This window comes from Vicia villosa, linkage group LG4, assembly GCF_029867415.1.
Source record: "Vicia villosa cultivar HV-30 ecotype Madison, WI linkage group LG4, Vvil1.0, whole genome shotgun sequence".
Taxonomy (NCBI): Eukaryota; Viridiplantae; Streptophyta; class Magnoliopsida; order Fabales; family Fabaceae; genus Vicia; species Vicia villosa.
The window spans coordinates 11884556-11956644 of record NC_081183.1 but is presented as its reverse complement, the minus strand read 5'-3'; the positions used below and the strand labels follow the sequence as shown (position 1 = coordinate 11956644).

Genomic DNA, 72089 nt, shown 5'->3' with positions numbered 1-72089 from the left:
CTGGCCAATTCTTTCAGACTTATCTTGGTTTGGCCCATGTAGAACTGTTCATGGAACAACTGATCGGTAAAATAGCAAGTGTACTATTTTTGCCTCTGTAGTAATAATAGGGGAAATTCCCCGAATGTCGATCTCAAGGACTGCGTAGGAAATACAAATTCGTAAAATATAATTCAATTGAACAAAAACTAATGTTTTGGTTTTGGGGAATTTAATCCTTGCAAAGAAAAATAATGAGAAAAATAAATTTAGTTTTGTTATCAAATATATGAGATGCTAGGGTGAGTGGTTGATTTGGCATGTAACACTTTCAGAATTAAGATCTCTTCAACAAGTTCATAACATTCAGTTACCACATCTTTAGGGTGTTTCCTCCTAAGTCCTTAGTGAGGAAACCTTTGGTCTTCCAACCTAAATCCTAAGTCCTTAGGAACCTAAATTGAAACCAAGCTTTTATATAATCAAGATTATGTGGTAATTATAGGGTATCCCTAGTCCTAGGTGATATCTACTATAATCAAATTATGCACAAACCCTAACAACTACAGTCCTGTATTTGTTAGCCATAGATTAATCCTTATTTGACCGATAAAGAAAACAAGAAGAACATTGCATAATTTAACTGAAAATCATAAACCAATGTATTGACGAAATCACAAATTCATCGTTATTACAAAACCAAATCAGGACCACCCCCCTAGCATTGGGGGGTTTAGCCTCTCATAATATTCAAGAAAGACAAAGTAAAGAATTTAGACATTACAAAGATAATTGGGAACTTTGATCTTCAATGGTGTCCACCGTTGAATCTCTCCGTCTCCGAAACCCTTGATGAAGCTATCTTCTCTCTTCTGTGAATTTCTATCGTATGATGCAAAAGTTCCAAAATAATTCTCTCAAACTCAACTAAATAGTCTAGGTACAAATCTCAGGCAAATGAAATGTCTAAAGTACCCTCAAGGTGGAGATTTAGTGAAAAAGCCCTAAAATTGGAAGTTTTCACGCTCACAGCAGCACTGGCCGTGCTTGGACGCACGGGCGCCCGTGCTGCTCTTTATTTTTATTTTTGCTCCCAGCCATCCTGTCACGGGCCGTGCGTGGAAGCACGGGCGGCCGTGCGTGGTCCCCGGATTTTGTATGGAGAGTTCCATTCTCCTGACACGGGCCGTGCGTGGAAGCACGGGCGGCCGTGTTAGACCCCAGAACCTTGAATTTTCATCTTTCTCTTGCCTCTCCTTCCTTCATAGTTGCTTTGACACTTAAGATGACTTGTTCAAACCTGAAATTCGTACACAACTAACCAAACGGCATAAAAAGCATCTAAATAACTTAAATTAAAACATAATGCAAAGTAAACATAAAAACAATCAAACATGAAATACTTAAACAAAAACAATAAAACATTGATCAAAGTGTTACCGAATCAACAAATTTAGATCGAATCCATGATAGAAATTAGGTAGAAATGGTGACCGATCAACAACCTTTCTAAGTGTGCCCAAGCATCTATCGAATTTGGTGGTAAAGTAGTGAACCAAATAAAAGCATTCTTTGTTAGCGAACTAGAGAAATATTTGATCCTTAAATCCTCGTTCCCTGCTAAGTCTCCTGCTTCTGTCAGATATCTGGCAATATGTTCCACAGTTGACTCGCTAGTTTCGCCTGAAAACTTTGTGAACTTGGGTACTTTAGTGCCTCTAGGCAACTCTGTCTGCATGATATAGTCTGATATGGGGGATGTATAATTTGGACGTCGAAGTCCAGTACTAAGGCCGTTATTGGCCATAACCCTTTCTATCATGGCGGTTAAGTTATTTTCCGTAGCCAGATTTTCTCTTCTGACTCTCTGAACGATTTCATCTGGATGTTCGTTCCTACCCGCTATCCTTAATCTGGGTCTTACTTCCTCCATTTCCTGTTGAACGGGAACAGCTCTTTGATTCGAAGCCTCTAAATCTATTACTTGGTTCCCTTCGATTGCCGCTGTTCTTTGTGGGGCAACTACATTATTAGTGGTTTTCCTAGACGGAGGGACCACCTCTTGAAGAGGTTCCATAATGGGTCCTTCTTCTCGATACAAGGGTTGCTTGTCCTTTCGTTTAGGGTATGGAACTCCCATGAAATCTGCCATTCGATTCATTTGAGATGATATCTTTTGGAAAATCTCCACATTCTCTCGATTCGTACTAGTAATATTTGTTGCTAGTGGATTCAAAATTGAAGCCAGTTCCTTGGCCAAGACCCCTAACATATCATGGTTGCTTGCATCCATTTCTTGTCGGAATGTTGCTTGATTACTTGTGGTAAAATTGGGTATTTGGGCAGAGAAGCCAGTATTTTGTGCACTTCGATCCACTGAACCAACATTTGGCGAAAACGTCGCATTGTTAGTTGTAGCATATGTAGGTCCTGCCCCTCGTACGCCTGTTCCATATGGATATGGCATTCCGTATGGGTAGTTTGGCCTCCATTCGAACGCAGAGTTCGACCCTGGGTTGAATAAGTTATTTGCAGCATTTGTCGAGAAAAGTGGTATCTCGTTTGCGCTTGTAGATGCAGGTGCGGTAGTCGACACTGAAACTGGAATAATCCCTGATGGTTCGGTATTATTCTCAGGTATAGCCTGGGAAATATCCGTGGGTCTCGATCCATTTGGACCCGGTGTATCCCGCGCTTCTTGAGTAGAAGTCGAAACATGCGTAGAATTTGCCGCTCCTGGTCCTGAGCCTTGTGGGGGATCTTGATCTCCCCCTACACTGGTCGTGACGACCATTTTCTTGTTGTACCTTCGTTTGGGAATCGGTTGTGCACTGTTTGTTAATTTACCGTTCCTAAGGTTCATACAAGGTCTTGATATTGTCTAGACAAAATAAAACAATTGATTAAAAACAATCTGCTTGACACAGTCCCACTGGGCGTGCCAATTTGTTTACGGTGATTTCCGGTAAACAACCGCTAGTCTTCCAAATTATAATAAATATGATTTGGTTACTCGCAGGATCGACTAGATTGATCCTAGGACATAGTCAAAAAGATTGTTATGTATGATGATTCGAACCATGTTTATGATTTGCCTTGAAAATAAGAATTACTCAATCGAAACAATAAAGGTTAGCAATCACTTGGTTATACACGTAAATATAACTTCAGCGAAAGGTAAGTCAAGATAAAACATAAGATAAAAACTGTAAAAGTGCAAGAATCTTAAAGTGCAGAAATGTTAAATACTTCAAAGATAAATAACATGAAAATAAAGAGTGCAGGAATGTAAATGGCAGGAAGTAAACGAAATGCAATAATATCGAAAGATAGTTGAAAATAAAGGAAAATACACATGTATTAAAATGGTGGTGGTGCCATACGTACATTTCTCAGCGAACTCTTTCTCTTAACACTTGATACTTGAGTAATATGTGAGTGATTTGTACAAAATGAACACACTGAATCCTAACATTAGAACCCTTATTTATACTAGTTTCGACCTTAACGGTCCTACGCTAATCTAATGCCACGTTTCTTATGAGAATCCCTGGAAAGCCATCTGTCTCTGGACAGTTATGCAAACTTCTTCGAATTTCAAATCTTCCCGCCTGAATCCTCCTTCGACGCGTGGCAATATAAACATTAAAATACCACGAAAACACGCTAAGCATCAGTACTTAACATATCTCGTAAAATTTGTCTAAGTCTCGAAGATATACACTCCTACTAGTTTCAGCATTCACTATCTTCGTTATGACTTAAAATTCTTCATCCTCGAAACATGGCCATCAGGAGCCATTTTATCTTCAAAGACGGTTATCAGCAACCATCCTCCTTCGAGTCTTCACCCTTCGAAGGATCATATTTGCAAAACGAAATCTTCAGCTAACATTCTCCCACAATTTTTTTTGCATGTGTCTCATTAGAAATATGATTATAAAGATTATCTTCTACATATTATCGAATAAAACTAGGGGTGGCAAAACGGGCCCGGCCCGTTGGGCATACTCTTTTTGCCCACACTTTTGTGCGGGGCAGACCAAGGTTTTAGGCCCTCACTCTCTAGCGTGACCGTCCCGCGTGCCCCGTTTTTTATGCGGGCTTTTGGGCAGAAACATTAACATAAAATTTTCATTTTTAGGATTAAAAAGTGCGGTGTCTGCGGGCTTAGCCCGCTCCGCCCACACTTTTTTGCGGGACGGGCCAAGTTTTAGGCCCGCACCCTCAACTATGCCTGCCCCGTACCGTATTCTTGCGGGCTTTTGCGGGGCGGGCCTAAACGGGATGGACATGCAATTTTGCCACCCCTAAATAAAAACACATACCTGTTGATGTTCAAATTCCCGTTTTTCATCAAACACAAAATTCGGGTTTGCGGAACTAAAAACGGATATATAATTTTTTCATCTTGCCCTTCCATAAATGGAATTAGAATCATTCAACAATATCATCTTCATCTTTGTATTTGACTCCATTATTCAAATAAGTAAAATAGCCCTTAACTAAGAGCTCTAATGCCACTTTGATGGGAAATTAAGACACAATAACAGACCAATATGCCTGAGGTATAAAATTCCCCAAACTTGTACGAACCTATTATGATAAAAAACAAATATATGGCAGCAAATAGAATAAATAAAGGCTCAAAACCACAACGATATTTTAACGTGAAAAACCCCTCAATATGAGAGTAAAAACCACGAGTCATCCAGACCAAAGAAATAGCTCAACTTTAGTCAAATAAGGGTACAAAAGAGTTTTAAAATGATTCCTAAACTATTGCAAACAACTACAAATCACAAATCAAACTAGCTTACAAATAAGAATAAAAAAAATTCCCAAATATGCATCTTCAGTGCAAAGCAGATATCTCTCGGCTCAGACCTTGTTTTAAAATTATAAATGGTTAAAATTTAGATACAGGTTTTGTGAACCTTCCCTCCAATTTTGAGCTTGATCTGACGATTAAAAAATTAGGAATTATCGTATTAGTGAGAGTGGTTGTAGAAAAACGAGAATATCTTTCTCTCATCTTTTCTCTCTTTTGAATCCTTATTTTTTCTCTATCTCATTCAACCCTAAATAGTTCCTCTCCACTTAAATAAGTGAGACAAATGGGCTAATCATATTTGAGTCTTTCTCCACATAGAAAGGGATCCCAAACCCAACACAAATCACAACACCAATTATATCATAACTCTCGCAAGGACTTTTCAGTCTTTTAGCACTATGGCAATTCTCATGAAAAATTAAATTAAAAAACATATAGAGTAGAAGAAAGACAAAGAAATTTCTATTGAGAATTTTAGCAACGATGAAATGAGGAGAATTCTCCTTTATATAGGTATTTTTTGTGTGGCTAAAATAAAAAAAAACACATAATTTAATTGATTAACCTTAGCTGGTAATCGATTAATCAACCAGCATATTGAAACTTTTTGAATTATGACATCATTAATTAATTAATAGATCCTTTAATTGTTTTGTAGACACTATAAATGAATTAAATGATTAACCTAAATGTTCTAATCAATTAATCAGTGTAAAAATACTTCATAATTCGTTAATCAAACTAGTAATCAATTATGCATGTGAATAAAAATATTTTCAGGTGAGTTTGACTAACTTAATCTCGATCATTTACAATTTAGTTGATCACTCTAAGACGCTAAACGCAGGACCATGTGAGCTCTCACACTTTCTCTCTTTCAGACTTCAAAATCTTTTGCTTGATTTAACGACTTGATTAAGACTTTAACCAAGTGCTTGAATTCTCAGGCTAATGAAACTTTAGATAACTTCTTGATCAAGTGTCATCATTAGAATCTTTACATGACAATTTATATCAATTTCTTCTATCACAATGAACTCTCAACATCCAAAAGTCATTTAACTTATGGGATTGTCTTTAAAATTTCATGGGCGTGTTAGTTTTCTTTCTCCCTAAGAATATTGCCACGTCACCTTTAACACTTAGTAACATTTTTTTAATGTTGTAATTTTCCAATCTATAATGCTATCTATGAAAATTTTCTTTTATCAAACTCTAAAATGTAATCTTGTACTCATTAAAGTTGAATATATAAATTCAAATAGTTCATTGAAAACAATTACCTCGTACATATTTTGAATATTTTTTCAAGTATTTATCATTAATCAACAACATTTCCAAAATTGAATTGATATCAACCAACGAGTATGCCTTCTTGGAGAATGGTATAGTAACTTGAAATGACTCTCCATTTGGGTGACCATTTTCAATATATCTGACATATCTTGTATTTGAGTAGAAGGACCTTCCACACTTAATTTTCAACTTGAAAACATCAAAATTTTACTTGATTTTTTTTGTAGGATTTATCAAAAATTTAGAAGGACTTTCCAAACTTAGTTTTCAACTTGGAAATATCAAAGTTTCACTTGATTTTTTTGTAAAATTTATCAATTTTTTTTTGTCGAACTAGATGTTCTAGTACCATGATTCCTTCGCATTTTTTAACTTTTAATTTGTCGAGTCTCCAATAAATTTATGTGAGTAAGCAACCCCATAGATTTATCTAGTGGTGAAGACTTGAGTTCTTGAGAGTATGTTACTCTCAAGATCTCGGATTTGAATTGCGCTTGGTGCTAACAATTCATGTGTTAGGACAAGTCCATATATAATTTTGTTTTGTCTTTAAACGGACTTCCCACAAGTGAACATTGAAATTTATCCCATTTGATTATTCGGTCGCAAAACCGAATATCAAGATTAAAAAAAACAAAAACTCTAAGTAATTTTTTTTAATAAGCAATTTATAAGATATCGCACTAGGGGTGCAACCCTTACAACAAAAACTCTAAAGAGAGTTGAAACAGTTTAAAGGTAATTTATACCAATCATAAAAAGGGGTCCTAGAAATAGGATCACTACCTCCTAACCATCTCCAAGAGAAGAACAAAATGTTGGAGAATACCGTTTCGAAGCTAAAAGTAGCGTTCTCAAAGATAATAGCATTTCTCATTATCCAAATGCACCAAATTATAGCTAACCAAATAGAATTTAATTTAATTCTAATATTGTGATTCTTCACCTTCTCTTGAATGCAACCAAAGCTCTTGAACTCGTCCAAATTAAACTCCACATCTTCTCCCAACCAATTGTAGACTTTCTCCCACACCGCTTTCGAAATATTGCAATGAAAGAAGAGGTGTAGCGATGATTCCGGATGATTAGAACAAAGGACACAATCAAGAGAAATGAAATTAGCAACCCCCCTATGAAGCAAAAGATCCTTTAAAGGAAGGCGATGAATAAAGAATCTCCAAGCAAAGATATGGACCTTTTTCGGAACCTTAGACTTCCACATTGTTTCCAACAACTTGATAGTATCGGTTGACCAAGCGTTGTCTTTGGTACTAGAAACCAAACTAGTCACACTTGTAACCGAGAAAGCACCGGAGGGATTAAGTTTCCAATGAAAAACTTCGTTATCCGAATTGGTCGGCGCGAAGCTCTCCAAAGATTCTTTTAAGTCCCTCAATTGAATAGCCAAATCCGAGATGGTACCATTTTGGCCGGAAGAGAGGGAAGGCAAGTTCAAGATGGACACTCCGTCAATGCCGAAGAGGTCATTGATATTCCAAGAAAAGACACCATTATTCCAAGATATAATATCGCTAACCTTGCATAGTTTATTGGTTGAGAGGTCGAACAAGTGTGGTAAAGATTCACGGAGAGTTTGATCACCCAACCAACAACTATGCCAAAAGAGAATGTTGTTTCCATTCTTGCACTCACAATTAATCCATTCGGTAAAGCCTTCAACGCTATCCTACTCTTTAAAATCATTAAGGATGATATCCCTCCACCAACTAGAATCATCCCGATTTAAAACATCCCCACAAGAAGCTAGCACTTTGAGTTTCGGATTATGGTATCTCAAGGATAGAAATCTACTCCAAATGGCATTATCCTCCTTCAAGATTCTCCATTTCCATTTGAGGAGGAGAGCTCTATTTATATCACCAACATCTCTAATGCCTAATCCACCTTTCTCCTTAGGTTTGCAAACATTCTCCCACTTCACCCAATGAATGCTTCTTTTATTTGCATCCCCATTCCACAAAAAATTACTAAGAAGACCTCTAATCTCTTTGATAATCTTGCTCGGAGCTTTATAGAAAGAAAGGGTGAAAATTGGAATTGCATTAAGCACCGACCCAATGAGAGTCACCCTACCACCTATAGAAATGTTTCTCCCCTTCCACATCGACAATCTTGCTTTTATGTTGTTAACCACGTCCTTCCACACCTTCGTCTTGTTAGCTCTTTCACCAACCCAAATACCAAGAAATTTAAAAGGAAATGATCCTTTTTTTACAAGATAAGAAAGAAGTAGCCGAAGAATAAAGCCAATCACCAATGTTAGTACCAAAGAAATTGCTTTTGTGGAAATTAATTTTCAATCCGGAAACAAGCTCAAAACCTCTCAAAATCACTTTCATACTCCAAAGATTGTCACTTGTAAGTTCTCCAATAATTACGGTGTCATCCGCAAATTGGAGAATATCCACAAAGTCATCTTCACCGTATTTGAAAGGTTGGAAGTCCCCCACCTCTATTGACTTCCTCATTAGAGCACTAAGACCTTCCATAGCTATAACAAAGAGAAAAGGAGAAATCGGATCACCTTGACGAAGACCTCGATGGACTTTAAATTCTTTGGTAGCACTACCATTTACCAAAACGGACATGTGACTAGAGAAAATGCAAGATTCCATCCAAATCATCCATCTCTTCCCAAACCCCATTCTTCTCATTATCCATCTAAGGTAATTCCAAGAAATTGAGTCGTAAGCCTTTTCAAAATCCACTTTAAGTAAGAGACACCCCTTCTTTTTTCTTTTAGCCCAATCAAGAATCTCGTTAACCATTAGAACTCCATCCATCATACTCCTACCCGGAACAAAGGCGGTTTGATTGGTAGAAATCAATTTATCTAAAACACCTCTCATTCTAGCCGCCAAAATCTTCACAAGGATCTTGTAAATACTCCCCACAAGACAAATAGGGCGATACTCGGACAAATCTTGAGGATTCTTCTTTTTAGGGATAAGCGCAAGGAAAGAAGAAGAAATGGCTTTGACAAGCGTACCTTTTGAGAAGAAATCATTGCATAACTTCATCAAATCTTCTTTAATAAGATACCAAAATCTTTTAAAGAACTCCAAAGAAAAACCATCCGGCCCCGGACTTTTGTTCCCATCACACAACCAAATAACATCCTTGACCTCTTCCTCGGAAAAGGGTTTTTCAAGTTCCAAAGAATCCTCTAGAGGTAGCACTTTCAAGTCAATCCCATGCGGTTCCGGTCTAGTACAAACCTCTTCTTTAAAGAATCCTTCAAAGTGCTTGAAAGTATAATCTTTAATATCCTTAACCTCTTCTATTCTACCACCCCTAGTCTCCATGGTACATAAAGAATTCCTTCTTCTTCTATCCTTTAAGGAATTATGAAAAAATCGTGTGTTATCATCCCCCTCGGTGAGCCAAAGTTGTCTCGACTTTAATCTAAGGAGCCCTTCTTTTTTGTTTAGGTTAGACCAAAAATCCTCCACTACTTTCAACCTTTTCTCAACCACCTCTTCCGGAGTGTTACCTGCAAAATGAACAAACAAGTTATCTAAAGAATGCATCTCTTTCACATCTTTGTCAATCCTGAGGTCAATCCAACCATAAACCGTTTTATTCCACCAAGAGATCCGACTTTTAAGGATTTTCAACTTTTCAACCAAGCAATAGTTCCCTCTCCCTTTAACTACTAGTTTATTCCACTCCTCTTCGACAAAATTATCGAACTCCTCATGATTTAGCCATAAGTTGTTAAACTTAAAAGGCTTAGGACCCCAATCCTTTCTATTGTTTTTCAACCAAATCGGAGCATGATCCGACACATCCCTCTCTCCTATATATTGACCTTCCACCTTAATGTCGTCTATGAAGCACTCCGATAATAAAAATCTATCAAGCCTACTCATAGCCTTCCCGTTGCTTTTGAACCAAGTAAACTTACCACCAATTGTTGGAAGATCCACCAACTCCATTTCCTCTATGAAATCATTGAAAGATCTTGTATCCCTACTATAGTCGCTAATAGTAACTCCAAGTCTTTCATCAAGAGTAGATATAGAGTTGAAGTCGCCCCCAATGCACCAAGATCCAACGGTGTTATTATTCTTGAATTCACAAAGATTCTTCCAAGTTCTTCTCCTAGTGATTTTGTCGCAAGAGGCGTAAACATTAACATAATAAGTTAGTTTTCCATCTTTCTCCACACATAAACCTAGAAAGCCTTCTCCTCTAAAACTATAGATGAGAGAAAAGAAGTCTTTCTTCCACATAGTTAGAATACCACCAGAGGCTCCGTTAGCATCCAAGTAAGACCATTCAACCTCAACGCCTCCCCACAATTCTCTAACCGAATCCAAACCGATTCCGCTAAGTTTTGTTTCTTGAATGAAGCAAAGATCAACATCTCCTTTTTGAATTAGAAATCCGACTCTCTTGCGCTTAGCCCGATTCCCGCCGCCTCGAATATTTAACGAAAGAATTATCATGGAGGAACACTATTTAAAGTCCCCTTTTCCACCTTCACACCTTTGTGATCCCTCAACTCCATTTCCTTCAAGCTTTTGATCGGATCAAAATTATTTGAAATATTGATGATCCCCAAACGAGACATGGAATTCCAAAGCCCCTCTGAAGCATTGTTACTCACACTATTAACTCATCTTCTATTGCAGTTTCTAATATCCGAGCTTGAGATGGACTCACAGGATAAAGGTACACCGTAAGAAAGAAAATTATTATTGTTCTGTTTGGTGAGTTGAAGGTCAGTGCGCTGTTGGATTGTCTCTCTTTGATGAACCCCACTTTGAATTGGATGAGTAAAATCAAGAACTTTCTCCCCTAAGTCCAACACCTCCCTTAATTTTTTCCTAGAAATTTTTGAATTCTTCACAATCTGACATTGATCATCAAAACACAGCTTTTGAGTGTTTCTACCCCTGGTCCCTTTCTTCTTCCTAATTAAATTACCTCTCTTCAGTTGAAAAGAGACACGTTTTTTGGAGGAGCTTGAAGAAAATTCATTAGATGGCAAAGAAGTCCTGTTATTATGCGAAGGAGAGACCTTCACCACATTAGTCAAACGGTTATTATTCTCTAAGCTGGGCCCACTTTTTTCCACAGCGTTAGAAGCTTTTTCCCCAAAAAGTTCAAAATTGACCGGTTCAAGAGATAAAAGAGATTCCGAGTGGCCCCCACCCCCTGAAGAAATATCCACCGTGTCTTTACTCAATTTCTCACCAAAAATATCATTAATTATTATACCTGCCGGGCCCACATGGGAAATCTCTTTAACCCTATTTCTTCTCAGCGGCGTGAAAGCAGAGAGAGCTTCCTCTGAGGCCGTGCTGCTATTCTTCAAAGTGATAGGGTCAGAAGAAATAGCCATCCCTAACAGAGGATTAATGTTGTCCGCTATTGAGTCTGATCCAATAAAGCTAGTGCAAAAAACCTTCTCCTTTCTTGTTATGTCGCCTTCACTCTTCCTTGTGTCAGACACTCTCTCACCATCAACACCAGGCGTATGAATCGGTTCCCTATGTGATTTGACAGGTTGATCGGAGATGTCTCCCAGTGGCCGATCCAGTTTCCGGTGGTTCTGAGTACAGGGATTCGAACGGGAAAAAGCGATTGATTCATTCCTGACCGAAGGATCAGGGGAAGAAACAGAATCGTCTTCATCCGAGGACGAACGCTCGCAAAGAGACGACTCCTCATCGTTCACCTCTTTGTGAAAAGAAACATCTTCAATAATCAGTAAGTTGAACCATATTCCATCTATGCAAGATTTTACTCTATTTCTGATTGGGTCCGCTGAATCTGTGTAAATCATAATGTTGAGAACATCCATTCTGTTAGGTTTGATGTTAATGGTTTCTGGGTTAACGAATTTCCCAATGTCAGCCAAAAGAAGATTTATGAAGCTCTCATTCCTAACAAAGCAAGGAATACCGAAGATGGAGATCCACGCCACTCTCGCGCACTCCGCATCCGATTTCCTCCAGTTTCTAACTTCTTTGAACCACTGGTTTTTCCAAACATCTCCTTCTGCTAATAGATTCTCCAAGTCGCCTTCGTTTTCTTCCTCCAGGAGGCATAAATTAGGACCCAAAGCTGTCGCGTTGATAGAGAAATGACCTTCTTCAAGAAGGCTCTGAGCTACTCCAAAGGCAAGTCCTGGGCTACGAACAACACCAACTTTGGCCTTACAAAATCTGTTAGATTCCTCCTCAGAAGAGGAGTAGAAAAATGTCTTACAAGCTTCTTGGTTTACTATTGATTTTTTCAGATTTACTCCCGTGGTAGCTTCCGCATAAGAACGAGAAGGGCCAGAGGCTGTAATGTTAAAGACCCTGCTCTCCTTACCCTCCTTAACTTGTGCAGATCCGCCACCAATGCCTGTACCAGCACCCTGCCTGATGTTTTTTCTAAGGTTCAAATGTTCTTCTTTCCTTTTTATCTTTGAAATGTTAGCTTTTAACTTTGCTCCTTCTAACCATATGTTATCCATTTTTGTCTCCAGATTCTTCTCATCCTTAGCATTGATGAATCTAACGAAACCAAAACGGTTGCCTCTCCAATCTCTCTTAGGAGGTATAACTATCTCCTCTATCAATCCTAAATCCTTGAACTCCATAAACAAATCTCTAGCATTCCATTTGTCCCCAAATTCTGAGATAAAAATTGTTGTTAACAGGTTCCTCTTCACACCATGTTCCTTTTTGAGAATGTCCCATTTTATGCCTCCTCCTTTCCTCCTGATGTTCTTCTCCTTCACTTGTATCCATCCTCCCTCCATTGATTGCTCCGTTGAAAATGAAAATACAGAAAAGTCAGAATCTCTTGGCGCTCTCTCTCTCTAGTTTCTCTCTCATGTCTTATATAATTTTGACGAAACTTATATTCATCTTAATGAGAAGTAGAACATATATCGGATACACCAACTTGTATAAGGAAGTATATGTTGGTTCCATTAGTGAATTATTATATGTCCATATTACATTATTTCTCTCTTTGATTAATATGTTTCTTAATGGTAGTTTTATTCACGACCTCCTATTGACTATTGGCTTGGGCATAATATGGCCTCGACCTCAATCATTTTATTTTTTTAGGATTACACATACTCGAATGTTGTTTGTGAGACAATTTTTTTTCATTGTCGATCAATATTTCATTTCCCTTCATAAGTTTCACTCCATTTTATCTCTTCCCTAATGTGACACCCACAACGGTAGAACTATATGTTTGGTTTTGTGTCTATATCCTTTAAAAACCATGGCAAAAAGCCACGACAACATGGAAGTTAGATGGAGTGTGCTCATTCTATATGATTCACTTTTAGACTAATGACTTTAAGATGATCAAGTTCGATAATAGATTGAGTATGGTGCAATGAAAAAAAACTAATGATTAAACCTTAGTCCCTTTCTGAATTCTCATAGTACCATAGGGACCAATAGTCACATATAGACAAATACAAAAGTAACCTAAATTCTTCTTTCTTGTCCTTAGGAAGGAAATTTCCTTCACTCAATCAAAAATAAAAGGAAGTTTCGTTAACTTCAACATTTTACATTACTCCAAGATGTGATACTTTATGTGCTATACACTTTTTATCACAAATTTGAGACAAAAATCTTGACATGTAGTTTCCATGCATAAGTCCAAAAGACAACATACGAAACATCTTAGTATGTCTTTTTCCATTTTTAAAATTAACAATTCATTTGTCCTCACATGCATGTTCTATTCTAAACTCAACCAACATATATACTAAATTCCAAAGCAATAATATTCTAAAAAATCTCTATATATTCACACCATTAACATATTCTCAAGAACTATCATTCTAAATGGCACCTAAAAAACTCACTCTTCTTCTCAATATATTCTTCCTCTTTCTCATATTCCTATCTCTCAAACTTTATATCAATCCTTCAAACCCTAATTCTCATCATGTTTCCACAAAAATATTCAACCATGCTAGAATGCTCACTAGTGACATCATTGTTGATTCATGCAATGAGCTTCATAAATTCTCAAACTACACCTCCAAGTGCATTTATGTCAAAACACACCCTGATTGTAGATCAAAAGGTTACATAAACTATCTTCAAATCTTTTATTGTAACCTTGGAAGTTCACCAATTCTTGGTCACACACTACTTTTCTTATGGCTTGTAGTTTTGTTCTATCTTTTAGCCGACACGGCTTCGAATTACTTTTGCACCTCCCTTGAAGGTTTGTCTAATATTTTGAGACTTTCTCCAACTATAGCTGGTGTAACATTACTCTCTCTTGGTAATGGTGCTCCTGATTTCTTTGCTAGTGTTGTTTCTTTCACAAGTTCAAATAATGGTGCAGTTGGTTTGAATAGCATTTTGGGGGGTGCATTTTTTGTTTCCACAGCTGTTTTAGGTATCATAAGTATTCTAGTTAGTTCTAATGAAGTTGCAGTTGACAAAGCTAGTTTCATTAGAGATGTCATTTTCTTCTTATTCTCTTTGTTCATTCTTCTCATCATCATTTCCATTGGTAAAATTAGCCTTTTTGGTTCAATTTGCTACCTTTCTATCTATTTCCTTTATGTTTGTGCCGTCTCGGCCACACATTTCATCTACGAAATGGACAAAAAAGAAGTTGAATCTTCATCGTCTTCCGATGATTTAGTTGAATCTGGCATACCATTATTAGGTTATGTCGACGATACTGATAATGATTCTGATCAGAAATCAATTTTACCAAATCAAGTTGGTATTGGTATAGAAGAAAGCGAGAAGAAGTATAAAGAGTTGTTTTTCGGGTCTTACTACTTATGGAAGTTTCTAGAAATACTCGAATTACCACTTTGTTTACCGAGAAAACTAACTATACCTGTTGTTAGCGAGGAACAATGGTCGAAACCCTATGCAGTTATATCGGTTACCCTAGCACCGATTTTATTCGCGATTCTTTGTAATACACAAATAGAAAATGTGGATTCAAAGAGCACTTTGGTTGCATATTTAACATCATCATTAATTGGAATTGTTTTTGGAAACATGGCATGTGTGACAACAAAGAGTACAAGACCACCTAGGAGATGTTTGTTCCCATGGCTAGCTGGTGGATTTTCAATGAGTGTGACATGGACTTATATAATTGCTGAGGAACTTGTTTCACTTTTGATTTCAATTGGATATGTAATTGGTGTTAGTCCTTCAATTTTAGGGTTAACTGTTCTAGCTTGGGGAAATTCTTTAGGAGATTTGATTGCAAATGGTGCTATGGCTAAAAATGGTGGTGTTGATGGTGCACAAATTGCTGTTTCAGGTTGCTATGCTGGTCCTATGTTTAATATGTTGATGGGATTAGGGTTACCTCTTGTTCTTTCAGCTTGGAGTGAATACCCTAATTCTTATGTTGTTCCTAAGGATAGTTCACTTTTGGGGACTATTTTGTTTTTGATGGTTGGGGTACTTTGGTCACTTGTTGTTTTGGTTAAGAAAAATATGAAGCTTGATAAGTTTTTAGGGGCTGGTCTCTTGACCATTTACCTTTGCTTTTTGTTTTTGAGGTTAGCTATGGCAATTGGTGTTCTTAATTGATTGTAGACACTTGTGCACTTTCTAATGGAAAAATGTAGTAGTACTATTCATGGATTTTGAGTTAATGTTATATTTTTTTGATAAGTGAGTTATGTTATTGTTGCACATATAAAAAACAAGAGCCTCACATATTCGAATGAGAATTCATAATTGCATTAGTTAGTTGAGGTATTGAAGAAATATTATGTAGGATGTTTGATGTTTGGTCTCTCCTTCCCCTCTATCTCTATATAGCACTTTTAACAAATCCACTTCCATAATAATTTTCCAATAAACCTAAAAAAAAAGGAGATCGACCCATGCCAAATTAATTAATATTATTATAAGAAATATGTTCGAGGACTATTATTGATAAATTCAAGTGTTTTATATACATAATTGGATAAGTTAAAAAATGAAAATAAATATTGTAAATTAAGGTGTTGTTTGTATATAATTTCGAGTTGGAAGTCCCACATTGTCTGTAAAAGTTGGATTCAATATTATTAGAGTATAACTCTGGTTTGGGCTTTTGGTTAATTGGGCTGTAGCTATGTAATGGGCTTATGCCTCTATCCGTTTTATGTTGTGTACAATAGAATAGTATATAGCTTTAGTGATTAACCAATGCAGGGTTATCACTTGTAACAGAATACAAAAGCTTAGCTTATCAATGAAATCAGTAATGTGCAAAGCACAGTTTTACTTCTAACATGGTATCAATCGCCTAAAAACGATCCTCATCATCTTCCGCAAATCCGTTCACGCATTTCAGTGAACACCTGTTATCAAAGAACTTCGTGCAAGCTTCAAAGAAGCTCCATCAATGGCCGAGTCACCTGAAAACTCAGCAACGCTGCACATCGGATCACAGTCTTCTCCGTTTGGCAATACCTCCAACCACACAGTGTTTGGGCCAAAGCTCTCCATCAAACTTCAGGAGAAGAACTTCTTGCTATGGAATCAACAGGTGGAAGGTATCATTCTTGCACACAAACTTCACCGTTTCGTTGTGAATCCTCAGATACCACCAATGTTCAAGACTGAAGAAGACAGAATCGCCAAGGTTCACTCAGAAGAGTATGAATCTTGGATAGTTCAAGATCAAGCTCTCTTCACCTGGCTTCTCTCGACCATCTCTGAATCAGTGCTTCCAAGAGTCCTTTCTTGCAAGCACTCATATCAAATCTGGGACCAGATCCATAAGTACTTCACAGCGGTTATGAGAGCTAGGGTTCATCAGCTCAGAGCTGAACTAAAGGTCACCAAGAAATCAAATCGCTCAATCTCTGAGTTCGTGCTTAGGATTCATGCAATTTCAGATGCTCTTCTTGCAGTTGGAGAACCAATCTCAGAAAGAGATCAAATCGATGCAATCTTGCAAGGACTCCCTGAGGAGTATAATCCATTTATCATGATGGTATACGGTAAAATCGAACCTCCCACGCTATATGAAATTGAGGCTTTGCTATATGTACAAGAAGCTCAATTAGATAAGTACCTCCAAGAATTGTCCCTAACCAATGCCACAGCAAACTTGGCGCAATCGGATGATAGCTGCAATGGCAGAACCACCAGAGGTGGTGTGCATACAATCAGGGGAAGAAGCGGTCAGAGGCCGAAGTCGTGGCAGAGGACGCGCACAAGGAACTTATACCACTGGGAACAGACCCACATGTCAGCTTTGTGGCAAATATGGACATCCAGTCATGGAGTGCTGGCATCGATTTGATGAAAACTTTGACCCTGCAACAACAAAGAACCAGTCTACCACACAAAATGCTCAAGCTAAGGATGAACAGAAACAGCAGGACAACAATTCCACCCAAGCCTCAGCACTGCTAGCTCATCAAGGTGATTTGCAAATTCCATCATCCTTGGAATCTCAGGCATGGTTCGCTGATTCAGGTGCTTCCCATCACCTTACTCCTATTAGTTCTAATTTGCACCACACACAAAACTATACAGGGTCTAATACAGTGGTAATAGGCAATGGTCATGGTCTTAATATTAAGTCTATAGGATCTGCTAGCATCAAGTCCCCTATGGCACCTGAAACCACTTTGGCCTTGAATCATTTGCTTCATGTTCCTAGCATAACCAGAAATTTACTGTCTGTGTCTAAGTTTGCCAAAGACAACAATGTTTTCTTTGAATTCCACTCTAATCATTGTTTTGTCAAATCTCAGGAATCTAAAGAAGTTGTTCTAAAAGGATTCCTGGATAGTAGTGGACTCTATTGTTTCTCAACTCAGTCAGTGGATTCATGCTCCCAGCCAGCTGCTAATACAGTCAGTGTGTCACCTAACATCATCTCTTCACAAGACTCAAGCACTAGCTTTAATAAGTTTTCTCTCTGGCATAATAGATTAGGACACACAAATGCTATGTCTCTTAAATCTGTACTGAAATTGTGTAATATCTCTTTTCCTAATAAAGATTGTATTGAATTCTGCAATTCTTGTAGCATTGGTAAATCACACAGACTACATGCTCCTATTTCTCAGACTGTCTATACAACTCCTTTTGAGTTAGTTCATATTGATCTATGGGGACCATCCCCCAACATATCTAGCCAAGGCTACTCTTATTATCTAGCCATAGTTGACACGTTTACCAAATATACTTGGCTGTATTTTCTAAAACAAAAATCTGATGCCTTAGGCATCTTTAAACAATTTCTCACATATGTCCAAACACAGTTCCAAATCACCATCAAAGCTGTGCAGTCTGACTTTGGAGGTGAATTCAGACCATTCACCACATATCTCAATGACATAGGCATTGTGCACAGAATCACTTGCCCTCACACATCCCATCAGAATGGGACTGTGGAAAGAAAGCACAGAAGTATTGTAGAAATGGGGCTCACTCTATTAGCTCATGCCCATATGCCAATGCAATTTTGGGACCATAGCTTCTCTTCAGCAGTTTATCTGTTAAACAGACTCCCAACCTCCAATTATCCTCAATTCAAATCACCCTTTCAAGCCCTTTTCAACAAAATACCTGACTACCAAAGCATTAGAACCTTTGGATGCTCTTGTTTTCCTCACCTCAGGCCCTATAACAGAAACAAACTTCAACTTAGAAGTTCTGAGTGCACATACCTAGGCATTTCTCCTCATCATAAAGGCCACAAATGCTTAAGCAGTGATGGGAGAATCTATGTATCCAAGGATGTTGTATTCAATGAATACAGATTCCCCTTTTCTAAAGTTGAAAACAAAAGTGCCAATACTGATGTGGTAGATACCTCAGGGTCCTCTACTTTACCCCAAATACTACAACTCCAAGTGCCCACAGGACAAAGTTCTAATAGGACACATCAACATAACAGCCGTACTGAAAATAGTCAGCCTGCACACTCCAGTCCACAGTCTGTCAGTCCTCAAGATCAAATCACAGTCAACAACCATTCACCACCTCTAATTGTCCAACAGATATTGTCTGAACCTGAACAAATAGAGCTGGTATCACAAACTGTACCCTCCCAATCAAATCACTCACTCATCAATACTACAGTACCAGATACACCAGAACAAGTACTTGTATCTGAGTCTGCTATAAGTACTACAGAGAGACCTATTTCAGATAACTCTCTCTCACCCTCTATACATAACAATACCCCTGCAGCTACCACAGTGACAAATGCCCATCCAATGATCACTAAAGGCAAAACAGGCAGCCTAAAACCTAAGGTTTTCTTGGCACATACTAAACCAACCACAGTCAAACAAGCATTAGCTCAACCACATTGGTTTGAAGCTATGAAACAGGAATACAATGCCCTCTTATCTAAAAACACATGGTCCCTCACTTCACTTCCCTCTCATAGAAAAGCCATAGGCTGCAAGTGGGTGTTTAAAGTCAAAGAAAACTCTGATGGATCACTGAATAAATATAAGGCTAGACTAGTTGCCAAGGGGTTCAACCAACAATATGGATTTGATTATCATGAAACCTTTTCACCTGTTGTCAAACCAGCCACTATCAAAGTTCTTCTAACATTAGCCTTAACTTACAAGTGGGAAGTGCAGCAAATTGACATCAATAATGCCTTTTTAAATGGCAGCCTCACAGAAGAAGTATACATGATGCAACCCCCTGGTTTTGAATGTGACAACAAAGCCCTAGTATGCAAACTAAACAAGGCAATTTATGGTCTGAAACAGGCACCCAGGTCTTGGTATGAGAAGCTTCACAAAACACTATTTCACTTTGGCTTTCAAGCTAGCAGGTGTGATCATTCCTTATTCATCTATAATCATCAAGGCATAACTCTATATGTCTTAGTCTATGTGGACGACATTCTGATTACAGGTTCATCTCCTATGTTAATTCACAAGCTAATATCCAAGCTACATGATCTGTTTGCACTCAAAAAGCTTGGCACACCTGAGTATTTCCTTGGTGTTGAAATCAAGTATCAACATGATGGCTCTGTCATTCTTACTCAAACAAAATACATCAAAGATCTTCTTAGCATAGTTCATATGGAGACCTCAAATGGAGTTGCAGCCCCCATGTTCAGCCACTGCAAACTCAGCAAGTATGGCACAGATACTATGCAGGACCCTATGCTATACAGGTCAGTGGTAGGTGCATTACAATATATTACATTAACCAGACCTGATGTAGCCTACTGTATCAATAAAGCTTGCCAATTCATGGCAAATCCTTTGGACAGTCACTGGTCTGCAGTGAAAAGAATTCTTCGATACTTAAGTGGTACTGCAAATTATGGTCTCAAATTAGCACCTGCAGATCCTACTCGAGCTCTATCCATGAGAGCCTACAGTGACTCAGATTGGGCAAATGACCCAGATGATAGGAGATCTACTTCAGGCACTTGCATTTTCATAGGTCCAAATTTGATATCTTGGAGTTCAAAGAAGCAAACTCTTGTAGCAAGGTCAAGTGCAGAGGCTGAATATAGAGCCTTAGCACACACCACCACTGATCTACTATGGCTGCAGTCTCTTATAGCTGAGCTCAGAATAAAGGTTCTACCCCCTGTGCTGCTATGTGATAATCTCAGTGCTGTACTCTTATCTCATAATCCTATTCTTCACGCGAGGACCAAGCATATTGAACTGGACCTGCACTTTGTTAGGGAAAGAGTTATGGCCAACAAGCTCAAAATACAACATGTCCCTGCCTGTGCTCAACTTGCAGACATAATGACCAAACCTCTCCCAAGTACAGCCTTCCAAGACTTAAGGAGCAAACTCAAGGTTGTTCTTCTGCCACAACAATGAGCTTGAGGGGGAGTATTAGAGTATAACTCTGGTTTGGGCTTTTGATTAATTGGGCTGTAGCTATGTAATGGGCTTATGCCTCTATCCGTTTTATGTTGTGTACAATAGAATAGTATATAGCTTTAGTGATTAACCAATGCAGGGTTATCACTTGTAACAGAATACAAAAGCTTAGCTTATCAATGAAATCAGTAATGTGCAAAGCACAGTTTTACTTCTAACAAATATAGATGCTTCATTTATGACCCTTCAATAATATTAGAGTCGATGGTTCAAGTAAGAGACCGATTCTTTGTATCTAAAGTCTTTCATCGTATTTATATAATATGAATATTATTTAACAAGTTTATGATTATAATTTGAATATAAGAAAACCGATTCAAATCAAATCGAAAAAAATTTGATCAAATGATATAATTTTTTTAACTAATCATCTAAAATTAAATCATATCATGAGTAATTTTATTTCTAAATCAGATAAATATTTACTTCAAAATTTATCCAAATAGCCTACTAAAAGTATAGATTAATTTTACCCAATAAACTAGATTAACTTTAATCTATGTACAACATGTACCATGATAAACAAGACTAATTTAATATTCAAATTCTAAAAGTTATTTAACTTGTTATTTCTATCAAGTTATCTTTAGAGGGTAATATACATCTTTCAATTTTATTTCTCCTTATATTTTTTAAACTTGAGATCTATACAACTGTTCCGAACGCATTGGAATAGTTGAGTCAAAATGAGTACTTTGTGGATTCTCTGCATAAGCAACATAGTAAGCACTAACACATGCTTGTATCCATGCCAAACCCAATCTAACCTGCAAAAAAAAAATAATAATTAAATATATTTTCAATCCTAAAATAATATTAGAAAATATTAATTTTACTTTCAATATAAATTTTTCTTAGTTCTTACCATAAAGTATCCAATTAAGAATCCATAAATAGACACTTCAGTTGCATATTTCTTATACACCACAATACTCCAAATACCACCCACCAAACTACTAATTGCACCCCCTGCCACACCACTAAGAAAACAAAATGATCCAGTAAGATCCAAATCCACAAGTTGCACCAATCCAACCCTATTGAAAATGTCCCATACATCGCAAGAACTTTGCACAAACCCTTTATTATAAACACCAACATGCACAAAACCAAACCTATTTCCACACCTTACAAGAATTGTTGCAATTCCCATATAGCAACTATTAAAAGAAAACATGAACTCATCACTATCTCCTCCAATGAGACTCATTGACCTAGCAAAACCCCTAAAGGTTGAGATAAATGGAACCAAAATTGAACCTATTGTAACACTTCCAATTAAGTAGTTCAATGTGTCATGAAATGCAACACTTGTGTCCATGATTTCTTCACCACAACCTAAGTTCATATACTTAACCCTAGAAATTGTTACTTGAATCACATTCTTGAGAAATTGCATAGTCCATACTAGGCTTAATAGAATCAACAAAATGAATAATGATGTTGATTTTGTTTTGTTTTCAATTGCTCTTGACCCTCCCATTCCAAACATGAGAAAAAAACAATAGAAAATTCCGATTAGGGTCGATGAAAAGGCTATTCTCATGGTTTTGATAGGAAAATCAACTATTGAAGTTGATAAAATTTTGTTGGCATATTCAAGTCTATGATTGATCCAACAACCATAAAGAGATTGAATCAATGAAGAAATCAAAGCAATGACACCAAAAGTTAGGCTTGTCGGAGTTTCGATGTAGACCAACATGATGGCCATTGCACATGTAAGAATAGGGCTAAGCCAAAATGTTGTTTTGATGGCATTTTCAGGGTTCTTGAGAGTGATCCATTGCCATGTGAAACTAAAAACTCCAGCACATAATGTTGAGGTTAAGAGTGGAGGGTACCATTTCATTGGGTGGAAATTAGGGTTTTGAGAGGTGGAGATAGTAAGGTTATAGATTGTGAGGGAAATTATCAAAAGTGAAATTAGAAGCAAGTGGAGATAGAAAATAATCTTGAAGATTTTCCTCACAATATTTCCTCTTAGTGTTTGGTTTAGAAAGGTTGAATCTTGTGCCTGCACAAGAAAACACTAATTTGACATGATAATTTTTCGAAATAGAATCCACTGCACTCACTAAATTCACGCATTCGCACATTCAAATATTAATGATCGTTCAATCAAGATCAGATGGTTTAGTAAAAATACATATTTTAGTTTAAAATATCAGACATAAATTTAAATTATCTGATCATGATCGAACGTTCATTTGTATTCTAAATGCATGAATGTGTGTGTTGCTGACCTAAGGAAAACTTGGTCACATGTTTTGTTTTTCTATTGTTGACACATAAACTCTGATGCAAAGGAAAAATATGATTGAAAATTGTAGAAGAAAGAAAAGATATGAGAAAGAGAGAGAGAAACAAAACCTTGGTGGAGTTTGTGATGACATTCAAGTTCTTGAAGCTAGCCATGTTTGCTCTATTTTATTGCTAATCCCACTGAAAATTCCATGCACAGTATCTTAAGAACTTTGTTTCAAATTCTTGGCCCTTTGTCAATGATGAAAATATCTCAGAAACTTCTCACAAATTTTAATCTAAAAAAATCCAGTTTTCTATGTAGTCCAAGCTACTTACTATATTGTATATATGTATTGATTTATATAATTTATAGTTTTTTTCTTTAACGTGAGAAGGTGATGTGGAGGAAGTTCTCGCAGTTCACGTGATATGAAGAAGTGAATTTCCGGGGAAAACGTTGAAGCTTTAAAGTGAAATAAAGTGAAGGATTCTTTTTTTAGTTCTTATCCAACAATTGATTAGTTTGAAACGTGATGGATATTCCAAAAACTTTTTCTATATATGATTAGATTACTTTTAGACTATTTTCTTTATAGTTTATTTTTTAAAATAATTTTTATATATATGTGAGTTGCATCATTTAAATTGAGAGTTATAAAACGTTTTGGCTCAGTCATATGTTACATGCCCGTTTGGACGCTAGTATATTATTATGTCACGAAGATCTCACACGATAGAAGTAAAATAAAAGTCACTCTGTTTAATCACAATTTAACTATATTAAATTTTAAGATCTTTGCAGTAGAATAATCTGTTCTACATGTTTTCAAAATGTTTGTTAAACATGATATATATATATATATATATATATATATATATATATATATATATATATATATATATATATATATATATATATATATATATATATATATATATATATATATATATATATATATATATATATATATATATTAGATGATAGATTGATGTTGGTGATTGGTGAACAACTTAAAACAAAAAGTCCTAAAGCAATGATCTAATCATCCAAATGGGATAGGGAGGGATGTTAAAAAGAAACTTTTTCTACATATGGTTAGATTACTTTTAGACTATTTTCTTTATAGTTTTTTTTAATCATTTTTATATACATGTGAGTTGCATCATTTAAATTGAGAGTTATAAAACATTTTTGCTTAGTCATATGTTATTATGTCACGAAGGTCTCACACGATTGAAGAAATGAAATTCACTCTGTTTAATCACAGTTTAATTATATTAAATTTTAAGATCTTTGCAGTAGAGTAATCTGTTTTACACGCTTTCAAAATATTATATATATATATATATATATATATATATATATATATATATATATATATATATATATATATATATATATATATATAGATAGATTGATGTTGGTGATTGGTGAACAACTTAAAATAAAAAGTCCTAAAGCAATGATCTAATCATCCAAATATGGGATAGGGAGGGATGTTAGTGTTAGTTAGTGAACAACTCAAACACTGTCTGAGTCCTAAAAGACACAAGAAACGTACACACTTCATTTTAAGGATAAAATAAAAGTTTAAGGACCACTTGGTCATTAAGTAAAGTTAGGATGCAGAGTCTCCTCCTAACAAACTCTAGATTATTTTTTATATGATATTTTTCGAAGCTTGCAAGTTCCTTATTATTGTTCGGCTAACATCTTAGTTTATTTTTCCTTTTAAAAAGAAACTTTATTGTCTATTTGTAACTTAATGTGTGTTCATTATTCAATTGTATGTTAGTTTATTTAAATAATTATTTTTAAGTTTAGATTTAAAAGAAGAGACTAAAATTTAAAAAATTAAACTAGAAGATCTATTTTATAAAAAAATTAAAATAAGAAATCAAAATTATAATAAATAAAATAAGACACTCAGTGCTGTTAAGCCATATCGATTGTTAGTTGTGCAGAGACATTATATACAGAAGTTCGAGTTCAAATCCGCGACATGTCCTTCATTAGACTAAGTAATAAACTTCTTGAACAACCAACGCAGAACATGACAATATCAAAACCACAACTCAAATTATGGACAATTTGTAAAACCAGTCAACAGACAACAACCATACCCAAATCCTCCTCAAGAAGACAATACATCATAGTTGGAGGATACATTAAATCATTTTATACAATTGTCTATGACAAAATACCAGAATCCTCCTCAACAAGATAACACATTAAGATTCGGATGAGACACTGAATTGGTCACTGCAAGTGATTATGAAAAATAGAAAATGCATAGATGTTGCAATAAAAAATTTGATGGTGTAAACTATTCATTTAATCAAGAATTTACTTGATCTAAAAATCAATGTCAACACTAAAACCAACTCAAATGAACACCACAAAGTGAGTGATAATGGAAGTAAGGAAGAACAGGAAAATTTTGTTATTTAAAAAAAAAAGAAGGAAAATAAGCAAAAGGAACAGAGTTGGAGAAAGACTCAACTAAAGAGACACACACAAAAGATTAAGGAACAACGAAGTAAAAACTGAAAATTCACTTATTTAGAATCTGGCAAAGATACTAACTCCAACTAAGAAAAAAAGCCATATTCAAGGTTTTTAAACTCTCTCAAAATGATGTTGATGAACACAACATCCTATGAAGCTTTGAAGCAACTTCTTTCCTATCTCAAATTCATGAGAGATAATAGGAAGAAGAAAATAAGATATATCAAGAAACTCTAACACATGCATCGAGCTAATTACGTTGAACAAACGCTTGATGGGAGGCAACCCAACTTTTTAGCTTTAGATTTCCTTTTCTAAAATTATATTTTAAAAAATAGGTTTTGATATTCTGCAGGATTTTCTCTAAGCAAGATCATTTACTCGCTAAGCGAAAACTTCACAGACATTTTATTTTTTTGAGTTTACACAGGTTTTTCCAACAAAATGTTATTATCACTAAAAAATTTATGTCCAAGATGCTGATTTTTTAGGGTTAAATATGTTTTTAGTCTCTATAAATATCTCAAATTTTACTTTAAGTCCTTATAAAAAAAATGACATATTTTGGTCCCTACAAATTTTTTATGTATGCAATTTTAACCCCTGCCATTTTTTAAAAATTTTAAAACTGTTTAATTACCCTTAAAATTTTAAATCTTGAATTTTTTTTCATAAATGTTTAAAATACTATTATAATGTTCCTTTACGAAATTATAGAATTTTTTAAAATGAGAAGAATTAAATATGAATTTTTAAAATTTTAAAAGATAATGATAAAAGTAATGTAAGAAATCAAATTTTGAGTTAATTTTTTTTTGAGAAATTTTTTATAACGTTCTAAACATGTCTGTAAAATAATCATTAAAAAATACACATCAGTTTAACAGCAAGGACTAAAATTCCATGCATGATAATTTTGTGGGGACGAAAATATGATATTTTTTTAATAGGGACAAAAAACAAAATTTGATTATTTTATAGGGACCAAAAACATACTTAGTCCATTTTTTTATTCATATCCCTAGTTTCACATGAATGTTGTAGCTAAAACTTGCCAAAACATGTGACATTTACTTTGCTATTTATTTTCAGTTGCTTCTTTAACACGAGCATGATCAAGATTAAAATACATGAGTACATTTAGTTCAAAAATTTAAATTTTTTGTCTGAAGTGGTTTGTCTACAGATGGTTCAAATGATTTGAAAAAGTCAAATGCAAATAAAAAAGTCAAAAGTTTTATTCTCTCAAAAGTTTCATTCAAGATTAATATTGTATGTTTAAATTAATAGCATGATCATGAATTAGTTGTTTAATACAAAGTTTGATATTACTATTTGTTTTGTGAAAACATGTTAATATAAGTGACGAATTGATAATGTATAAACGTATAGTATATTTTGACTCACCTTGCATACATTTTAGTGTCATTTAATCACCTTTTATAATGTTATGCTGGTATCTTGTCTATGTTTCAGGTACTTTACAGGTAGAAGTCGTTACATGAAGAAATCAGATGAAAACGATGCAAAACAAAGAAAATACGGCGAAAATACACTAGTGGCGACCTCCATGGCATCTGCCAAGTACCAACCATGACTAGGCTACCACATGGGGCCCATAGTAAAGGGGAAAGGAAGCAAAATGGGGAATTCAAAGGCCATGCTCGCCACAAGGGATAAGGCATTCGCTACCCCTTGCTAGTCGGACACGATTGAAAGCTTACACTCATGGCGTTCGCCATAAGGTCGGGGTGTCCGCCGTGGACCTCGGTGCCTGAAAAATAACAATAGAAAAGGCTCAGTCTTCTCCCACTTCCCCTATATTCTCTTCCACGATGTGTGTGTATGGTGTAAGAAAGTAATAACTGAAAAAATTGGACAAGCACATTTACAAAATTGAACAATTTTAAGTCAAGGGAGTCGACCCATTTGAGTTGGGAGTCGACTCCAAGAAGGAAGAAAAGTTTTGATGAAAAAAATGCATCAGCAGGAGTTGACACATTCAAAGAGGGAGTCGACTCCTAGGAGCTAGGTTGTTGACCCATGCTACTTGGGAGTCGACTCCAAGAGGACATAAACTTTTGAAAAAACATTTCTACGTAAGGACTCGACTCACAGCTCGAGGGAGTCGACTCATTCGTGTTATGTGTCGACTCATTCGTGTTATGTGTCGACTCATATTTGGCAGAAAATTTTGTTTCAAATTTTCTTCAGAGGAAGTCGACTCCTAACATGGATGTGTTGAATCCAAACATATTTTTTCATTAAAAAAAATCATATTTTTGACTTGACCAAATGCTTTTGACTTGTTCTATAAGTGTCCTAAGATAAAAATGCAACCTAGACATAGTAAGATAAACTTATAATTATTTTTTCCTAAATCAATTACTAAGTTTGAAGAATTATTCTATTTCAGGTTCTTAATGTTAGGGTCAGTAATCACTATGATCCTAAGTTCAATTCATTTGCTCGTCAACACACAAAAAGAATTACAATCAAGAATAACTGAATGTAAACTAGAAAATTAAATCAATAGTAATACAAAGTCAGTTACATAATTCAACAAATCCAATCAGCTTAGTCTAACAAAACCTAATCAAGAATAAATTAGCTACTAATAGTCATACATATAAATACTATGAGTTTAGATGAACAATACATGGGAATAGAGGAAGAATGATGTCTTTAATAGATGAAAACTCCACTTTCCAAACTCCACAACTCCCTTGCCATAAAAAACGTGTCAGCAAAGCATTTCCATCGCGACCACAATGGGTCTCATTGCTACCACGATGGGTCTCATCGCGACCACGATAGTTCTAGTGACAAATGTAAGTTTTTTCTTCATTTTTTATTCTAAGTCCCAAGTTTCTTCTTTTTCTTTCTCTTCTTCTCATTTTTTCTTTACTTTAACTCATATTTTACTCAAGGGTCTTGCTAACCAGTGCCCTTAGGGCAATGGTTAAGCATTCCAAAAAAAGAAAATATTTTATAGAAAGTTTAATATTTCAATTTTCAATTTTCAAGACATTAAATACGCTGATTACCGAGATAAATTTACTATTTTGGAATGTTTAACCATTGCCCTGAGGGCACTGGTTAGCATTTCCCTTTACTCAAAAATAACTCGATTACATCGAAAATGTTCAGAGATATTAAATAGTAACAAAGTATCATCAGAGTCAATTTCCTTCGAACGTTGATAACAAAGCTTTCCATCACCACTATTGTTGTTATGGTTTTAATTATTGTTTCCAAAGTTTTTGCGATTTTTATTTCAGTTGTTGATGACATTAATTAGTTTCACCATCTTAATAATCAACCATTTTGATGACATCAGTGTGTGAAATCAATATTGAAAATCAAATAAATTACATGCATCATAATCAAATTGAATCTTGATGAGTGACTCTGGATGATGATGTGAAATTAGAGGAAATTAGATGAGAACCAGACAATGAATTTGTTTGGACGTTGGATTGGAAATCCAAAACAAAGATCAAAGTCTAAACTTTTGTCTTTATAATTAAGTTAACTAAGTAAAAGTCATGAGGGTTATATTTTAGATATATGTTTTTATTTTTGCTAGATTTGAAAGATATGGTTATATTTTGTAGTGCAGCTATATGTATAAATATATTTGATATGTTTATATAATGATGCACAATATTTACTACTAAAATGATTCATGGTTCTCAAGATATTGAAACATGTCATAATAGTTCATGGTTCTAAATTGATACGTGGCTCTTACAATGCAAATTTTGTATGCTAAGATGAATATATTGACAAATGTGATCTATATAGATCTCTCCCATTGCGATTGTACTACTAAGATTTTAAATTATCAACTATTCGAATTCATGGACGAGTTCAAGTGAGTGTTAGTTCAAGTGAGTGTTAGTGTCCATATTTGTTGGGTTTTCCCTCCTATTTGGAGAGGTCGAATTAGATGTGGGTTAGTGACTCATGTGTATGTAAGTCTTTGTCATCACCCAATAAAGAGGATTAGGTGATTCATTCATTGTGTGAGAGAAAACAAGAAAAAGTAGAGAGAAGAGTGAAATTCTGCAGCCCTGTTCCACTAAATTGGAGCTTGTGCAAAATCCAGCGGTCGGATTGTCCTGAAAGTGGCCTACGGGTCCCGTGACTATTTACTCCTAATTAACGGAGGTTTTTCCACGCTAAAATTGTGTTGTGTTGTTTGATGTGTTTTTGTTGATTGTCTCTAAATTGCATGTGTTTTTGTTGATTTCCACGCTAAAATTGTGTTGTGTTGTTTGATGTGTTTTTGTTGATTGTCTCTAAATTGCATGTGATATTTGGGAGAGTTGGAGTTGTTGAATTACTCTGTTGCATTTATGATTTCCTCCCAACAATATCAGGGTTTTAAAAAACGGTAACGGCCACGTCGCGGACGCATACAGGTTTTTGTGATTTCAATCGGTAAAAGTGTCACGATACTGATTGCGGTCGTCGCGGTGTGAATTATCCATAATTTATTCCTAAATATAGAAAACAATGATACCGGTATCGGTATCAACATCTATCAAAACCGTTTTGTCGCGGCCGTTTCGCGGTTGCGGACCGATTTTTAAAACCCCGGTCCATATTATACAATCCTTAACCATTTCTTTAAAATTGGAAAAATCTCAAATTTAAATTCTGATACTAGACAAAACTCGTGAATACATAAGTTGTTGTCATGCTTATAGGTTTGAGCCACAATTATAATTGGAGACCACAATTTAGAACTCTATAAATTTATGGAGTTTGGCATAAAATATGGATGGTCCAACACACTACATGCCTACAATAAATGAGGTTTAGGAAGGGTACAAGTACAATATACTATCCCCACAAAAAGAGAGATTGTAACTAGATTTGAATCTGTCTTAGATAACACAACCTTAACTTTGTGTCTAATCTAAAAGACTATGAAACTAAAATTAGGTACACAATTAAGATTTAATTATTACTCTCAACTTACATGCTAACAAATATTAGGCCACACAAGTGTGGAATACAAGTTATCTTCTTTTTTTTTTTAATAAAGAACATGGTTTTGGAAAAATGTTTGGCAAGTAGTTCTTACATTGCTTTTCATGAACAGAATCTAGTTGGTGTAACATAAACTGATCCAGAAAATTCCTATTTTGGCCATATATTTGCTTGTAATTACAACTCACACAAGTCAATAGATCATAAACAAAGGGGTGTTATTGTAATTAAACCACAAAGAACTGAAAAATAAGAAATTGTTCTTTACTTTATAGATTTATTTGTTCTATCCGAAAGGGGTATAGAATATGAGTCTCTAACCTCTTTTTGATAAGACATACTCTAAGAAAATGACACTTGATAAAATAACACAAGGTAATCTATAAATATTCTATAATTTAGATAAATAAAAAAATGTTACAATAAAATTACAATATCACATGATTTGCACTAGAAACTTTACTTCTTTACTTCATGTGATATGTGATAGTGCTATTCTTCGTTATTCGTTATTTAGCAGGAATTTGTTTACCACTTGAGCCTAAATATTTTATTTATACCTTTTAGTTCTTAGTAAAAAGGATTCTATTAATTTATAATTTTTCTAAAATCATAATTAAAATTTAATTAAAAATTATCTCAGCGATAAATTGAATCTAGGTTTTTCAAAAATTGAACTCAGATGTTTCGTATTGGTTTTGATTTAATTGAAATGTATTTACTATTTTGATTGAACTATTAAATTGCTTTTATTTGTCACCCGCATATTTTTGATAAAGTATCGATCAATTCTAAATAAATATTTATTCAATCCAAAAATAAATTATATGTAGTTTGCTTTAGAAACGCATATAAAAGAATTCAATCCAATTTAATTTAATAGAATTTAATTTTAATTTATTTTTAACTATTTAAATTATAATTATAATTTTTATTTAAAACTAATATTATAAAAATAAGATAAAGTGATAATTTGTTTACACATTGATATGCTTGTTATAAAAGAAAAGAATCCAAAAATAAATTGTAAACATCACACTTCAAAATTTACTAAACCATTTTTTCTCCCTCTTCAAAACTCAAAACTCCTCTCACATTTTCTTCTCATTATTTCTCTTCCATTCCCAAACTTAATTTCTTCAAAATCATCTCCAAAAATGGATATCAAATTTCTCATTATCTCCTCTATCCTAACCTCAACATTCTTCTTATTCTTCTTTGTTCTTTACATTCCAACCAAAACATTAACCACACCAATAACCTCAAACTTCTTCCCTCAAAATCCACCAATCCAAACCTTCAACATCTCAAACACAAACAAAACATATCCAATCACTTTTGCATACTTAATTTCAGGCTCAAAAGGAGACTCAATGAAGATCAAAAGATTGATGAAGGCTTTGTATCATCCAGGAAATTACTATCTAATTCATATGGATCATGGTGCACCAAAGAAAGATCAAAGAGATTTGTTTGAATATGTGAGTAATGAAGGTGTTTTTGGTGAAGTTGGAAATGTTTGGATTGTAAAGAAAAGCAATTTTGTTACATATAAAGGTCCAACTATGCTTTCCACAACTCTTCATGGAATGGCTATTCTTCTTAGGGCTTGTCAATGGGATTGGTTTATTAATCTTAGTGCTTCTGATTATCCTTTGGTAACACAAGATGGTATGGTGAGTGCCCTTTAATCATAATATTAATTGAATTATTCAATTTAAATTAAATTTTTTCATCATTATTATAACCATTTTTTTTCAATTTATTAAATAACTAACATATTTGATTTATATCTCAGTTACAAAAATTATTCAATAAATTTAAATATAATTTTTTGTTTATAATAATAATTAAAAATAATATTGGATTTTAAAAAAATTAAATATTTTTTACCATTTGATTTAATGTGAATTAATTATTATTATTATTTTTTCTATTTTCAGATCTGATCCAAGGCTTTTCAGGAGTTCCAAAGGATATTAATTTCATCCACCATAACAGTCATTTGGGTTGGAAATTGTAAGTGATATTGTTCATTTTAAAAAAAAAAATCAATATAATGGATTTTTTTTCTAAATTTATACATTATTTTAAATTTTATTAATTTAAATTTTTTTAATAAATATATTTTCAGCAATAAGAGAGGGAAGCCAATATTTATAGATCCAGCCCTTTATAGCAAAAAGAAATCTGAGATTTGGCAGGTTACTAAGCAGAGGACTCTTCCAACAGCTTTTAAACTCTACACAGGTGTTGTTTTCTTCGGTCTTTACTATTTACATTATGCTATTTTGTTTCATATGCATTTGTATTTTAATCATTAAATGAATTATGTATAGCATGTGAGATTCTGAATCATAACAGAGTAATTGTTAGACTTTTTCAATGAGGTCATAAACATTTTTAAGATATTCTATAAACACCTCATATGAATGTTCACACTTTGAAAGACAATGAGATGATTCTCCCATTGAGATATTTTTTTTTCTCCTCATATTTGCTCCAATTGGTAAACCGAGATAATTAAGCGAAGTGTAGCCTATTTTGCATTGAAGCACATCCGCTGCCACCTCTATCCAGTAATGATCAATGTTTATGCCTATCAATCTGCTTTTGTGAAAATTTACCTTAAGTCCTGACATTGCTTCATACAACAACAAGTTCGCCTTAATAATTTTAATATTCTCCCATCCTTTCTCTCCAATGATCAGCATATCATCGGCATATTGTAGGTGGGAAAATCGATCATCACAATTGTCAAATTTAAATCCTTTGTATTTGTCCAACTCTAGCTATAACTATAAGAAAAAGGAACGGTGATAGCAGATCTCCTTGTCTAAGTCCGCGTCCCATAACGAATTTTTTTGTGGGGCTTCCATTAACCAATATTGACACCGAGGCAGATTTTAAACATTCAGACACTCAATTTCTCAATTTTTCATTAAACCTCATTTTCATAATCATGTAATCAAAGAACTTCCAATAATCATATGCTTTCTCAAAGTCGACTTTAAACAACATCACCTCTTTTCCTTTCTTTCTGGCTTCCTCCACAATTTCGTTTGCAATAACACATGTAAGAATAAGACACCATTTTATACTAATTCACAACAAAATATTTGTTATAGTTATTTAGAATCATGTAATAAATAGTCAATGTATAAAAGCTCAATGATGAGCACATGTAACAACTTGTGAAAAGATGAAATATAATGAATCATAGAGTGATTCATTTTTCCATATGGTATGAGCCTAAGATCCTAACTCTTCCGCTTCTCTCTAAAGCTTCAAAGAAGTTTTAGTAAAAAGTCTTCATTTTTTTTTATTGATTAAGCTCTGTCTATAAGCTACAACATTCACTTACATGAACCATTTAATACTCCACCAAATGACACCACTTTATTTGATGAGTCCTTGTCACTCTCCTTCTAGAACAGTCGACCACAAGGCCTTATTGTTCAAAATGTTTACCCCATGTAGACTAGAGGAAAAATTGACAACCCAAACCAAAAGTATTTGTTGCTCACATACAACTTAGTTGCAAGGTCAAGCACTAAAGCCGATTATTGAGGCCTAGCACGCACAATCTCAAAGTTACTCTAGCTTGAATCGCCGCTCATTAAACTTCACATTTCATTCCTGCCTCCCACAGTTTCGTGTGACAATGTGAGCGTGGTTTTGTTCTCCCACAGCCACACATGCAAGAACCAAACATATTGAACTCGACATACACTTTGTCATAGAACTAGTTATGTCCAAAGAAAATGAATATCAAGCATGTTCTCACTACTGTCCGAATTGCAAATACACTTACAAATCTCTTGGCACCTCTGCATTTTAAGATCTTTATACCAAGAATAATAAAATGCTTCCTCTCAAACCATCATAAGTGTTGGGGGTGGTAATAGAGTATGACTAATGTAATTCTGTTAGAAATCTGTTATAGCATTGGTTTGAGTTTGTTACATTTAGTTTAGAGTCATGTAACTAATTGTCAATGTATAAAAGTTCATTTATGAGCACATATAACAGTTTGAAAAATGAAGAAGTATAATGACTCATAGAGTGATTCAATTTCCAATAAAAAGAAGAAAAAAATTCAACATAATCAATTAGAATATTATCTTGCAGCTAATATTCATTAACTTCTTATAATGTTTCTCAAAAATGTAGGTTCAGCTTGGACAATGCTATCAAGATCATTTGTTGAGTATTGCATTATAGGATGGGAGAATTTGCCAAGAACCCTACTTCTATACTACACAAATTTTGTGTCATCACCAGAAGGATATTTCCAAACAGTTATATGCAATTCCAAACACTTCAAAAACACAACAGCTAATAGTGATCTACACTACATTACTTGGGATAATCCTCCAAAACAACATCCAAAATCTCTAACACTCAAAGATTATAAGAAAATGGTTTCGAGCAATCGTCCATTTGCTAGAAAGTTCAAGAAAAATGATAGCGTGCTTGACAAAATCGATCGAGAGATTTTGAGAAGAAACCATGGACAGTTTTCTTATGGAGGATGGTGTTCATCATTATCACAAAGTGGAAAGCATAGATCATGTCATGGTTTGGAAATTGAGAATTATGGTGTTCTTAAGCCTAGTTTGGCCTCAAAAAAGTTGAAAAGTATGCTCTCAAATATTCTTTCTTTTAAGAATTTTAATAAACAACAATGTCGATGAATTTAATTTCGATTTCGTAGATAGTTTGATTACTTGTAAAGAATGTTTTTTTATAATGAATTTTTTGTGTGACATTTATATTAATTATGTTAGAAAAGCAAACCAATCTAAAGGTGAATAGGTTGCAATTGCAACGGTCATAATAATCCCTACATTGTTGCATTTGCTTAGGGTTCAAGTATTCTCCACCAATGTTTTTTGGTGCTTAACTTTTAATCCCTTTTTCACTGTTTAAGTCCACAATCAACAACGGTAACATGCTAATCACGTTTACACCACATTACCAAAACCACTTTTTTCCTCACTTTCAGCCTCATTTTCCATCCTTACCTAAAATAGCTCAAATAATTTAAAATAAATAAATGAATAAATTCTTACAATACCACAAAACATACATAACAGAACAAAAACAAAAACATCATTAAAGAAAACAGTAATAAACTACCTATCTTGATTACATAATCTGATCAGAAAACGACGGAAGCCTTCGGAAAAAGTTCACCGAAATAGACGGCATGTCGTCACGAAACCTGGGGTGCCTCATATAATAAAACCCAGCCAAAAGCACAAACCCTTTAAACGGCACAACATAGAACACCAACGACATAACCAAACACATGACTGCAAATATCCCAGTAGCCCTTGGGTCCCTCCAACCAAACAAAGCCTCCAACCTCTCACCTTGTGCTGCCACATCACCAATCAAACACTGCGCCCTCCCCGCAAGAGTGCGCACCCTATCATACCGGATTCTAACCGCTTCCAACGATGTCGTCGTTGGAAATCCATCGAACTCCTCATCGAGTTCATCGAAACTCACCATGTCCACGTATGACATCCTCGGATCCATGTTTTGTGGAACCCGCGGTCTGTTCCTAAACCTCAGGATCAAAATCAAGAAAGCGTACATGAACACCGTTGGAAGAATTAAATAAGGACAAAACACAATCGCTATAAGAAGCGCGTGAACTAAAACCGTTGTGGATGGGTGAACCCACGTGCGAATTCCGTCTAACCAACGAAACACCGTCGTCGCACGTGACAAACAACCGATTAATCTGAACCAGTTCGCTTTACTTCTCCTCATGCTCCACACGTGAGTATCAGAATCAAGCATGAACTGAACCACTTCATGACCCAGAGCCGGTTCAGACCGGGCTAAACGAGCCGTTACTATCTTCATAGCGGTTTGTCTTAGAACATCTTGTTGGGCTGGACCGAATGGACGAACGTAATGCATTCTTGGTAGAATTGGGTTTGTATAAGCCTGCATTAAACTCAACCATGAAGAACATGAAAACCGAACCGCTATTTCAATCTCACCCATTCTCTTCGCGCCACCTGGCAGTAAAACAATCAACGAATAAGAATTAACATAGACACGGTTAGTGTCCAGTGTAGACAACCGCACACGAATTTTCCCCATTCTAACGTCTCTGTGAGATTTAGCAACATCTTTCTCGAATCTTCCATTATCGAAAACTCCAATTGTAAGAACCGTGCAAGGATCGTAAACATCCCAAGTGTATTGTTCATTCCACCTCGGGTTAAACCGGTCTACAATGGTTCTGGTTCGAACCCATTTCGGACCGTATTTAGCAACCACGTAAGCATCGGTTGTGCCACGTGTACCGTCTTTGGTTTTCACAGGAAGAAGATTCGTTGCTCCACGAATTCCAACTTCAAGTAAACCGATTGGTGGCTTTGTTAATTGTTTCGCTGAAGCACGAACATCGCTTGTCACGTGAGCTGCTTCGTCTATCACGTGATAACCACCTTCTAAACAAATACGAATATGTATTCTGCCAGTGTAAGAATTGTTTTCATCTGTGGCACAAAGATTGAACCATCTTGACTTTACGTCCGTTCGATCGTCTAATCTTCGTTCGATGGATGACACGTGGATCTTTGTTTTGCCTATAGATTTTGAATTTGCCACGTCTTCTAGTGTTAAAACTAGAAACGGCTCAAACGGCTCTGAAGCTACGAAAACTAGATCTTCATTCCACGTTGGATTAGCCGAGCTGAGTAAATAAGTTCTCCCAGTTTTAAAAACCTGCGCGCCGAGCTGAGCTTTTACGTAAAGCTCTGGCTGCCTAACCTTAGCTTCGGAACCCGAACCTAGCTGTAAATCCTGGGTTTGGATAACCGTTAGTCTTAGATACCAAAGCTTTGGAGAAAGATAAACTTTCGCTCGTGTCTCCGGTATCAAACCGCCGGAATCTGACTGCCAGGACTCTTGAAAAGCTTCGTCAGCTTGCGTTCCGATCCATACGGCGATCATGACGTCATTTCCCGGCGAGGCTTCTGATTCCAGAGTGTACCATTGCGGTGCTAGAGGACTATCTGGTGGAACTCTCTTCGGTACTTCCTGTAGATCAAACGACACCGTTCCGAGAGAACTCTCCGTTTTCTGATCGTTTTCTTTGTTCTCCTCTGACCAAACGGAAACCTCCAACGACGTTGAGTTCAGCGCTTCTTTATCAAATGCGAAAACCTGATCCCAATCTTTTCCTTCAGTCTCGCTCTTTGTTCTCACACTGTGAGATCCAATCACAAGCTTCGAGAAAAGCGTTGAAGCTTTTTCATCAGGTTTCGCCGATAGCTTTGCCTTCACAACACGAACGTAGAGAAACGCCATTCGATCCACGAGATCGTAAGCGCTTCTGCTTCGATCGTTGCTCAGCGATCTAAGCTCGTGATCTCTCACATTCAATTCAGCACGTTTTTGTATAATTTCAAACTGTTTCTCCTTGATTTTCATCTTCTCAGATTCAGCCATCGGTGGGCTGACTATCTCTGCCGCCGGCGGAGTTGCCGGAGCCGGAGTTTCTTCTTTTGGCTTTTGATTTTCTGTTGTCACAACAGGATTTGGAGTTTCTTCTTTCTTCTCATCAACGGCTTCTTCGGCTACTGTTTCCGGTGGCTTCTCCTCTGCTTTCTCTTCTTTCTTCTCATCACCGGCTACTTCTGCCACCGTTTCCGCTGGCTTCTCCTCTGCTTTCTCTTCCTTCTTCTCATCACCGGCCGTTTCAGTAACCGGTAAAATCTCATCAACGTAACAAACCTTAAGTCCAAGTTCACCTTTAATCTGAGAGAAAACGCTCCTTTTCTCTAACGGATAATAAACAATCACTTCCTCACCAAGCTTCACAAACGTGCTTCCAGAAATTTTAACTTTCCCTAAAAAAGTACTTCTCTTCCCCGTCGTTTTCTTATCGTTATACAGATTCACCTCCAATGTTTCAGAAACCATTGACTCTTTATCAAGAATCAAAAACTCAAGTTTCTCGTCCCATTGAGGATTCAGATCTCTGGATTTTGTTTTCGTTCTTTTTCTTTGTCCGTCGAAATCAACAATTGCATAAGCACTCGCTGTTCCTTGACCGTCTTTCGGCATCAAGTTTTTCGCATTGATAACTTCTACTATTAGTTTTCTTACAGTAGTTTCCGCCATTGATGAATGAGACTTGAAAGCTTATAACGGTTTTTGAGTTAGAAATGAATGTGTTTATGTTCAGTTAGAAGTGAAAGAATGAATGTTATGAGAGAGGGAAAGGGTAAATGAGGTTTTTATAATGGGAAAGTGAGATTGAAGGAGCGTGGACACGTAGGATAAGATTGACACGTGGCGATATGGAACGTGAAGTAACTGAGAGGGTGAGTCAGCGTGCCTGGTGCTGCTGATTGTGATTGTGCTACCAAACTGAAGAAATTGGATTCTCTTTTGTACGATCAAAATAGGAGGTTAATTAAACTAATTGTTAAGATTAATTAATTATTATTGAGGTTAAGTATGTGATCTAGCTACAAGATTAGAGGTGAAAACGCATAATGCATTTGAAAAATTTTTAGGTGGACACATACCTAAGAAATTGTTTTACACACAACCAATCACAGAATTTTAATTAATTAAAATAATCTTAACCACCCCATGAATCAAATTAAAACCAAAATTAAAATTAAAATAAATTTAAAAAAGACTCTTTCTTATTGGTTGTGCCTAAGAATGTGGATTTAGGGTCGTGTCCATACAAAAATTGCTCTGCATATTTTGGTGGAAAGAAACTTTTACCGAAGACAATTTATAACTGATTTTTTCTTTTTCTTTTCATTTTTAATCATTTGAAAAAATAATTTTGAGTATTTTTATTTTGGTTAAAAAGTTTAAATATGAGGATTTAATTAAATGAAAAATAATTTATATTAGTCATGTAAATCAAATTAATATTATAGTTTTTATATTTCATTATACTTTTTTAAAAAAAAGTTTTTTACTAAGCTTTTTTACTTTAGTAAATATTTTATTTTGTTCTTGAAAATGTAGGATTTTATCAACATAGTTCCTACATCAACAACATTTTAATCTTGTTTATGTAGTTGTAAGTATGTTTTAAGTCTCACATTATTTAAAAAAAATAGAAGTTCAACATTTTATAAATGTTATAAATGAGATGACTCATATATGTAATGTCTTAAGGTTTTGTGTTTTGGCCTAAATGTGGATGTTATTAATCATGGTGATCCATCAGTGGTATTAGAGTCGATGATTTGAGTAAGAGACTGAATTCTTGTACCGAAAGTCTTATTAACAAATGTAAGTTAAAAGTGTAAGTTTGAAGTCTCACGTTGTTTGAAAAAGTGAAGGTTGAACACTTTATAAGTGAGGCTTCATATATCCAAAACTTTAAAGTTTTGCGTGATTATGTGATGTCTCTCTCACTTATTTGATGAGTCTTTGATCCATCGTAAATGTTTCTCTTATGATCACCCATCAAGTTATAGATTTGCTAATATGATATATTTGTTTTTTTACGGGGTGTGCATTAATTACTAAGGTTGTTAGATAAAAATAAGCATTTGAAAGTAAGAAAATAAGATAAATGACATGGAATCACTAGGAAAATTTTTGTAGACTCTCTCACGTTAAACAAAGATAGAATGAAAAGTGTAAAAATGAATGATGGAGCCCGTTTGATTTGGTTAGACGGGGTTTAAATGAACCAAATTAATTTAAATTGTATTTTAAAATTGTTTCTACATGCACGTCAAGCTAGAAGTGAAATTGTTGGGCATTACTAAAGTTTTTAGGTAAAAATAAACATTTAAAATTAAGAAAATAAGATAAATGATACGGATTTGAATTGCACTACTAAAGCAAACTAGATCGAGATTAGTGGTTCTGATGGTTAGTGTGTTGTGTCAAGCCAAAAATGAAATTGGTCTACTAACATATATACCCATTGACCTACATCACAGTTGATTCAAACGGGTCTCGGTTCCACAAGAGAAAAAACATGTTAGCCTAAAAGATAAATAAATGGGTGATAAGGGTGACATGGCTAGGGACTTCACAAATATGTCATAAAGCATAACATTCTAAGACAAAGCATAACATTTTAAGACAATGAGAACAACCATGGACTTGTCGTGTAAAAGACTGGATTTGGGCATAATGTAAATTCTAGATTGTCAGATTACAAAATGAGTCAGATCTTGACATCTGTCAATGAAAATGTTCTCGATGAACACTATGAAATGAAAAGGTCTAAAAACAACCAGAACAAGATTTATATAAAAGGGATTACAGATGTCAAAATAAGGTACACACTCTTGAAAACCTAAAACATTTAATCTATTTCCTTATCAACTATTGACTCGAGTGTTGTAGCCTTTTGCAAGTACCACTCCTCTTTTTCCGACTTATCACCAAATTCGTAATGAACCTGTTAGAATGAAAGCTCTCAGAGAATAGTCATTTTATCAAGTTTACAACCCACCGCTGGAATATTTTGGTAAAAACATATAAATGGCGTGGTATGTGGAAATCGATATATACGACATTCTCTTTTCATTCGAAATAAAATAACGTTTTTTTATAAATATGAGCGATCTAATCGAACAAAGAATAACATTCTTTGAGAATTTCCTTGTTTGTTGAACATTCGATTGCAGAAATATTAGTCAATTGTAGAAGAAAATAGTGTATCGTACTTCTTCGACGAGAAGGATTTACTGACCACCATAACAAGTGATTCTCCTTTATGTCACATTATATAAGTTACAAAATATCACAGTTGAATCTTAATAAAATTTATCTACACATCTATTACGATTAAATTGTGGAGAAATAAAATCTTTATTCATTTTAACATGTTTCAAAAAACTTAAAATGTCTCGTTCTGTTTTAACTAAATATAATTAAAATACTTTATTGTTTATTCCCTAGAAAATGAATTTATAATGAGTACCATGTGTCCATGTGTTAGTTTGACGCATGTATGAGTCAGCACATATCAAATTCAAGATATTGTCTTCTGACTTCACCTAATTAACTACTAAAATAATGCAGACATAGATTCTCATGAAATTCAGTTCTTACAGTTTTATTTATTTCATGTATTTCATTATCCTAGTATTATATAATCCAATTTGTTGTTTTTCTTTTATTTGCATGGATCAAAACCCCACTTGCACTTACACTATATATCTGCAAATATGAACGTTGCTTTGTTTCTATGTTATTTCATGATTGTTTCTCGATCAGACAATAAATATAGAAAATAACATTACAGATTAATAAATAAATTTCTGAACACATCAATGTGTTATGTTGGCAACAACCGCTATATGTACGGTACTGACAAGAATCATGCTACTTGTATTTAATACCAAACTTTGATGCTATTTTGGTAACCAATTTTAAATGGAATTGCATGGTTGAATCGGTTGATGTTCATGCTTTTCAAGTTTTTGTTTGTTTGATATATTTTCATGCTTTTCAAGTTGGGTTTAGTTTGATGAGTAGGTGTACATTAAAAAGGGGTGGAAAGGTTATGATGTTAATTTATATTTTAGTATATTATTCTCTAAAATAACAAAGGATAAAAAAAATACAAAGAGTATTTAGAGGCATGTGTTTAGAGAATTTTTCAATAATCCCGTGCCCCTCTTATCCACTGTAACGTGAGATTTTTTCAATTAATTGAGAAAATTAGAATTTTCCGTAAATATATCTACTGAAAATTTCATGAAATTAATTAATTTGGAATTTTCTCAATTATTTGAGAAATTAATTTGAATTTTTTCCAATTAATTTATAATTTAATTTGGAATTTTTCTAATTAATTGAAAAAATCTCAAATTTCACTATGTTTTAACATTACGTAGATGTCATCAAACTTAATTAATTTGAGATTTACATCTACGGAAAGGTTTCTCAATTAATTGGGAAAAAAATTCCGTAGTTACATCTACGGAAATGTTTGATGGGTTTTGCCAATAGAGTGTTCTGTAGATGCATCTATGAAACTTGAGATTTTCTCAATTAATTGGGAAAATCCTAAATTTCACTATGTTTTATACGCTTATGCATCTACGGAAGGAATCAATTTTTTTCAAAAAATGAGGTGCTTCCGGATGTACATCTTTGAAAGCAGAGATTAAAAATAAAAATTTGCGTGGTGTATAAGAGACCTATGGAGTCCATTCAAAAACTTCTTTTTACTTGAGAGAACGGTACATGAGAAAAAAGTCTCCTGGAAACAAAAACAAAGATCATTCATCATGTGTTGTTGTGTTACCTCTATTTTAAAGATGTTTACTAAGATAATATGTCTTACATAATATGAGTGTATATTGATTTTAGGATTGCTTACACCAAAATATAAATAGTTCAGTCATATGTATTGTTTATTGGGCTGAAGAAAAATAACTGACTATTACTTGCACCACAATTGTCAAATATTAGAATCAACTAATACATACTTAAGTTTAAACAATTTTTTTTAGACCCCAAGGGGGAGAACTCCTGCTAAAAATCTCAAAATATTCCTGCTTTAGAGATCTATCTCCGAAATATTTTTTTTCTCTTTAGATTTTTTTAAAATTCGGAGATGTATTTTCGAAAATGCTCGTGAGAATGAAATCGAATCCTTAACCTCTTCATTCACTCTCCCAAACTTGTCGTTAATTCCTCTCTCTTCACTCCTGTCTCTCTCTTTTATACTTCAAAATCAAACCTATCTTCCTACCCAAATCTTGTTGTTCGCTAAGAGGGGAGAAATCATGCACCCCTCTTCTTCTTCTTCCCAAGTAACAACAAACCTTTTCATTTTTATTCATTTGATGCATAAATTTATCATCTTTTTACTAATGGGTATCTAATTCTAGTAAAAATATTTCATGGGTCGAATGAAAGTTGTTTTTTTTATTGCAGAAATTTACTATTCCTCTTGCATTTTTGGAAAAAAGTGTTATCAGAAGTGCATCTTCGAAAATACTTTTTTTTGAAAAAAAATGATTTCGAAAATGCATCTCCAAAAACACTTTTTTCTGGAAAAAAAGTTGATTTCGGAAGTGCACTTCCGAAAACACCTTACTTTTTTGAATAAAAAGGTGTTTTCGGAGATGCATTTCCGAAATCACCTTTTTTTCAAAAAAAAATGATTTCGGAGATGTATCTCCGAAATATAGGGGCGTTTTATGAATTTCGCGCGGGTTTCTAAGAAGGTTGGGGGTGGATAAAGAAATTGTCTAATTTTATCCTATCACCCCCAAAATCTGATCCGACATCCCATGTATTTTTATATTATCTAAAATATCTTTATTAAAATACAAAAGAAAATTCGATAGTGCACTTGAAAATTCCGATATGAATAGAAAATTTTGGTAGTATATTTAAAAAATCTAGTATATATTGTAATTTTTTGAATTTTTGAAATAAATTAGTAGTTCATTTCTGATAAACAAAAAAATTGAAATTAATTTTACCATATTTTTTTAAAAATCTGATAGTATATTTAAAAAAAAAACTGGTAAAAGCTCGTAGAAACTTAAACTTGATGAAAAATATGGTAAAAACTTATAGTTTTTTTTTAAAAAAAAAAAATTTGATAAAAATTCATAGAATTTTAAAAATTTTGGTCGGATATTTCAAATCCAGTCATTTTTGAAAAATTCGGCAAAATTTTATGAGATTCCCTAAAAATCCAGTAAAAACTCGTTAGATTCTTCAAAAATCCGATTAAAAACTCAGAAAATTTCCAAAACATCGAAAAACGCACAATTTTGTAAAAACATAAAATATCACTAAGGGTATTGTGGTAAAAGCACTACAGTTGTGGGGGTGCCAAGTCAAAGTGAGGGGTGGTAGGATAAAATCACAATTAATTGGGAGTTGAATAGACTAGCAGCTAAATGTGGTTAATAATTGGTCAAATAAGGTATCAGTTACTAGGTTGTAGTGGAAATATTTACCTATTATTTCCTACCGTAACAAGGAATTGGTAAAGGTTGATGACAACCTATTTTTCAATTTCTCCAAATCTCGTTAAAGTATCTAAGTGTCTAATACCATATAGGCTAGAGTACATGGATCAATAGTCCAATTCGAGTTGATTGGTGCAACCTTCGATAACCTCATTTTAGCCAAAACTATGAACCCTTCGGGAGGATACCATTGGAAGTCACCATAGACACGTGCTTAGAAGGGGGCATGTCATAAATGCGCCTCCTCACAAACTATACAAACACCTAAAAGTTAAAGCATTGAGAAGACAAAGTTAGCCTGAAGAAAAGAAAGGAAGTCAACGCCACTAAAAGAAGGGGGCGAAATCACTGCCACTATTCACTAGCGCCGACACAGGAAAAAATCAACCCCCGCCACAAATAAAATTAAATATTTTAAGCAATGACTACCAACAAGCACAAAGAAAACTATCAATAATACTAAACAAGAGTATTAAGAAGAAATGAAAAGACTGACCAAAAATATTTGCATTGGTGCAACAAAGAATCAACCCAACAACAAAGTATAAGTGAAAAAATACCAAGAAAGTTGAACTTCACTACAAAGTTAGAGAAGCGAAAAAACCAAAACTAATAAAGAAAATTATATTTATAGAGAAACTCCAAATTGGAAGATCAATTATAGGAAGCCATTTTGACTAAAACAAATCATTACTGCTAAGGACGGGAAGGATACACATTTATTGAGCCCGCTACATAAAATCCTTAAAGAGAACGATATTACATTGTCAAATTTCCATCTTTCTGAATCACTTGACACCATAACTGGTTCACATCTTTCCAAAGGTAATAAAACAATATGACACAACTTTCACAAAGAATTCCTCAACCGTCAAAATCATATTTTGGTGGAACTTTTAAACTAATGCCTTGCATAATTTTTCTTAATTTAATATTAAGTCCTTGAAGCTGCAAAATATACTTGCTAATCAAATCAAATTTTGGTTTTTGGCATCCAAATCTTTTTGGATCAATAGTTTTAAAAGGTCTTGAGGAATTTCCCTTTGACCATATCAAATCATGCAATTTAGAATAACAGAAAACTTCTAAATGACCAAGCTTATTACAAGAGTTGCATTTAAACACATGGCGATTGATTATATTTCTTCTTATCATGGAAAATGTTAATGAAAGATTTATTAGGTTGATACCATAATCCATTTTTATCATAGGAAACCCTTTGATTTATCTACTTCATATTTCTCTTTATCCTTATTGAATGCGCCTAGGGTTTCATGCAATTTATCTACTTCATATTTCACCGAAATACAATTTTCACATTTATCTCATTCTAATGATTGACTTCTAATATCAATTAATTCTTCCCCAAGAATTTTATTACTGTTTTCCATAAAATCAATATAATTTATTAACTTTGTGACACTTCTTTCTAATTTTTCATTCTCTTTACTAAGATTGACACTTAACTAAAGAATTTTATAGTGATATGTTTGTAAGAGTCCCAAATAAGGGCGAGGTTTCCCACCTCGTGAAGATTCGCCTGGGTGCGGCCTTTACGTGGCATAAGGGGCCTCGCCCTCATGATAGAAGTGTAGAATATTGTTTCCTCTTCACTAGTCACATAAAATAAGATACCACGACTTGTAAAATAGGTACTCAACAGTCTCCCCTACTCAAGGGGAGGGGTTACCACCTCTTAGGGTTTCCTAAATCCTAGGCCTAAGATCCTCTACGAATATTTGACCCTTTGGGGGTATCAGACAAATCACAACTTACTCAGCATAACGCGTAAATACAGAGCCTCTCACATCATGTAAGTTGGCCCTCTCAATGCCATAAACATCACCGAGCAGGGTCTCTCACCATCGTGTGAAAGATCTAACCCCATCAATCACTAAGGCCTTTGAGTATCCCTTGCCCGCATACGGATACCACACAATCATCTATTTTTTGACAAGTACAATGGCGCCCATCGTAGGGCATAGGTAAAACTAACATTGGTAACACCTTCTTTGACAATCTTCATATTCGTTGTTCCCCCACACCTGTACCCAAACATTCCTATCCATGGTTAACAATAGAGCATCATCCCCTATGTCGGAGGACACCGGGGGAAGTAGTGATGCGAATACCCTGGCGGAGATGCGTTCCGCCATGGATGAACTACACCGTCAAAATCAGAGTCTAGATGACAACGTCCTCAACATCAGACAACGTCAATAAGAAACCAATCACCAAGAGGAGATGGAAGTGCTAGACTCCTAGCCACTTTCAGAAAAAATATGGGAGGTGCATGCCCTGAAGGGTTCAAGCCTCCCTTTTTGGAAAAGTTTGATGGGCATAGTAACCCTTATGAACACTTTGCCTCCATCAATACACAAATGACCATCATCTGAGCACCTGACACCCTGGAGTGAAAATTGTTGTTTGGCTCCTTCAAGGATGCATCCTTGCGATATTACATGGGTCTCCATCGAGATTTTATCGCCAGCTATTAGGAGTTGGTGAAGAAACTCGTAGAAAGATATCATGAAGGATATCAACCGCCAATCTATTCAACATATGAAAGGGTCCTTTAAAGTCGTCGAGGGAATATCTCGTCCGATTTAACGAAGCTACCATAAGGATCTTCCCCATGAATTAGGAAATGTTTTCGGGGCCGTTCCAAAATGGTCTCGAGGCAAGACACTTCAACGAGTCTCTCGCCTAAAAGCCAACATTTTCATTAGCGAATGTGGTCATCAAGGCAGAATGTTGCATAAAGGGTAAGGTGAGCAACTCTTAGAAGAAGGCGTGAGGCGTTAAAGAGTGTGTTCCTAGCGCCGAAGGCTCGCACCACTAGAGGAAGAGTAACTATACCTAGGATAATTTTGGACGTTTCAACATCTTGATTATGTTGTTGACCGTTCTAGTAATTGTCGCATCAAATTCGATATGGCTCTTAGTTAGCCTACGATGATATGTTATCCACATAACCTTCAAATCTTCATCACTCTTCAACTCAATACGGTCGTATTCACCCTTCCATGAATATCGATCCACGATGCTCGAAACTTGATCTTACTCACCTTTCTGCTCTCGGTATGGGACAACATATTATTCAACTTGATCTCAGAAGGGCGAGAGATGTGGTTTCCTCGGTGAGCTGTGTAACACCCTTCTAAACCCCGCGGAAATCAATAAAATAATTCAGAGTAAAACATGAAAACAAGGGTGCCACAATTCAATTTAAAACAAATTATCATAAATCAATTGTCATGCTTCACTTAGGGGAAAATCATCCATTTAACAAAATCATAATACATAAACATCTCATGTTAACACAGCGGACAATTCATCATTCGGATAAGCATAACATCATCTATGCAGTATCCCGCATAATTAATACAATAACAACACGATAGAGTATTATCATAACTCTAAACTAGCGTTCCCCCAGTGTTACAATATCAGAGCATGACACCGACGCTATACTAAACGAACTGACTCATGAGCTAATCCTCACCGAGCCAAAAGCCGCTACTCGCCAATCTGAAATCATCAAAGTAAGGGTGAGTCTCATTCACAATTAACAAATGTTATCGAATCATAAACAATAACACATCATAGTCACATTATTCATCCAATTTCATTATATTCAGATTGTCAGGAAGTACTCATCAACACACAACAACAAATAGAATACACTACCAAGAGACAACACCATAATTCATCCAAATAAATCATAACCATTACACAATCATCGCATATTATAACATTGGACAATCTTCCATTCATGTTATAATAACACAAGTAGCCTAATGCAAATGCAACTATATGCATGTGGTACCAAAATCTGGGATAACCCAACTCACCGATCCACCATCGTCAAGGATACGGCAACACCCACTCACTAATTCCACACAATGGGAATTAGCTACCACTGATCCACCATCGTCAAGGATCAGCCACATAATGATTATGAATGCATGTATCAACCATAACATGCTTATCACCCACATAAATCAACCAAATGTCATAATCATCAACCACCACAACAATCAATAGCCATACACAATTATGCTATTTCTCCACCACAATAAAATACATATTTTACATCAACAATATATGTATAACAAACACCAATTACAACCACGACATCATAACAGGTAAATCATTCATTATACAGTGCAACAACAATAATACCCATTTGCACAATTAACAGAAGCAACCACATTATCACAACATACATCATTTCACATATCCAATTATGCACACCACAACCATTGCATCTCATCAACTATGCAAAACCAGAATAAACCACATTTGAAGAAAATGATACTTTTTTAAAATAAGATCAAGTTATTATTGTTTTATTCATTTCATATGGTAGAACATTCAATTTAAGGAACAACGCCCAAAACGGCGTCTAAAACTGACTTACGGTTTGAAAGTTACACATCTTTAACTTTTTACAAGAAAACAGTTATCGCTACAGCACGCGGCGCAACCAACGTTCGCGGCGCGACCTGAAGCATACAAACACGTTCGCGGCGCCAACCTATGCACGCGGCGCGATGCGAGAAAAGAATTACGCCTTCGCGGCGCCAACCTACCTTCGCGGCGCGAACTGGCAAAAACCAGAGATCTCACATCGATTGACAGCGTTACGGGATTCATCCAAAAATCCCCAAAACTCAAACCAAGTTATGTCATGAACCTCAAATACCACCATATCAGCCACATACATGTTATAACACAAATATAACACACAAAGAGGATCATTCAATCATCATAACAGTCATATAATCATGCAATTCATCAAATCATGCAATTCATCAAATCATACAATTCTCTTCAAAATCATCCCAAAACCCCAATCCATCATATAACCAATTGACACAAACAATGCATCTAAATCAGTCCTATTATCTATAATACGATAAAAGATATTAACCGGAAGAGTCCCCCCTTACCTTAGCCAAAGATCTTGATTAGCCCTCTTCCTCTTCTGTTCCTCTTTCACGTATCAGCTTTCCAATCTCTCATCTCCTCTGCTCTGCTTTTCACGTTCCTTTTTCCTTTTTCCCAATTTTCCTTATTTCCTTTATTTTATGACAACATAAAATAATTAGTAATGGGCTTACTCCCTTAGCACCCCCATACTACTAATGTCACCATTCTAGCCCAATGGCCCTTAATCCATAATTTTCCAATAATTCAACAAAATACCAAATAATTCTAAATAATAATTTAATTTCTGATTAAATTAAAATTAGAAAATATGGGGTGTTACAACTCTCCCCCACTAAAAGAGTTTTCGTCCTCGAAAACATACCTCAAGTAACCAGCTCGTATAAGAGTCCTTCACTTGACTCTCCAGCTCCTAATCAACATTACCATCAGTCAATCCTCAAAAATCCATCTGACATAACCAACAGGAAACATGTTTCATACATTCAAATCCCAGTTCTTGCGTCGCATTTGACTATCCAAAAGTATACCACTCGCTTTATCTCCAAAAAGGTTAACAACAACAGAACATTGAGGTACAACCTATACAATACGCTCAACAAACGAGTAATACAATTACACAATTTATAGTATGATCACACTTGATCAACAATACAGTAATGGATCCCTTCTACCGAACATACCAACCTTAGACACGCTTTTCCATCTGAGCGATAAGGAATTACTTACACTTTTCACCAACCGCTTCCTTCAAGAAACTCAATAATAATATTCCTATATCATCGGATTTCAACTTTCTGACTCCTCTTAAGTCACACCAGTAATTATCCAACGCGTTACATTCCGCTTTTTCCGCACTACTCTGACTACTCATCACAATCATCTATACCAAATAGGTTTCTGAGTTTTACCCGATTCCGACTCTCTTTACTCATTCGTTCAAGAGTCATTCTTCATCATTCATGGTACCAATTTACCACTCAGTAATACTTACTCGCATCCAGTGAAAACCAATTCCCGATTTACTTCCTCTATTTAAACATCCTAACCATCAGAACAAGTACACACTCATCAGCCTCAATATACCATCGCTTACAAAATAGCTCAACTGAGTCACGCTCTCTACTAAGGATCAAATCAACTCCGTCCTTCATAGAGTGTAATTCCTCATTATATCTGGAATTTACAATATCACCTCAATAACAGCACAAAATTATTACAGCATCATATATTATCAATCCTTCGTTTTAATTTCGCCGAATACATACTCGTTAACTACGTACAACCGTAATGACATATTCATCATCTCGAAAATTATTCAAAAGAGTTATAATTCTTCGACACGACATCCTTACATCCACTGGATTCTAAAACCAACATATAAATCAATACATATTCTCTATGTAGGCTTCCGACATATTAATTCCTTACTTCCCGCGAGTAGTACTCATAACACTACTCCACATCACACTTTCGCTGTGCGACTCTGATTTACCCGTCTTAAGTCATTTGTCCATCATGCTGCACTCTTTCATATCCACCTCTTCATAAATTCACACAACATAGTGAGTGATTTATTCCCACGGCTTCGCATTCATCACCTCTTAAACCATTAAGGTAACAAAACAAGCTTATCTCTTCTATATGATTCCATCTACTACCAACAAGAGATTTAGGGTGATCAAGTCCTAAATTTGTCAATATTAGTTGAAAATCATATTTAAGCATAAACCGTCGTTACTACATAATAGTGTCCATTTCCGAGTTTGCACCCAAACTCATTAACATCGTCATAGTTCAATAATCCACTACGGTGTCCTTCTTCTAGAATATTCTTCCGAAGCTCAAAACATCAGTTACACAAATCCAATCACTCAACCTCATTATATTATTCCCGTCGATTCTGAATTCACCGCCTTTACCTTGGTAATTCAAAGTCAACCTATCGATCAACTCAACATCATCTCTCTGACCTTCTCTAATCTTGTTAAGAATACTACTAGTCACCCTTAGCATACCCAAGCTAACACTATTAGAAGTGCCTTCACATACTAACTCAAGTCTCTAAATTGTCCAATTAACTCCAACTCATTCATCCTTAGCACCGACATATTTAAGGACTTCCTACGCAACACAATAGCACAACATTCATAACTCGTGGTTTTAATCCAAATTCTATTACATCCTTCACGTCCAAATATCATCCCACTCGGAATCTCAACAAAGTCTTCCTCACGTCAACAAATGTTAGAAATTCCCTACAATTCTTCTTTTATACTTATCGTTATTTTGCCATCACAAATACGATTCCAAGGGTTCTAAATTTTATCCCATCTTTACTACTAATGCACTCTTCACTAAAATTCATCGGCCCTCAAACCATCCTTATTACCGAACATCTCATCAACAACATGTTACACTCAATTTTGTTTCCAACAATCACGGTAGTAAGCATTCTTATTCAACAAGTTTCACGCCTCCATAACCAACTTCAGAACCTTTCCTCATAGGGTCACTCTACTGTATTTATAACTCTTCCATAATGTAGAACATAATCTCTCCTCTTCATAGGTTCAAACGACACATCAATCCGACACTCGGAACTCAAGATATGAATTTTCCAATCATTGCCCGAAAAATGCAACACTGACATCATGCAGTGACACTCTATACGATATATCCAAAACTCCTCAATTGGTAAATTCAATTCTTAAAATTACTCCTCAACAAACCTGCTAATTGTTCCTTCGATCCCTTCAATCACTGACACTGACATCCCGTGCAGTACCAATAAACAAGTCTAGTTATAAGAACAAGAGTAACCGTAACTTCGCCTCTTACCAACGTCATCCTGTCACAATTAATTATCTTACAGCTGTTGCAACCATTTTTATAACAAAGTTCATCTCGTTAGCTTTCCAACGCTTCAAATGGAACTCAATTCGGTTGTCCAAAACTCCAGTTATGAATTTTCGAAGTTCCGCAGCTATTCAGCAATTTTCCTGCGTTTTGCTTACGAAAATCTCTCTCCAAAACTCATTCTCTTCAACTCTATCACATTCCAAACAGCCCCTTATCGTATCTCTTCACTTCCAAACATTCTTATGACTTGAGCAACACATCCTATCACCGAAGTGCGATTTCTGAAACATTACAACATCAATCCTCTTCGCAAACTTGCAGCTGAACCTCTTCTGAGTCGTAAGGCTACTCAACTGACAACTTCGCAGCACACCAGCAGAGCTGCCACATTGCAACTTTCCAATTTCCTTCTCTTATAATAACTGTCAATTACCTCTAATCATCTTCCTTCAAGATGTTCCAACTCAATTCCCAGTGAAGTCTTAATTCCAAGTCACCTTCAACTCGGGAAACAACAAACTCCAACAACGCTCGCACTGTTGCCAACAACAGCCTACTGAATCAATCCTCTTACAACTGAAACATAACCGAGAAGCGAAGCTTCTCCCCCACTTGTTTCAATCCAACACCCGCAACAAACAACCAAGTACCGACAGTGATTCACTCACATGTCGCGTACCAAGGAATAAAATGCCGACAATATACAATTGTCGCGCAACTCAACTGACTCAACAATTGGTCGGACGGACCGACCTGCTCTGATACCACTATTGTAACACCCTTCTAAACCCCGCGGAAATCAATAAAATAATTCAGAGTAAAACATGAAAACAAGGGTGCCACAATTCAATTTAAAACAAATTATCATAAATCAATTGTCATGCTTCACTTAGGGGAAAATCATCCATTTAACAAAATCATAATACATAAACATCTCATGTTAACACAGCGGACAATTCATCATTCGGATAAGCATAACATCATCTATGCAGTATCCCGCAGAATTAATACAATAACAACACGATAGAGTATTATCATAACTCTAAACTAGCGTTCCCCCAGTGTTACAATATCAGAGCATGACACCGACGCTATACTAAACGAACTGACTCATGAGCTAATCCTCACCGAGCCAAAAGCCGCTACTCGCCAATCTGAAATCATCAAAGTAAGGGTGAGTCTCATTCACAATTAACAAATGTTATCGAATCATAAACAATAACACATCATAGTCACATTATTCATCCAATTTCATTATATTCAGATTGTCAGGAAGTACTCATCAACACACAACAACAAATAGAATACACTACCAAGAGACAACACCATAATTCATCCAAATAAATCATAACCATTACACAATCATCGCATATTATAACATTGGACAATCTTCCATTCATGTTATAATAACACAAGTAGCCTAATGCAAATGCAACTATATGCATGTGGTACCAAAATCTGGGATAACCCAACTCACCGATCCACCATCGTCAAGGATACGGCAACACCCACTCACTAATTCCACACAATGGGAATTAGCTACCACTGATCCACCATCGTCAAGGATCAGCCACATAATGATTATGAATGCATGTATCAACCATAACATGCTTATCACCCACATAAATCAACCAAATGTCATAATCATCAACCACCACAACAATCAATAGCCATACACAATTATGCTATTTCTCCACCACAGTAAAATACATATTTTACATCAACAATATATGTATAACAAACACCAATTACAACCACGACATCATAACAGGTAAATCATTCATTATACAGTGCAACAACAATAATACCCATTTGCACAATTAACAGAAGCAACCACATTATCACAACATACATCATTTCACATATCCAATTATGCACACCACAACCATTGCATATCATCAACTATGCAAAACCAGAATAAACCACATTTGAAGAAAATGATACTTTTTTAAAATAAGATCAAGTTATTATTGTTTTATTCATTTCATATGGTAGAACATTCAATTTAAGGAACAACGCCCAAAACGGCGTCTAAAACTGACTTACGGTTTGAAAGTTACACATCTTTAACTTTTTACAAGAAAACAGTTATCGCTACAGCACGCGGCGCAACCAACGTTCGCGGCGCGACCTGAAGCATACAAACACGTTCGCGGCGCCAACCTATGCACGCGGCGCGATGCGAGAAAAGAATTACGCCTTCGCGGTGCCAACCTACCTTCGCGGCGCGAACTGGCAAAAACCAGAGATCTCACATCGATTGACAGCGTTACGGGATTCATCCAAAAATCCCCAAAACTCAAACCAAGTTATGTCATGAACCTCAAATACCACCATATCAGCCACATACATGTTATAACACAAATATAACACACAAAGAGGATCATTCAATCATCATAACAGTCATATAATCATGCAATTCATCAAATCATACAATTCTCTTCAAAATCATCCCAAAACCCCAATCCATCATATAACCAATTGACACAAACAATGCATCTAAATCAGTCCTATTATCTATAATACGATAAAAGATATTAACCGGAAGAGTCCCCCCTTACCTTAGCCAAAGATCTTGATTAGCCCTCTTCCTCTTCTGTTCCTCTTTCACGTATCAGCTTTCCAATCTCTCATCTCCTCTGCTCTGCTTTTCACGTTCCTTTTTCCTTTTTCCCAATTTTCCTTATTTCCTTTATTTTATGACAACATAAAATAATTAGTAATGGGCTTACTCCCTTAGCACCCCCATACTACTAATGTCACCATTCTAGCCCAATGGCCCTTAATCCATAATTTTCCAATAATTCAACAAAATACCAAATAATTCTAAATAATAATTTAATTTCTGATTAAATTAAAATTAGAAAATATGGGGTGTTACAAGCTGAAACTCTACAGAAGGTTTCACCCTGTTGAAGTACATTTCTGCCTGAAACAAAAACTGAGACATTGTAAGATGTTTTTCTTAACAACACATGTCCCATATTTAAACAACTTTGAATTCATTCTGGACCACACAAAACATTCAGTAAAATCACAGCCGTACAAAATAGTCGACAAAATCTCAACTTTTCAATTTACACTATCAAATATTTGACATATCCACTAAAAATCTGGTATGTGTAGGTTGATTTTGAAAAAACAGTACCTTTTTAACTATCATATTTTTCACCGTTATTCAAAAAATCCGGTAAAGATACGGACTTTTAAGAAAACCAATATGTTACCCCACATATCAGTTTTTTGAAATATCCCATAAATTTAAGTTATAATGAAATTTTCAATAATGCCCAAAAATTTGAAATTTTTATATACCAAAAATTTCAAATATACTACTGAAAATTTACTCATACCAAAAATTTAAGAGTGTGTTTGGATGGAGCATTTTAATGAGGAAAAGTAATGTTTTGAGAGAATTTAAAATGATTTGACCAAAATTCATTGTTTGGATACAAAAATGAATAATTGTTAAAATGATGAAAATTTATGGAGTATTTCATCAAAGTTAAATTTAATCATTTTGAAATGACACTAAAAACCAAATAATTTGAAATTCCTCTCATGTTCCATAGAATGTATTTGTTATTATTATTTCTTCATAATTTATAAATTGGTCCTCATATTTTTCAAAATTATAAAATTGACCCCAAAATTTTTTAAAAAATTGCAAATTGATCCTTAATAATTTTTAAATTTTACAATTTGGTCCTTCAAATTTTTAAAAATTAGAAATTAGTCCCTACTTTTTCATTTTTTAATTTTGTCAAAAAAATTTAAATTTTATACAAAATGACACCAAAAATCTAACAACGAATTATCTTAATACTCCATCCAAACAAAACAATTTAAAAATGAATGGATTTGAATTGAATCATTTGAATTGCTTTGAATTTTAAATAAATTTTTTCGGGAAATTCTTTGTACCTTATCCGGGATAAAATTAAAATAAAACAAATTGGAGCGCGACATGTAAAATTCGGGGGTTACATGGATAAATCTCCTTGATGCCCGCTAAGGTCAAAATTCAAATTTTTTTACAATCTATTAGTGGCACTTTTACTGTACCGCCGCAAACAAACCCTAATTTCGTTCCTCTTTCTTTTAATTCCGGTTTATCATATTCAATTCAAATCAGTAACACAGTGCAGCAAAGAGTGTCAAACAATAAATTGATTAAAAAAAAAAAAGGATTTTTGTGATTACTGTTTGGCAAACATTGCTGAGGATATCGATGATGGTCACTTGTGAGTAACTTTTTTATGCAAAGTTTTTCTAATCGATTTTTCGTTTTTCTGTGATTAGTGGATTGGATTATGGATAAGTTAATTGTGAATTGAATTTTGACAGATGTTGTGGAGATTGTGAGAAAGTGTTGGAAGATCAACATATTTCCCAGAAAACAGTGTTTTGTGATAACTGTTGTAAAAATGTTTCTGGTATTCGACTTGATAATGACCCCTTGTGAGTAACTTTCATGCTTTCATAATGATCCTTTTTTCAATTTTTTGTATGATTACTGGATTATTGATAGGCTAATGGTTTGTTGCCAGATGCTGTGGAGATTGTGGGAAGTTGTTGGAAGATAGTTTTTTAGTTATGGATGTACGCAGTGCGAGAAGGGATGCTAAGAAGGTAAGAACTAGGGTTTGGATAGTGAAAGGGTTTAGTAGTGATTGATTTGTGATAGCAATGAGTTTTGTTTAGATCCTTTGTTTGGAAGATCATAGTTGAGATTGAATTGAATAAAATTGGATGGGTTTCAATCCGCTATTTACAGGGGTTTGGTTGGAATGATATAGGGCAATGTAGTCAAGTACGGAATCTTAAGTAGGATTGGCCGGCTTGTGAAAGATCGTAAAACTCGGATCGTTAGCACGATATGTAAGATCCTATCAAAGGGGCCGATCGTGTTTTTTTTTTTTTAAGATATTGCTTCAAAAAGCTCGATCTTGACCATACTAGTGACGAAAACGATTTTCTCTGATCGTAGTACTCTTAGACATCCTCCAGCATTCGTAACACTCAATCTTGACTACACTGATAGAGGGAATGCTTATTTGGAAGATCACAATTTTAGGAAAAATGCTGCATAGATAGGTAATAGAATTAGGGTTTAGTGTAGGAACGAGTTTAGTTTAGGGTTTTGTTTGGATTCATGATAAGCAATGGATGATTGAGGGTACTATTATTTAATTTTGCATATTAAAAAGGAGATAGAATGGACCATAAAATTGTATGAATTTTATTTTTATGATATACATTCTACAATTCGATGTCCAAACAGGAGAGAGAATCATAGTTTAGGGATGAAATTGAAGCTTTATTCTAGTTTTTAATCTTTATCTTTAATTTCAGTGTAAAGAGTCAATTTGGTCTTTAAATGTACTTGGTGTTCTCTCTATCAATCTTATGCTGCATAGGTTGATGACTACATTCCCGGCGAGGGCCAATTCTTTCACCGGAACATTAAACGTTGGGAATATGATAATGAAGACTATCTTCAGGTACAAAAAGTTCAACTTTTTTCTCCTGTTTATTTTAACTCTGAAGGTGTGTATGATTGGATTGTGTTTTCCACTGGTTTGCTATTTCACTGTTTGATTTATGTGGAAATTTGATGTGTATTGCATTGCATCTAACTCAACCTTCAATTCTTTTAAAGGAACTAGCTGCCAAGGAAAAAATTGCTAAGAAAGCTTTTGAGAAGTTTTTCCGAAACTGTTCTAATGATTCGCTTGCAGCAAGAGACAAACTTGCTCAATCCGCCGTAAAATCTCTGGAAAAATCCAGAAAGGTAACTTTGAAATCAATTCTCTTTTGAGTTTCTAGTCTGTTACATAAACTGTAACTAAGTTAACTTACAAATTTCTGTTATGAACTATATTATGACTGTACTGTTTATTGTGAAATCTAAATGTTTAGACAAACCATCATCGTTCTCCACAACCCATGCATCATTTGATTCAAGATCATCAAGGTTTTACAGTCAACCATCTTTTTAGTTTGCTTCTTGTTGGCCAAGTTTGAATTTGTCATCACAAAGACAGCATCATTCACTGTCTTTTGTTTCAAGTTGTTGGGAATCTTTCAAAATGAAAATTTAAAGAAATTTTACCATCTCTAAAGCACTCCAATTTCGCTCACAACCGCATGAATTGCATGTCAAACTTAACACATAGAATGCAAAGTCTGAAGTTCTGGATGCTCATCTCCATAGTCCAACAGTGTGACTGTTTAGTTTTAAGGACAGCTATAATTATCATACTTCTAAAAAACTTTGCTCGTGTCTTGAGATCTATAAGTCATGATCTGTTCAAGCAATCATATAGCTCACTTATAATTTAAATCCACTAAACAAAGCACTTTGATTAGTGGATAAACACCTTTCAAGCAAATCACCTTTATCTATAATCACTTCTTCAATAAGCTTCCCTTCTTCTGTTCTGGTTAACATGCTTGATGTCTATTCATTAGATGTGAGCATTCCTATCAATGCACTTTGATTGTCCATGAGACACCCCAAAGTTAGATAAGATGTTGCAAAGCGAGTCTTGGCTGGTCTCACAAAATCATTTTCTTTAGTGAAATATTGTAATAAAAGAATTTAGGAAGCATATGAATTAATATAAATATATTGTGTAATGTTCTTACCATTTGAAATTGTTTCATGATAAACTGTTGTCTTTTTCTCAAAATTCTTTAACGTAAGATCAATAGTGTGCACTTCACATGGTGCTTGTTCAAATGCCTATATGCTCAGCCTCGCGTTCTTTGGCCTTGACTAGATCGTGGGAGTGAGTGGAACCAGTCAACCCCCTTAATAGGGAGGGCAATTAGCTTGCAGGTTTTGTGATGACTTTAGTTACCTCCCCAACGTGGCTTGACATGTTCCCCGGCATTCCTTGACTGAGACATATTGGGTTAGACCGGGTGATCCATGACTAAGACGTACCGGACGAGATCAAGTGCTAGCCGCTTGATCCCCTTTCAAGTCAATGCTCTTTCCATGTCATTCCCAGACTAGATGATTGGTGGACAGGCCTCTTTAAGGCCCATCCGAAGTTATTCCAGTTCATAACATTTGACCGAAGAGAAGGATTTGGTGTGACCATCCATGACTTGGTTTACAACATCTTATCTAACTTTGGGGTTCTTAAGGGAAATAAAGGGGAATTATTAGAATGCTCACATCTAATGAATGGACATCAAACAAGTTGGCAAGAACAGGGGAGGGAAAGCATATTGAAGAAGTGATTATGGATATAGAGCTTTGAAAAAATATTGTGATTTGCTTGTAGGTACTTATCCATTAATCGAAGTACTTTGTTTAGTGGACTCAAATGATAAGTTAGCAAAGGGGTTTATTTATGAGACACATGCTAAAGAGAGACTCCAGAGCGCCTTCTATGGCATCAGATAAGGTAAACTATAGACTCTGCATATTGCATTGAACATTGGGCTGCAAGTAATTCAGTTTTGTTTTTGCATTATTTAGTTTCAATCTTCCATGGGATATCATTGATGAGAGGTGGGATAAATAACTCCACAGGCCTTTGCATGCTACAACTATGATTTCAAAACACTAGCATAGTTTTTACATAGTGCCATAACTATGATTGAACTTAAAACAATAACTCCATCACAACACAATTGTGTTAGCCGTTAGGTTGTCAATAGCAGCTGTGTGGAGACCAGCTGCGACGGTGAGGTCGCAGGCCGTGCAAAACAGATTGCTGCCACTCTAAGAAAGATAATGAGTTGTGGTTGAGGAACGGATCCCGTTCTAGATCGGATTTTGGCCCACTATTCTTTTCTCCCTTGAAAACCGATATTTGAGATTTTGCTTTATCTATCTGTTTTTTTATATCCAATATTAATTTTACTTGATTGTTTGTCTCTGTTGCATAACTGTTAGATGTAATGTGTAAAAACCCGGTCCTTGTGTTTAAAGAACCATTTTGCAATATATACATGGCCCAAATGGAAAATACTAACATTAATCTTTGTGGTTTCAATGCTTGTTATAGAAACAGGCACAAACTCGAGAGAATCTCAAGAAAGTAGCCTCTGAAAATGATAATTATTCGGAGTTGAAGTCAAAGGAAAATGGATCGATTGACGAACTTACTAATACTTCGTATCAAGAAAATGAAGGAAGGAAAAAACGACAACGACGGTTTGCACCTAGAATATGCAAATGAGTCAACTATGAAGTTGATGATTATGGCTATGATGTTTATTAATATATAAAGTTACTATAAACTCTTCTTACTTAACTTATCTGCAACCTTTTCAAACATAATCAACATAGTTGGCAGCAGCAGTGGAAGTGAAGATTGTTGAAAAATCTTGGTATGTTGAGATTCATCATCCAACAGGCTAGAATCATTTATCAGTATTTAGTTCCTTCCAAAATTTTGTCAATCCATTCATTACTGTCCATTTATTCTTTTTGATTCTTCCTTTACTTGCAAACTACGCAAGAACATAGGTGCTACAACTGCATTCTTCATGCATCTACAATATAAGAAAGTTAACTGATCTGGAAAAACCAAAAATGCCCTTCTTGCCCAATATTAAGCCACGTGTATAGGCTTAACAACCAGCATTGCATTTTCTTTAATTTGGAACCATCTTGCTTTTCCACATCTCCACACTCTTTCAAATTTCAAATAAAAATTTTCATTTTACAAACTCATTTCTCTCTCATCTTTCTATCCAAACTTCTACCCTATCTATGTAACCTTCTTTTCTTTCTAATCCTTTCTCCTACAACATGATTTCCATTTCAAATTTGTTGGTGATGAATCATATTTCGATTTTTTTAAATTACATGAGGTAAATCCTTTTGCACGGATTTGATTTTTGAAACCCTTTTAATCAAAGTTGTTTAATTTCTTTATTTTGCATATGATTCTATTTTTTTGGTGGTGTAAATCAGACATGCAGGACTTTCTTGGAAGAGTTTTGAATATTGTCAATGATGAATTTGGTATTGTAATCCTTTTCCCCAAAATTCTGATTTTTATGTTTATGTGTAATTTCCCACTTCTCTCTTCAATGCTTCTTCTTAAATTTTACATATATGTTTTACATGTTTGTTTACTGACTCCGTTTTTCTTTTTCAGTTTTTGGTGTTGCTTTTCTGTGTTTAGATGGTTTTCAGGGTTAGGGTTTCACTTTTTCACCTAAACTTTTAATTTTATCTTTTTTCTATAAATTTTATATTTGTTTTCATCATCTTTATAAATTTCAGATTGAATGATTTTTCAGATCTACTGATTCAACTGCAAGAAGAAATACGAAGCAACACAAGTCTATTAACTTCTTCATCTCTGTGATTCTTCATATTCTCTCATGTTGTTGGTTTTTGTTTTTTTTTTTTGAATTTTAGATTTTGATTTCAATGTTGCTGGGTTTTTTTTGCTATTGAAGGTTTGATGATGTTAACACTGTTTCATATTCTCTCATCTTTAATTTATTTTTAACTACTAGGTATATTATAATATTATAATAGTAAAAGAATATCAATCAAATGAAACAATTTTATTAACAGTTCAATAGACATGATAGAAATATATATATATATATATATATATATATATATATATATATTAAGACATTATTTTTCATTTTTATATTACTCTTTTAAAAAAGTATTGACCATTTACATTTAATTTTTTTATCAAAAATAAAAGACAATTAATGATAGTTAATTGTGAACCAATTTTATTTATTTAAGCAAAATATTATGATTTTATTTTAAGATGGTTGAAAAAAGTGAACTTATGTTCTCTCTTCTCTACCACATTTAATTTAATTTAATTGATTCTTTGATGTTATAACCACATGGAGCTGTATTTTAAGCAAAGGAGAATTTGAAAACTTAAAATGAAATAAAATTAAATTACATGGGTACTATATCACTATTAAACTCTTGTATGTATCTAAGCTATCAATTAAAAATAAGTAAAATTTAAACACTTGAGTACATAGGTACCTGCTACTATATATTATGATATGCACTTGAGTACATAGGTACCTGCTATATATTATGATATGCACTTGAGTACATAGGTACCTGCTACTATATAGTAATATTATGATACTATATTATGATATGCTATTGGCTCTATGACTTTGACAACACCATGCCCCTCTATCTTTTTTTGGGATGACAAATAAAACACTATTGTATATTTTATTTATCATATCAAAATAACATATATAAAAATAATTTTAAAATAATTAAAAAAAGAAAATATTAAATAATGCAATCTCTCTACGAATAATTAAAAAAAAGAAAATATTAAATAATGCATTCTCAAGATAATATAGATCTTTTATTGCCATTTTTGAAGCTCATAATAAAACTTAAATTAATTTAAAGATAATAAATTGAAAAAAACCACTTTAGAGAATTTTTAGGGAAGGGAACGATTTTACTTCCCATTTTCTCTCCTTTTTCTTATTCATTATTAATTGTTTTCTACTTTATTTTTTAAAATAAAAAATAACCAATTTTAAGAAAATTAGGGAGAGGTGATTCACGTTTCATGTTTTTTTCTTTTCCCAATTTTGAAATAATTAGGGAAGAGGTGGATAAAAAACAACCAATTTTGAATGTTTATGTACTAAGTTTTTTTTTTTTAATAAGCAATTTGGACCTAGCGGGTTTCGAACCTAAGACCTTGAGAGGAGCACACTCTCAAAACCCAAGTGATTCATCGCTAGACCACACACACGCACACTATGTACTAAGTTTTTGTTCTCTCTTATACTTTTTTTTTATCATATATCCTCTTTGATTTTTATTTTTTGTGTGTTTGGTTTGATTTTATTTTTTCTATTTTTATGTTTCATGTGTATTCTCATATTTATTTGCATATTGTTTTGCTTAATGATTATTTTTACTTTGATTTCATACTATTTATCAAATAAATCTTTGATTTCATACTGAAAATAAACTTCATAAAATATATTTTAAGTATTTTCATTCTATTTTCTCCAAAAGGTCTATTAAAATAAATATATATGTGTTTAACAAAAACCAATATGTTATATGTATTATATATTTAACATTGAATGAAAATTATTTATTATTTTTCTTCTTAAAATATAACTTACTCAAATTATTTAAAATAATTTTAGTTTAAATTCTTTAATTGTGAATCATGTATTATATATTTAATACTGTTATTAAATGATTCATATATTAAAATCAAATGTGGTATTCTCACCTTTTTTTTAAATTCATGTTTCTTAAATTTTATTTTTTTTATCAAAATATGTGTTTGTTTTATATATTTTATTAAGTGTTTAATTTTCATGATGATAATGTGAATATTAACGGGAACATGTAGTTACTGATTAAAATACTAAATATTAACGGGAACATGAAGTTACTTATTATAATATTGAACATTAACGGGAACATGAAATTACTGATCACAATATTGAATATTAACGGGAACCTGAAGTTACTGATTAAAATATTTTTTATTAACGGGGACATGAAGTTATTGATCACAATATTGAATATTAACGAGAACATGAAGTTACTGATTAAAATATTGAATATTAACAGGAACATGAAGTTACTGATCACAATATTGAATATTAACGGGAACCTAAAGTTACTGATTAGAATATTAAATATTAAGGGAACATGAAGTTACTAATCAAAATATGAATATTAACGGGAACATGAAGTTACTGATCACAATATTGAATATTAACGGGAACCTGAAGTTACTGATTAAAATATTGAATATAAATGGGAACATGATATGAACATGAAGTTACTGATCAAAATATAGAATATTAACGGGAACATGTTATTGATCAAAATATTTTAAAATTAATAGGAATGAAGTTACTGAGCAAAATATTAATATTAACGGGAACACGAAGTTACTGATCAAAATATTGATTATTAACGGGAATGTGAAGTTACAAAAGGCTGTTTAGACACAATTTAATTTTCGTGATTTCAATTTTGTTCCTTTTTTTTAGACACAATTTAATGTTAATTGTTCTTATTTTTTTCCACAAAATATTAATTACTTTTAATATAATTTTTTTATTAAAAAATATACATCTGAAACAAATGCGCGTCCCGTACCCGAACCCGTGCGAACGCACGGGTTTGTTACTAGTTATTATTTAAACCAAAATACTCCAATTCACTTTCATCAGCTTATGATTGTTCTAGAGCCACCTTATTCAAGCTGATGCAGAGTGGAGGAAGTGTTGGTGAATATCATTTAGATTTCACTTTCTTGGCAAATAGAGTTGATTGCTTAAGTCATTATGCCATAATGGATTATTTTTTCAGTGGCTTATATGAAGGAATTCAGAGAATAGAGGGCAATAGACCCTCTAATATATAGGAAAGGCATTGGCGGTAGGAGGACTGTTACAGCAGCTACTGGTAAACATAGTTTCTGCGGTGATAAAAATTTATTTTGAATAAAGAAATTGTGTAAAATTAATTTTAGTTAATAATAAATTAAATGAAAAGTGATTATATTTGAAAACATTCATGTGCAAGTTAATTAAATAATAAATTTGAATATAAAAATCTAGGGGTGAAAGCGGGTAAAAAATAACCTATTAAACTGATAATTCAAACCAAATCAAAAAAAATATATTGTTTCTGGTTCTGTTTCAAAATCGAACTAAACCAATAAAAGTCAATGTGGATTAGTTCGGTTATCGATTTTAGTTTTTAGGAACTGTCAAACTGAGAAACCGAACCAATTGATATAATTATACTCTAAATCTTTTATTTTACCCATCATTAAACTTAATTTTTGTATCGTTCCGATTATTCTCCCTCTTTGTTTACGTTTTCTTCCTTCCGGCAAAACGCGCATCTAGAATCAAACTCCAAAACATAGAAAGTAGAAACCATAAGTCACAAAATTTGCTTTCACCGAATTGTTGCTCTCGCCGTCCACCACCACTGGTGCTCCCTCTACCGTCGTTTTAATATGTTATGGTCGTTTTCATTGTGTTTAAGTTCTCTTTGTTAATTCATTTTTTCTTTTTTTTCTTCAATAATATTTCTTCTAGTCTTGTTACAAAATAGTTTTGATGTGTGTTTGAGGTGTGAAACATGTTAATTTATGTGTATTGAAATTTTTTGCTGTTATTTTTGTGTTTTATATGTTAAGCTTTCAAATCTCATCTTAACTTTCAGATGCAAAGTGCCAACTTTTGTATTTGATAGTGGAATTCTTTGTTGTTATTATTGTGTTTTTATATGTTTAAGCTTTCAAATCTCATTTCAACATTCTGATACAAAGTGTCAACTTTTGTTTTTGATAGAGAACTTATTTTATGATGCAATGAAAATCACATCATTGTTTCGTATGGATTAAGAATAACTTTTAATTTATTTGAAAAAATAGGGCATGAAATAGATTGTATGAAATGTATTATTTTAAAAAATAATACCATAAAATTCACTGAAAAACAAGATAGTGGAGAATACACCGATGAATATAATGTTTTAAAAAAACATTGTAAATCGATTAACAGAATCAAACCAAACCAAACCAGATTGATTAGTTTGGTTCAGTTTCATTTTGAAAAATACTAAAAACCAAACCAAACCAAGCCAATCGAGATATCATCGGTTCAAACATTATTTTGACTAAAAATTGGTCCAAACCGAATCGATTACACTCTCATAAAAATAATGTTTGAATCACAAACTATCGATTATATTTTAAATTAGAATCGATTTCAAAGGTAAAATCAATCACTATTAATACATCTCAAATATGTTGACATTAATTGCGTTAGGAATCACTTTAGAGTTTGTTTCTCTAGAAAATCAACACTTAAACAACAACCACCAAGTCTTATCCCACTAAGTGGGATTGGTTACATGAATCAACTTTTGCCATAATATTCTATATAGGACCATGTTTTTATCCAAATTGTTAATCTTTAGATCTTTCTTAATAGCTTTAATTATAATTTTTTCTAGGTTTTCTTCTACCTCTAACTATTTGACTTCTCTCAATCGAATGTATTCTTCTTACTACATAATCTATAAGTTTTTTACTAAAATCATTTAAGTCTATTTTCTACAATCTTTTCTAATATAGGTTTTACTCCAATTCTCTTTGTAATATTGTAATTTGTAAGCTTATCATGTCTAACTTACTACACATCCAACAAAATATCTTCATCTTTACTACATTTACTTTATTCTCGCGTTGATTATTAATCGTCCAATATTCAGTCTCATGCAACATTGCAGATTTTACCATAGTCTGATAAAATTTCCCCTTCAACTTAAGCGGTACATTTATGTCACATAAAATTCTCTAAAACCTTCCTCCATTTTAGCCACTCGCTTGAATTCAATAATTTACATCCCTTTCCATTTCTCCATCATTTTGTATTATGGATCAAAGATATTTAAACCGCGTGACTTGTGGAATGATATAGTCTCAAACTTTCACCTATAAGTTAGAAACAATTATTCTTTTGCTGAACTTACATTCCATATACTCCGTCTTACTTATGCTTAGGCGAAAGCTATGCATTTCTAACGCAGTCGAAAATCCTAGGGAATAGCAAGCGCTAAACCTAGAATAAAAAACAGCCTTGCAAGCGCCAACCTAAAATAAAACAGAGGGTTGCAAATGTAAAACCTATCATATAAGCTCTCGATTGTCGACTGTGTAACACAACCCTATTCTTTTATCCAGGCTTGAGACCGATTATGCTTAGAAAAACTAACCTAGGTAGGATTGCCAGAAAACCAATACACAATTGAAAATTGTTTTGTAAATGCAATTTAGTTAGTAGTGGTAAGTAGTTGCAGTGTATGTTTAATTTCATGTTTGGAGTATTCATAATTGATTATGTATATGTAGAATTAATTTTGATATGTTTGGTTGCTTTCGACTATAATTGATTATACTTTTCAGAATTGATTTTACTTGAAAATACAATTTTTACCTTTTGGCGAAACATATTTTTTACAATTTTATATTAAAATTTTATGTTTAACTCATTTTATATAAGAATTTACCAAACATAAATCACTTTACTTTTAACTCATTTTTAATATCGGAATCAACTTTATGGAATCAATTTATTTAAAATTAATTTCTTCCAAATCAATTTTCTTCACTAAAGCGAACATATAGTAATTTATGGTTTGAATCGACATCAATCACTTTAAACTCTTCGTTACAACTTTGAATTGCTTTTCTAAATAATTTATTATTAAAGATTATGCTTATCCAAAAATCGCTACCATAACATAACCATTAATTTCTAATTATTGTGTGGGATTCAATCCCTTCACGACATGCATTGTTGGGTGGGCAAAAGGTGACACTGATTTTTGAGATGATTATTATGAAGCATGTTGACCCAATCTCTCATTTGAGAGGGCATGATTCCACTACTATAATGTCGACAACTCATAGAATCCACCTAGAGCTAGATGAGTTCAATTTTGAAACACTTTTCAAGGTATATTATTATTGATACTTTTAAAAAATTTTGATTTCTTTTTAAAAGATTATAGGGGCAAAAGGTATATTATTATTAATATGTATACAATCTTTTAAAATTTTATCTTGAAAAACTGTGTTGAAAATGGAAATTTTTTTAAAAAGATAAAAGTGAACGTTCATTTTAGTCCCTCACGAAAACTGCAGAGGTCAGATTAGTCTCTGAGAGAAATATTTTTTATTAAATCCCTTATAAAATTTAACCGAGCATATTTGTTCCTCTACTAATATTTTTTTCTAATCAGTTTTTTTTCTTACTTTTGAACCGTGACTGGACTGTCAGTGAAGACTCATTTTAATCCCTCACAAAAAATGGAGAGTCCAAATTAGTCACTGAGAAAAAAATCCCTATTTAATCTCTTACAAAATTTAATTGAGTCATGCTAGTCCCTCTTTTAGTATTTTTTTTAGACGATTTTTTTCTATTTTTAAACTGTGAATGGACTCCTATTTTACTACTGTTGATTTGAAATTATTCGTGAAGTGATTGTAGATAAATCATCGCGATACCACGATGTTCTTTTTTTTGTTGGATTTATTATGTGGCTTATGGGTGGGTGACTACGATTTTTCTTGTTATATATTCTTGTGTATTAGGTGTTGTTATTGTTTCAGTTGTTAATAATCTTTTAGGAAAATTTGGTTATGCTACTCTAGGGTGATTTAGACTAATTTCTTACTTTTGTAAACAATACTTGTGACAAAAATAATACACATGATATGTTGGAAGAAAATTGGTTTGTACCATTTTCCTTAGGTTTTGATGATAACAAAGTATTTAATGAACAATTAGGTATACTAACATAGGTTCAAGTGTATAGTTTATACCATATTCCTTAGGTTTTGATGATAACAAAGTATTTAATGAACAATTAGGTATACTAACATATGTTCAAGTGTATAGTATCATTAGTCAAAGAATTTATCGGACTCTGACTCTGATTGAAACATATGAAGAGAAGCTTGAGACTCAGATTATAAAATATCAAAATCTAATGACTCAAATTTTGAATGATAAGATTCTGATGTCTCACAACTAGGTAATTCGGCTTCTGGTGGAAAATCATACTCTGAAGACCATGTACAAAGGAACTTAATCGCTGACCCGTACTCAAAAGCAGGCCTATCTTGTCAAGTCCAGTCACGGTTTAAAAATAAAAAAAATTAAAAGAGGGACTAACATGACTCAGTTAAATTTTGTAAGAGATTAAATAGAGACTTTTTTCTTAGGGACTAATTTGAACTTTTTTTTTTGTGAGAGACTAAAATGGATCTTCATTGGCAGTCTAGTAATGATTCAAAATTAACGAAAAAATCGATTTGAAAAAAATATTAGTAGAGGGACTATCATGGCTCAATTAAATTTTATAAGAGATTTAATAGAGATTTTTTTTTTCAGGGGACCAATCTGATCTCTACAGTTTTTATGAGAGAATAAAATAGACCTTCACTCAAAAGTAAATACTAAATTTTCAAAACAAAATTAATTCAACAAAAAAAAACGATATTAATATACTTTATAATAATAATAATAATAATGATAATAATAATAATAATAATAATAATAATAATAATAATAATAATAATGATAATTATTATTATTATTATTATTATTATTATTATTATTATTATTTAAGGTCAGCTAGAGTTTGGTTGATTCCATCATTTCTTATCTTTTAATAACAATTATAATTTTTCTTTCAACCCAACACACTCATCATTTGATTGATTTAGTATACCTTCATATTTTCAACTAAATCCAAACAAATACTATAAACTAATTCAAATAACACTTGATCCAACCCAAAGTCGACGCCCTATGTAAATTATAAATCCTTAGTTACACTTTCAAATTAAAAAAGTAGTTAGATATTCCCGCGGAGACACGGATAAATTTATTTAATACGATATAAATTATATTTAAATATATATTTAAATTAACTATTGTTTTTAAAATAAGCAAAGATTATAGAAATTCAAATGTATTAAAATAAAAAATTTTCGTGAAATAAAAAAATGAATATTTAATACTTGAAATTAACAATTTTATCTTTTTAATTAAGGTAACTGTTAATTAAAATAAAATATGTATTGGACTGATAGTGATTTGTAAAATAGAAATTTTCTCATATAATATAAAATGCATTTATATATAAATGGAAATTTAAAATTAACTATTTAACTGTAAAATGAAAAATAATTATATAAACTCAATTTTATTAAATAATCATGCAAAAAAAACGACACATGAGAAGCAGAAAGAACAAAAGATATTTTGAAATAAGAATTCTGTCTTTTAAATCAAAGTTAATTGTTGATTAAAATAAAATAGACATTGATAATGACTCATGAGATAAAAAAAGTTTGATACGGTATAAAATGTATTTAGATACACATGCGAAATTTCAAATGATTTATTTGATTGTAAAATGAACAACAATCATATAAATTTAATTGTATTAAATATTCATACAAAAAAAATAACCGTGATATGGATAAAGAAAAAAATTAATATTTAGAAATAAAAATATTATCTCTCAAGTTAAAACAATGGTTGATTAAAATAAAATAAATATTGTGTTGATATTGACCCTTGAGATGAAATAAATTGTTAGTTTTATTAAAACTAAAAATAGATTTTTAATATTTTTAGTGGTAATAAATAAATAGAGAAAAAAATTAAAATAAAAGTGAGAAAGTGCAGGAAAAAGAAATGTGAGAAATTTAAACTTTTAATCAAGAAAAAGAATGAGTGAATGTAATATTTAATTGAAATTTAATTGGTGAATGTTGGAAAATGAATGCCACATGTCAATCTTGAGAAGAATTAGATATATAATCAATTGTTGAAATTAGACACATGATATGCTGTAATAGGAGATGAGAATTAAAAAGGTAAACATTATTTGATTACTTAATCAAAGTTGTTTTACAAGCTATGTCGACTTACATCATGAGCTCTTTTCTTATGCCAAAAGGCCTAAGCGAGAAGATGGAAAGTATGATCACTAACTACTGGTGGGGAAAAAACAAAATTCATTGGGCTAAATGGGGAAACCTGTGCAATTTAAAACAAAAAGGCAGGCTGGGATTTAGAACTTTAAAAGAGTTCAACAAAGCTCTTCTAGCCAAACAGGTATGGAGACTACACACAGATCCAAACTCTCTTGTAGCTCGTGTTCTAAAGGCTAAATATTATGCGGGGGAGGATGTGCTACAAGAAAAAATTGGCAGAAGGCCAAGCTACCTATGGCGAAGTGTTCAAGCCAGTATAGACTGTTAGAACAAGATTTGTTCTGATCAATATTCTTAGTTTTGATGATAACAATGTATATGAATTTTGTATGAGATAATGTGGTACTCTAATACTATGCAATTTCCATTTCAGGAATTATATAAAGAGTGCACAAAATCAGCGCAAGAAGCATTGACTCAGAAGGTTCAGCATGCGACATCAGAACATGGTCTGGCAAGACATCAGAAGATGGTCAAGCAGAATCAGAACATGGGTCTATGGAAGCATCAGAAGGACTTGAGATCAGAAGCAGAAGCACTGAAGTTCTCATGGTATCACGCTCAGAAGCACTTCAAGGTCAGAAGACAAGAAGATGCTCTACACCAAGCTGTTTGACTCTGATGATATTCAAATGTTGTTCACACAAACATCAGATCAGAAGCAAGTACTAGCTGGCAGGCTACGTTGACTGACAAAAGGAACGTTGAAAGCTATGAAAGGCAACGTCAGTAGACACAGCGAAAGTAAGGCTCGAGGTAGTTGACAAAAGAGTGAAACATTAAATGCAATGCTGTACGGAATACGCAAAGCATTAAATGCTCCAAACGGTCATCTTCTCAAACGCCTATAAATATGAAGTTCTGATGAGAAGCAATGTTACAAACTTTGAACACAACACTTGCGCAAATATACAGAAGCGCTGTCAAATTCAAAAAAGCTCTCAAACTTCATCTTCAACCTCACTACATTGCTGTTGTAATATATTAGTGAGATTAAGCTTAAACT

The 72089-nt window shown here is 34.0% G+C and overlaps 5 protein-coding genes across 7 annotated transcripts; 3 read left to right on the top strand and 2 right to left on the bottom strand.

Annotated features, from left to right (window-relative positions):
* Positions 1-13948: 13948 nt before the first annotated feature.
* On the top strand, positions 13949-15735 carry LOC131598825 (cation/calcium exchanger 1). The gene has a single exon (XM_058871389.1). It carries the CDS (start codon positions 14083-14085, stop codon positions 15679-15681), a length of 1599 nt encoding a protein of 532 aa, XP_058727372.1. The 5' UTR covers positions 13949-14082; the 3' UTR covers positions 15682-15735.
* A 5871-nt stretch (positions 15736-21606) lies between these two features.
* On the bottom strand, positions 21607-23666 carry LOC131598824 (protein PNS1). The gene is made up of 3 exons (XM_058871388.1): positions 23358-23666; positions 21850-23001; positions 21607-21751 (listed from the first exon to the last, which is right to left on the bottom strand). Exons 1-3 carry the CDS (start codon positions 23400-23402, stop codon positions 21617-21619), a joined length of 1332 nt encoding a protein of 443 aa, XP_058727371.1. The 5' UTR covers positions 23403-23666; the 3' UTR covers positions 21607-21616.
* Positions 23667-31792: 8126 nt separating this feature from the next.
* LOC131594499 (beta-glucuronosyltransferase GlcAT14A-like) lies at positions 31793-35522 on the top strand. The gene is made up of 4 exons (XM_058866649.1): positions 31793-32412; positions 32685-32760; positions 32876-32991; positions 34915-35522. The coding sequence occupies exons 1-4, from the start codon at positions 31899-31901 to the stop codon at positions 35436-35438; spliced, it is 1230 nt and encodes a 409-aa protein (XP_058722632.1). The 5' UTR covers positions 31793-31898; the 3' UTR covers positions 35439-35522.
* A 264-nt stretch (positions 35523-35786) lies between these two features.
* LOC131594498 (multiple C2 domain and transmembrane region protein 14) lies at positions 35787-38965 on the bottom strand. The gene has a single exon (XM_058866647.1). The coding sequence runs from the start codon at positions 38893-38895 to the stop codon at positions 35893-35895; it is 3003 nt and encodes a 1000-aa protein (XP_058722630.1). The 5' UTR covers positions 38896-38965; the 3' UTR covers positions 35787-35892.
* Positions 38966-56519: 17554 nt separating this feature from the next.
* On the top strand, positions 56520-61983 carry LOC131594497 (uncharacterized). Of its 3 annotated transcripts, XR_009281411.1 has the most exons (9): positions 56520-56767; positions 56871-56984; positions 57074-57155; positions 57944-58027; positions 58186-58317; positions 60551-61361; positions 61465-61515; positions 61652-61690; positions 61797-61983. XR_009281411.1 is itself a non-coding variant. In XM_058866646.1 (7 exons), the coding sequence occupies exons 3-6, from the start codon at positions 57120-57122 to the stop codon at positions 60722-60724; spliced, it is 426 nt and encodes a 141-aa protein (XP_058722629.1). In that variant the 5' UTR covers positions 56522-56767; positions 56871-56984; positions 57074-57119; the 3' UTR covers positions 60725-61690; positions 61797-61983. The 3 variants fall into 3 exon arrangements, 1 of the variants encoding a protein (XP_058722629.1); XR_009281410.1 differs by having other exon boundaries at positions 61465-61690; XM_058866646.1 differs by having other exon boundaries at positions 56522-56767; positions 60551-61690.
* The last annotated feature ends 10106 nt before the right edge of the window (positions 61984-72089 follow it).

Bases quoted from the DNA above. Each gene is read 5' to 3' on its own strand.
- LOC131598825 (XM_058871389.1), top strand. From the start codon at position 14,083: ATGCTCACTAGTGACATCATTGTTGATTCATGCAATGAGCTTCATAAA.
- LOC131598824 (XM_058871388.1), bottom strand. From the start codon at position 23,402: ATGGCTAGCTTCAAGAACTTGAATGTCATCACAAACTCCACCAAG. The intron at 23,002-23,357 runs GTTTTGTTTCTC...TTTCTTGTGCAG, and splicing joins TCATCACAAACTCCACCAAG to GCACAAGATTCAACCTTTCT. The intron at 21,752-21,849 runs GTAAGAACTAAG...TTTTTTTTGCAG, and splicing joins TCTTAATTGGATACTTTATG to GTTAGATTGGGTTTGGCATG.
- LOC131594499 (XM_058866649.1), top strand. From the start codon at position 31,899: ATGGATATCAAATTTCTCATTATCTCCTCTATCCTAACCTCAACATTC. The intron at 32,761-32,875 runs GTAAGTGATATT...ATATATTTTCAG, and splicing joins AGTCATTTGGGTTGGAAATT to CAATAAGAGAGGGAAGCCAA. The intron at 32,992-34,914 runs GTGTTGTTTTCT...TCAAAAATGTAG, and splicing joins AGCTTTTAAACTCTACACAG to GTTCAGCTTGGACAATGCTA.
- LOC131594498 (XM_058866647.1), bottom strand. From the start codon at position 38,895: ATGGCGGAAACTACTGTAAGAAAACTAATAGTAGAAGTTATCAATGCG.
- LOC131594497 (XM_058866646.1), top strand. From the start codon at position 57,120: ATGGATGTACGCAGTGCGAGAAGGGATGCTAAGAAG. The intron at 58,028-58,185 runs GTACAAAAAGTT...ATTCTTTTAAAG, and splicing joins ATAATGAAGACTATCTTCAG to GAACTAGCTGCCAAGGAAAA. The intron at 58,318-60,550 runs GTAACTTTGAAA...TGCTTGTTATAG, and splicing joins CTCTGGAAAAATCCAGAAAG to AAACAGGCACAAACTCGAGA.